Source organism: Eleutherodactylus coqui, unplaced genomic scaffold, assembly GCF_035609145.1.
Source record: "Eleutherodactylus coqui strain aEleCoq1 unplaced genomic scaffold, aEleCoq1.hap1 HAP1_SCAFFOLD_43, whole genome shotgun sequence".
Classification (NCBI taxonomy): Eukaryota; Metazoa; Chordata; class Amphibia; order Anura; family Eleutherodactylidae; genus Eleutherodactylus; species Eleutherodactylus coqui.
Window position 1 is genome coordinate 846,295 of NW_027102323.1, and position 72,089 is coordinate 918,383.

Here is a 72,089-nt window from a genome sequence, read left to right on the forward strand (position 1 = left end):
CGCTATACTGTAATCACAGAGGGGCGAATTTTTGTTAGGAAGAGGTTCCCTACCTAAAATACTCTGCGGGGGGCATTATACTTACAGGCGCCCTACAGCAGATAGAGCCTTCCTCTTACCTCCTATGTGATATAAATAAAAAATAGAGGACATAACATTAGTAGTCCTTTATCAATATTGATTTTTCTAGCCTCCATAAGTTTCCTGAGATAAGGAAGAGGCGACCTTTGTGTTTTTGTGTGGTTGTTTTGTTCGTCCATGCGATACGCATGTGTGTGAGCCCATTCATGTTTTTAAGTTAAATTTCCATTAAAGTATATACATTTTAGTCTATAACTGTGATAAGGGCCAAATAATTTAGTCTATAGACTTTTTCCGTCTCTGTGACAAGTATCTTATAACCCACACTTAATAAGGTAGACTACATATCATCAACACACAGAGGACAGTGATGGAGGGTTCTTACTATTCCTGCACAAGTCAAAGAAGGCACTAATCACTAGTGTTGTGTACTACAATCAGTGCAAGCATTGGGATGCTAGGTAAAAGGTACATCTATGGGAGGTGTGAAGCCAAGGTGGCGCCTGGGCGACAGCCGAGGGTATTGCAGCAGGTACTAAAATGGCCGCAGGCCATGACTAGCACTAAAATGGCCACCAGGGATGTGGCCTGACTAAGAGTACTATCAAGCCAGGCAAGCATCTAGCCACGCCTTATTCCTTTGTGTACAATGCCAACAAGTCCCTCATCTGACACATATCTATAATAATCTTTATGTGTATAGCGCCAACATTTCCACAGTGTTTACATAGACAGGGGGAATACAGAAAGACAAAAGTACAAAAAATACAGAACCACGGATACATAGTAATCAGCTGATGGAAACAATAGGGGTGAGGGTTCTGCTCCATCGAGCTTACACAAGTAATGGGGTGATACAGAAGGTAAAGGGGCTGGAGATGTGCACAGTATAGCGGGGTGGAGAGTGAGGGATGCTATATACAGACAATGGTCAGAGCTCTTCCACCATTCCCCCATCGTGTAGGATCAGGTAATATGATGATGACCTCTGACAATTTCAGGGCTGTCATCAATAGCGTTCCCCAGACTCACCAATACACCGAAAAGAAATGTTATTCCTGTTATTTTTGTCCTTACCGAGGAGGCCCATGGGGAAAGGGTGTGGATTTCTTCACCGAGTTGAGATGGAGACCACCTAATGTGCCCCCCCCACCCCCCTGTAATGGGCTAAACTAGACCCCCTCAGCACACTGTCCCTGCTCTGCCTGTGTTACCTTTTTACAGTGAGAATGGTGAATCCAGGTCTGCCATTCAGCAATCTTTATTGCAGCAGGAGTGGTCAGGAGTACCTGGTAAGGTCTTTCTCACTTTGGGGTCTTCCAGTTCTTTTTCTTTATCCCCTTGATGAGGACCCAATCACCTGGTATTATTTCCCTTAGTAATGCTTTAGCCACTGAGGCTTCATGCGACTGACCTGTGAGAAACACTTCTATCCACTTGGCTAAAGCATCTATAATAACTAGGCAGTATTTCTTACCTTCACATTTGTTTAATTCTATGTAGTCCATACAAATGTGTTGGAGGGGATACTGAGGTGTAGGACAGCATCCCCTCCATGGTCTTGTATTATTTGTGCTAAACACAAGGCACAAGGGAATATAAGATAAACAAAAATTTTTAGAGTAGTTTGTAAACGCATAGGCTGTGAATACTTTCGATATGAGTGCTACCATCCCCCCTGCTGAGAAATGACACAGGCCATGGCTCAAATTTGCTGCATATCTGAAGAACGATTTAGGTAAGATAGTTTTTTTTCCTTCTGCGGAGATGTCCAACCCATCTACAAAGAGTGTATTCAGCATCTACAAGAGATACATCCTGCAGATCTGGTCTGGGTAACACCTTATGTGCCATCTCTCCTAGACAGTTGTATGGAGGACCGTCTGAAGAAATAGGCAGTAAGGTAGATGGATGGAGCGTAGTACATCCCTCAGTTGTCAGGTGTGGCTGTGAGAGCAGTAGTGTCATGTAGGAGGGATGTCTGGAAGGACAAAGATATGAGTATAACCAACTGCGTGCGGTACACAGTGTGAGTGGCGGAACAGCACTATAGTGGCAGGTCTGACTGCTTCAGCTGCCGCTGCTACCGCTTGTACACAGGGTGGGAGCGCTCGGCCACTGGATCTAGTCTGCAGGAGTAGTATGCCAGCGATCTGTTTCCCACTGTGTGCCTGAGTTAACACAGAGGTCATATATCCTTCCCTTGAGTCAACAGCACAAAGAGCTTGCTGTAGTTCAGCAGCCCCCAAGACTGATGTGCCCACCAGAGTCTGTTTTAACCTGACAAAGGCTTCCTCAGAGGGTGCATCCCACTGGATCCTGTCAGCTGCAGAAAGAGGTTCATCATAGATGAGTCTGGTAAGAGGTGCTGTCAGGGATGCATAATTTAGGATCCAGGCTCTGCAGACGTTTGTCATTCCCAAAAAGGACAGAATTTGCTCGTGGTTTTGGGACTTCCAGAATTGCTTGCCTACCTTCATCTGACAGGTTATACCCCAGATATTTAACTGTTTGCTGACAGTATTGGAGTTTCTACCTGTTTACTTTATGGCCTTGCTTATAAAGAAACCTCAAGGGTTCGACTGTGTCCCCCCACAATTCGCTCCACTGTCTGCTGCTAGCTACCAACATACAGTAGTAGCCCAGTTCCAGCATCCTAGAGGTAGTCAGCTAAGTTTGCTGACATAGCCTGGGAGAAAATTGTTGGAGATTCACAGCAGCCCTGAGGTACTCTGGTGAAGGTGTACCTAATTTTATCATAATATCTTATCTCAACCATTTTACTGGACATATTTAAGACTATATAATCTGACATTTCACAGGCTTATTTGTCTCTAGATCTGTTATAACTGGTTCAGAGAGGGATTCCCTGTGGGTCCGTCCATTAACCCCTTTTACCATGATATGACTATTACTACATTTTACATTGGGTATATATTGGGATGTATTAATGCCCTGGTGGCTCCTGAGCCCACCACGAAAGTAATCATCAGCCCATTCACCTGGAGATCTATCTCAGGCAGTAGAAATTGCCAAGAGATCCTCCAAGTGTTGTACATCCATCCCTCTTAGTCATTTTTCCCCAAGGTGCCTGTGAGCATTGTTTCTCTGGGCATCCTCAGGCAAAATCACCAGATTTCCAATCATTCAAACACACATTTAAATCCCCGAGCTGTATCCCACCTCTGCTTCTTCCTTTGCCTCTACTTTCACATCCTCTCGCTGTCCAATGACCTCTCTGACTTTCTTGAACCGTCGTGTCACATTCTTCTCCCTGTATAAAAACTCTCACTTTCCCAACCTTTTCTTTGTAAAACTTTTCTGCATGTTTTGCATATTCCAAAACATCCTGCAATGATCCCATCCTAAGGGTAATCATGTATCTCATTGTGGTGGAAGCCCAGTATATATCTATATGGATCGGTGGGCCTTGGCAGTAGACAGTTGTCAATTTAACATTCTGTATACATATTTGCTTTCTGTCTTGCTACAAATATAATGTTCTTACAGTTATGTAATAGGTACTTCCGCTCATATGAAAATATCTGTTTTATAACTCTGCTGACATGGGGAAGCCAACATGAAACTTCTGTACTCAAAACGCTGACAAGATAATATATAGTATAAACACGTTACATTTTCCATCTGTTTTGCAATTTTGGAGGACAGTATAACTCAGACGGACAACCACAGTCTGAAACAGCCACCGCAGAAATTACCCAAGCAATTTTACTGGAAACGTATGCAAATAATATGGGAGGTTTGTGCAATTTATAGTTCATGATGTAACATCCAATCATATCGAAGGAACCACACGTGGCTCCAGGACAACCCACTCATTTCATCCACCACCTGATGGCCAATCACAGATGACCGGAGGATGGAAGAATTGCAAGATGCTTATCCAATAATTAAACAATACGTTGTATCTATGTAATCTTTGACCTGCCCAGATGGGCGGATATGTTAAACTCTTAAAATAGGCTACACGCCGATCATTAAAGTTAGAATTGAGGAAGCTATGCATGCTGAACCTCGTGTCAGTGTGAAAACTTCTTATGCGCATTATCAATTCAGAATTAATATGGAGGGGTGTAAACATTCCAACTTGAGTAAGCCGTGATTCCGCAAAGGAATTCTACGACAGTGGCACCCCAGATGGGACTGTGATCGATAGGCTCCGAAGAAATCGGACACAAGGCACGGACATAGACAACCTTGGACTTAGCGGGCCCACCAAATACACGGTAGGATAAATTAATTATCTATACCTGTGTGGCTAACTCCGGGCTTGCCTATGTGCCGTGCCAGGCCGATAGATTTGGAGACGCACGACGACAGGTACTTCTTTAAGTCTCGATCACATGATAAGAACCTGTCATAAGATATAAAGGAATGTTTACATGCCTGTTGTTTTGAGAGTACTGGTCGAGTGGCGAGGTCAGTAGCTGCCTTAAGGGGGGGGTTGACCCTGCGCAGGTGTCCCGATTACTCGGTCCAGGTTTGGTTACAAAACCTAAGAGTAAGGGACCTGTGAGGGTAGTTTGACGGGAAGGCTTTCCTGCTCTGGTCTGGTTTGGTTACAAAGCCTAAGGGTCAGAAAGCCGTCAAACGTCTGGGCAGGTATCGCTACTTCGGTAAAGTCTGGTAAAAGGCTTCCGAAGAAAGGGAACTGACAGACCGGATCCCGAGGGGCAGTAAGACTAAAACCAGCCGTACTGGTGCTCTGTCTATTTGTGTGTGTCCACAAATATTTGTTTATCGTTTGAATGTCCACGAGTAGATCCCTCCGTCTGAGGGTAGATTGATAAACTGTGTAGCGACAGAAATGCTAGAGACTCTAGGGCGGGGCATATTGTGTCTGGCGTCTGAGGAGACTTCTATAATCATAAATCTGGCAGCCATGATTGAAATTGAAAGGCAGCGAACATTGTACCGAGGTTAATTCTTACACCCTCCAGGAAAGTGTGGAAGGGGTGGAGAGTCAAGTTATCATTGATTAATCAAGCAATCTTTCTGTGTGTTTAAAACGTCCTGCCTGTCCTTTATATAAAGTTAGTGTGCTTGTCTGTTGTGTAGAGCTAATCCTGCTGAGTTATTATATAGAATTAGTATCAGTCCTGCTCAGCTGTAAGAAGGGATTGTTAGCAATGAGCATTGCATTGGCTGGGTTATAGCCAAGATAATGCACCGTACACAGTGGCGCGCTGTGGGTTTGGACTTTATAGGTTAGGTTGCATTATTGGATCCCTTCTAGTAAAAGACAGACTACTAAACTGTGTTGCCTTTGAATTGTTAAACGTTAACAATAGCATAGAAGTATAGGCTTGTGCCCGTAAGTGTGTTTGGAGGAAAAGAAGAAAAAAAAGGCTGCTAAGTTCATTTAAAAAGAAGAAGTGGAACTCCTAATAGAAGCAAAGCGATTCTTGTGCTCCAACATTTGTTAGTTATTTAACTAATGTTGGATGTTAAAACTACTCGTATGTTTTATTATGTAATCTCTAAACTTTGTTATACACCCGTCACATAAATGTAAAAAGTTATATGCCACTCACATCCTGAGGGGGCTCTTAAGAATACAGACTGCGTAGCCCACCATGCCCACAAGAAAATACGTCTATGTTTGCCAAGTCCCCAACAGCATACATGTTAGCAGTCCCCAATTCAATTGTAACCACATACAATGTTAGGTGGTCACCGCTGTGACCGTAAAGTTACAACATAATATATGTGATTTATGCATTAGACGTTAGAATTTCCCTAAGAGACCTGAAAAGGGGAAGAGAAGGTGGGTTGAAATGGCGTCTGTATTAATACACGCCAAAGGCACCAGCGTTCAATATAACAGTTTAGTGAATAGAGAGAATTGCAGTACATTACCAATCAGATGGAGATGCCCGGCATCTAAGACTGCATCTGCCCGGTCGCCGGAAGTCTGGGACAAAAACTGTTGTAAAAGTAAAAATTGTAATCCCTTGTAATCCTGTCGCTGGGCTGTCACGGGAGGGAGAGATTCTGAAAAGAGGAAGTTACTTGCCCTGTAGTCCCAGCACAAGTAACGTATATTCACAGACAATATAAAATAAATAAATAAACTACAGGGAGTAAGAGAAACTGTGGAGAAACTGCAGAGAAGCCAAGGAATAGGAAACAAGCAGGTAACGATAAGGCCAGGTATCCACAGGAGGAACGGGGCAGATTGACTCGTAATTTGTAAAATGTAAATTGTGTGATGCATAAGACTTTATCTTTATTGAGTTGCGATGTGTGCCCAAGGACTGCCAAACATTGAATGAGAGAATAAGGAAGTAAGTGATTAGCCACACTCAGAGGGGTGGAGCTAGATGATGCAAGAACACGTCTCTTATCCAAGGAGGGGGTAAGAATCATAGATAGCCAGAAGAAAAAGTTTTGTTTTTTCTCTTGTCCCAAACTCAGCTTTCCACGGTTCCTGACAAATTATGGGACAACTACAAGACAGACATAGGAAAATTGAATATACCCACCATGATAATATATACGAGACCCGGATACACACCCCTGGGTCAAACAGTATTCCCCTAGTTAAAAAAAAAAAAAAAAAGGGGGTGAAGGGTCAGCCACGCAGATCAGGTGCTGTGTGCTGATGCTTCGGAAAAACTGCCAACCGGCCACAATTTCACTGTTAATTTCTCTTGCAGAAGGCTGTAAGGCCTGGAGGCCTCCAAAGACTAACCAAGTTCTGCAGGCCATACCTGTACATACACTGTTGCCAAATTCCGCACCTTTCAGGGCCTTGCTTCATACTGCCACCCATACGACAGTATTGACGCAAAAGCACGGAGGACAACCACAGCCATGAGGTTAGATCCAGTGACTCGAGGAGCTCCCTCATCTGCTTGTGCGGTGGCAGCAGTACAGGCAATGGCTGACAAATCTTCTAAGTTGTTATTGGACTACCCCCTAGTGGTCCGCACCCCAAATGACACCCAGAACATACTCATGCAAGTGCAACCCAAGCACTTATCTCTGGCCTATTAGATCCGGCTACAATGTGCTCTTTCCATGCCTCCCCCAATATCTCTTCCCAATGTTGTAATACCTTGAACCCGGCTACTCTTCTTTTAATCAGGTATTCCTGGGGGGAGGGGAGGCATAGGTGATTTGAGTATGGCAGATCAACTATTTTTTAAAATTGGTTAAAATTCTGTGCAACAAGATTCTGACATTATTGTAGTGATGTACACACTGTTAATGATGCATATTTTGAGGTTTCTTTGTAGATGGTATCAGGGTGAGGATTGATGATTCCGAACCAGATATGCAGAGGTGACACAACAAGATGTCCTAAACGCAGAAGCTCTGCCTCCGCATGTCTCAGGGCAAGAAGCGGAACCGGAGGCCCTCACTGAGGCGTGTGGAGTGGTGGAAGGTAAGTCGGCAACTTTTTACACTGACTCCTGGAATGCATTTGGCATAGCTCATGATTATGGCCCAATATGGAAGGCCAGACAGCTTGTTATCTCAGTAGGACAGCCAATTAAGAATGGTGCAGCGGTGCAGAGTCTCATGGAAACCCTACTACTACTACCTGGCAATGGAGAATCCACACCGATTTCTACAACGGAGAAGCGAGAGATGACACCCTCGCCGACAACACAGCAAAGGCAGCGGCCCTCAAGCCGTGGAAGAAAGAAGAATAAATACTGACAGCATGAGTCAGTGATAAAAACTTTGGACTTTGATAAAAACTTTGGACTTTGATAAATACTTTGGACTCTGATAAATACTTTGGACTTTGATATGTCAAGGACTTTACAGTTACAAGTCAACGAGGAAAGAAAGCAGATGGGCTAAAAGACGGGAGCGACAGAACAGGACGGCGTATGGCGAACAATCAACAGAACTTGCCTACAGAGGTCCCTGTCCCCCATGATGGCCCAACTGGTACACAGAATCAAAAGCAGCGATGACGTCGACACTGAACAAGAATGGGTGACACCTAGGTTCTCTGTAGCTGCTGCATCATTTGTCCAGTTAGCATGATCTTTGCCATATGCAAGTCCGGACAGAAGTAAGGTGGCCATATAACACTTGCCTTGACCACTCTACCCATTTCAGGGATTGCCAATTTGACCACATTCAGCTCACACCTGTTGGGGAGTATGAACATGTGCTTGTTGTTGCTTGAGTCTTTTTCAGGTTGGAGGCCCACCCTGATACTAAGGTAAATGAGCAGATAACCACACAGAAGCTCATGAATGAGGTAATCTGCAGATACAGGGTACCGGAAGTGAATGAGGTAAACGAAGGTACACAGGTGTTCTCTTCCAGACTCAGAGGCAGACACTGGGACACATATCTTGCAGCCTGGGGATTGGGTGCGCATCAAGAAGTTCCCCAGGAAGCACCCTCCTGAGCCCCGATTTGATGGCCCCTACCAGGTGCTTCTGACTACTGCCACAGCTGTGAAACTAGCCGAAAGACTTACATGGATCCATCCATGCTTCATACTGTAAGAAAGCTTCAGATCCGGGAGACCAGTCTTAGTTGTGCCAAGGACATTACTCTGGTTAGGGCTAGTGAGAGAGGAGGGTGGCAACTGGAATCCTTAGTCGGAAGAATATGGGGGTATGGTTACCTTCCAGTATAACTCGTTCAATGTTGATGAGGTACAATGCTAACAGGAGCAACAAGTCTAACTGTTGCGTGTGCGGTAGTGCCCGACTACACTCGGGGATGGTCCCCCTAAATCTCCCTGTAGATGCTGAAGAGTGGTTTATTAGTCTCTTCACGAACATTTCCGCTAATTACACTGTCCGTGAGAAATGGAAGAAGGAATACTCTATAACTACTTAAGTGTCTTGCACCGGAGAGAGTATTACTGACTACCCTGGAAACTACACCTGCCAGGCAATTAGGCAGGGTAGAGGGAGATTTTTGGGGAACTCACCAATATTTCCCTTATTTAAAAAAGATGAAGAGCCAGTTCCGATAATGCCAACCACATACGCTACCAAAGAAAAGGAGAAATGTACTAGTACTGTGCCTGCCCCGATCTCCTAAGATGGATTGTCAGTGGAATTCCCATTTGCCAAGGGATAGTGCAGAAGACCTTAGGTTCCGGCGAGGGCACACCCTGTGGGGTGTTAACTTGTACAGATAGAGGGTATGGATGCCCGGAAATGAGCCCAGGGAATCCATGGCCTCCCTCTAAGGTGAGGTAGGGATCCCCCCCCCTCCTAGGAGTAGGGACTTACGGGCAGTGGGAAAACCCTGACGCAAGGGTGAGGCGACCTGGACGTGTTCACCATTAGGACTATCTCCAGGAGGGACATTGGTGTGGGTGAAGATTAGGTAGTCCCACGCCGTGCGTACCTGTGTACACTACTAGTATGTACTTCTAGTACAGCACATTAGAGTGAGAAGAGAGGCTCCTGGTGATAGTTTTGACCCACACATGTACGTTGACGTCATAAGACAGCCAAGGGGGGTACCTGACGAGTTTTTAAAGAATTTTCCTGATTTATTAGGGTAAATAAATGTTGACTGGATTAATTATGTTTATTATAATTAACAGCGGTTTATAAATTATACTAGAGACGCCTTATAGGGACTAGTCTACCAATAGGACCTACCTCGACTATGACTTTCCAAAATAGAATGGCACTAGGTACGATTTAGCCAAAAAAGGGAGTGTCTGTAAGATGATAAGGGAGACTTGTACCTACATTCCAGACAAAACGTGACCCGCAGGTAAAGACGCAGTTGCCATTAAGAAGCACTAACTAAAAAGAGCTAACCTTAGTCTGTTTTCCTCAGTTAGGTACCTGACAGGAGAAGGGAAAAATATAGAAAAATAAGTTTTAAGACATTGTGTATTTAGAACACTGTGATAGGTTTTCGCTAAGATTTTGCTTTATTTTATCTGCAGTGCACTCTGCTTATGTCCACGCAACATACCGGTGCTACAACGCCCCTGGTCCTGTTACCTTGCCGCCTCTGGAAAAGGGAAGTGGGAATAATCACCTTGTAGCTCTTTCCTTCCAGACTAATATATATGATAATGCACGTACTAATAAGACAGGGGTTCAGTCATGTTGATCAGTTATTAGATAGTCCTGATTTTGCACTCTTGTCGATGAATCGAGGTAACGTCAAGAAGGCGGGTTCTATACCAGTTATGCAGTGTTTACCTGAAATAGTAAAGGTCGCACCTAATGCCTAATGCCTCGAGATCCCAGGTGGTAGCCTAGACCTCCACATGTACCAAAAGACCCGATTGCCATGAACCCACACCTAGGTATCAGAGGGGCATTTACAGCCTAAGCGACAGTTGTGAAAGACCGCCACTCTACTGAGTTTTCAGAACATTCTGCACAAGAGGTTATTCTGATAAGGAAGTTATTAATTATATTTGTCACCTTTATAGTCATCCTAATTTCTGTTTGTCGTTGCATACAGTGTATTCCGACCCTGATGACTGCCTGGTCCACCTGTCCCACTACGACGTCCAACAAAAAGCCCACTGTCAGCGCAACCGTCGTCATCATGGATCCAGAATGTGATGATGTCGAACCATCCTATACCCCCATGGCAGTAATAGGCCCAGTCGTCTACAACACAATGCGAGTCTAGGGTCAGCGGTGGGGGATTGGGGTGGGACGGAGCAGGGCGAGTTTAGTGAAACAGATAGTTTCAAGGGGGGTCTGTGGTGGAAGCCCAGTATATATCTATATGGATCGGTGGGCCTTGGCAGTAGACAGTTGTCAATTTAACATTCTGTATACATATTTGCTTTCTGTCTTGCTACAAATATAATGTTCTTACAGTTATGCAATAGGTACTTCCGCTCATATGAAAATATCTGTTTTATAACTCTGCTGACATGGGGAAGCCAACATGAAACTTCTGTACTCAAAACGCTGACAAGATAATATATAGTATAAACACGTTACATTTTCCATCTGTTTTGCAATTTTGGAGGACAGTATAACTCAGACGGACAACCACAGTCTGAAACAGCCACCGCAGAAATTACCCAAGCAATTTTACTGGAAACGTATGCAAATAATATGGGAGGTTTGTGCAATTTATAGTTCATGATGTAACATCCAATCATATCGAAGGAACCACACGTGGCTCCAGGACAACCCACTCATTTCATCCACCACCTGATGGCCAATCACAGATGACCGGAGGATGGAAGAATTGCAAGATGCTTATCCAATAATTAAACAATACGTTGTATCTATGTAATCTTTGACCTGCCCAGATGGGCGGATATGTTAAACTCTTAAAATAGGCTACACGCCGATCATTAAAGTTAGAATTGAGGAAGCTGAACCTCGTGTCAGTGTGAAAACTTCTTATGCGCATTATCAATTCAGAATTAATATGGAGGGGTGTAAACATTCCAACTTGAGTAAGCCGTGATTCCGCAAAGGAATTCTACGACATCATTATATAACCTCCTATTTCCTTCTTTACTGCACTTACAAACGCATTCTTTATAATGGCTGATTATATGCAGTGTTAGTATCATCTCTCTCCCCCTAGTTATCCTATGGAAGAGTTCTACCATCTCCGCCCTTCCCATTCTAATTTCCTTCTACAGAACTCCAATCTGGCCCTAGAATTTTTCTATCTGCTCTTTCCATTTAATTGTAACTCCTCATTAACCCTTTGAATTGTTTATCAAAACTGTCGGGGCTCTATTTATATGGGCGTGACAGTTTGGGGCTTCTTTTAACCAGGCTTCAGCAGCGGATAATTCGTATTTCTGCTGATCTTTAGCTGATTTTGTCCGTATTTTATCACATAATTCTTTACAACTTGGAACTTTTAATTTATTTTTTAAATCCATATTTCTATCCCCCCTTATGTCACAATATTTGACAGTCAGGATCTAACTTGTCCATGTACTTCTTATCCCCTTCAAGGACTTCCTGTCATTGGCAACAACAGAGACATGCACAGGAGAATGCCTTACAATTTGTATTTCCCATTGTTAGTAATTATGTTCTTGACATCGATTTACAAGACAAACAACATAAAACAAGCCTCTGGCCACTAAAATGTATAGTGAAAACGCAGGGGTTCCTGACCAGAATCAGTGCTTCGCTATATACACGAAGACTCCTTCTTGCCTTTCCGAGTAGGGCCTGTGAACATAAAACACAATATGGGGCTTGTCCGAAAACAACCTGCACAGCAAGGCTGGTCCTTAATGTGTCCTAGAGGTCAGTGCCCACGTATCAGATCCGCTTATCTCAAATCACTCACACATTCGCTTCATGCAGTATAAGTCAACAATACAAATATTACAATATGTTAGTAGGCGGCCGCCCTCTTTATATTCTTAGTTACTCTATAACACAATATCAAAGAAAAAGTAGTAGTAGTAAGATAAGAAGTAAAGTTCCTGGACACCCCTGTGCCCCATGACGTCATCTAACCGATTCTTTTACGTGCTGCGTGGAGTAATTCTTTCCTGTAGCCTTCTCACAATGCCTATGGTCTCACATAGACTACTGCTATTGTCCCTTGACAACAAATTTGTCTATACTTGCTTCTAATTTACAATACACATCGCACATAGACTACTGCTATTGTCCCTTGACAACCCATTCCTCTATACTTGCTTCTCTTTTACAATACCCATTGTAAATTTTACTAACACCAAAGCATACAGAAGAAGAGAGAAGAAAAGTTTAACCATTGTTATACTTACTACACGTTATCTGGGAGGCTTCTAAATTCTTAGGCTAGTTCGGAAAAACATCACTGTTTCAGACAGGATGCCCGACTGGCCTCTAATGACGTCTAAGCAAGACGGAGGTCTTTTAATGATTGGAGAGTACTTCAGACCCACCTTTTCACAGCCAGGCTGTCCCTTCCCTCTGCAGTGAGTCTTTCCGTCACGAAGGACCAAAAATGTAAGGAGAATTTATGTGTTTATCAAAGAGAAGATGATCCCAGATCTCGTGCAGAAGTCTGGACCCAGGAGAAATACATATCACACCAGCCTGTGCGGTATCAGATGATTTCTAATTTATTCAAAGGTGTATTTGGTTTATATACCATAAATGACATCACAGGAAAAGTATATACCTCCAAGGTTAATAATAATACATGATAGGCTGAAACTAAAATGTTTAACATAAGTTACACCTTTTAAGGTGTTACTATAACATACAATGAGACCGTTATGAGTTCACTGAAAAGGAATGAAGGTGGGGTGGGGGGGGGGGGGGGTTCTGGGAGACTGTCTTATCTGCTGTCTGTCCCACCAGTACCATGCACGAATATAGAAAGGTTTCGTTTATCCCCTTCACCATTTCTGGACCCAGGTATATGTTAAGGAAATTGTAGATCAATGTATCAATTAATAGCTCTTTTATTGGATTATAGACTAGAAAGATTTAGCATGCTAGTATAAGTAGTGAAGTCTGGGGCAATTCCACCATATATGTAAGAAGGTACCCTCACCCTCATAGGCCTGAAACCGGAGACCTGATACCCTAGGAAACATACAGGACAGTCTTTGAGGCTTCAGATACCATCACATTAAGAGTTTGCAGCCTGCTTTAATAATTGATACATTGACAGACAGCTTGGCAGTTGAATCAGCAATTTTATTCCGTTCCAAGACCAGAAGTTCCTCATCTGGTCCAACTCCTTGCTCAATGCAGGATCACTAAATCATACCAGACAGATGTCTGTCCAGCCTCTGTTTGAAGACTTCCATTGAAGTAGAACTCACCACCTCCCGTGGTAACCTGTTCCACTCATTGATCACCCTGACTGTCGAATATCTAATTTGTGTCTCCTCCCTTTCACTTTCATCCCATTGCTTCTAGTCTTTCCTTGTGCAGATGAGAATATGGCTGATCCCTCTGCACTGTGACAGCACTTCAGATATTTGTAGACAGCTATTAAGTCTCCTCTCAGCCCTCTTTTTTGCAAGCTAAACATTCCCATATCTCCTAACTGCTCCTCATAGGACATGATTTGCAGACGGCTCACAATCTTGGTAACTCTTCTCTGAACTTGCTTCAGTTTGCCTATGTCTTTTTTTTAGAGTGGGGTGCTCAAAACTGGACAAAGTATTTCAGAACCAACGCAGGGTTCTTCTTCAGGCTTAAATCCTTGCCTTTAGTAACAACTGTTTTCCATCACTGAGCCCAAAGACACATTTTCCACCAGACCAAGCATTCTCATGTTATGTCCCAACCATTTATGTGTCACAATATCAAATGGTTTGGAAAAATCAGGACATACAGTACAATATCTAGTGTCTTACCATGATCCAGCTTAGAACTTACCTCCTCATAGAAGCTGATCAGATTGGTTTGACAGCAGCTTGTCGCTCTCACCTATTGAATGATATTGAACAACGCATCTCTACAGGGAGGTGTATGGCCATCTTCAAGCTTAAAGAGGTAAATTATTGATGGCGTTTTCTCGGGATGGGTTTAGTGCCAGGGACCCCCACCGGTCGATTGTTTTGTGGGTCAGTGAGCTCAAGTACCAAGCTGATTTCTGTTCCAACTGCACTGGCCTGGCTTGGTATTGCTAGCTAAGTTCTCAATTAAATGAATGGGCACTTGGCATGCAATACCAAGATGCGTTACTGCAGTGGGAACAGAGCTGTACACTTCTGCGGAAATCAGCTGAGTGCACCAGCCCAGAGAACAGCTGATCGGTGGGTCTGCCTCCTGCCTCTCTACTATTGATCACTCATCTTAAGAATAGGCCATCAACAATTGACAACTGAACAACCCCTTTAAGGGCAGTCCTCTTGAGACATTAATAGTATTTTTTAAAAGTAACTCCAACACAATATGCTTGATTCCATCATCGGAATCACTAACCAGGCAAAGAACAAGATTTTATTTCTCAACCATAGGAATACACAAATGGGTGTACATAGAGCAAAAGACAAAGGAGCTCCTCACCAGGTGCCACTACTCCCCCCTTCCCATTCGTGCAAGTGCATAAAAATACTGAATATATTTGTGCCTGCTCTGGCTATTCTGCTTCCCTTTTGCAAATGTTATATGCACTAGAGCTTTGAACACCTTCATAGCATCAATAGGAAAGAGTTTAACCAACCAATCACCTCCTTTTTTTCCTTCATGAGCCTCAATGCTGCAGCAGAAGTTCCTTATATATTATGTCCCCCCCCCCCCCCCCCCCGACAAACACACCCACATACAAAATATTCATGGAAAGGAAAATAAATTAGGCTTTGAATATACGTTAACCTAGAATAATTCTATTGACTCTTACTGTGATCCCAAATATTGTATTTCCTGCCTTGGGTTCTATTCATACCATGTTTGATCATATACAGTTGCAATCAAAATTATTCACCCCCAAATTACATTTCATTGCTAAATTTACGAACTCCCGGCTCTTTGCAAAAAAAAAACTAAAACTAACAAAAACTATTTAAGTATCTCAATGCAACTAATATAACAGGGGGCTTCTCCAAATTCAACACAAAATGACACTTTTAAAGAATCCTGCAGTCTCAGAATTGTTCAACCCCCTCATGAGAATTGTCTTTAGTACTAATTAGAGCTCTTTGCTGTTATGACCTGCTGTAACCGTGATGCATAGCCCGACAGCAGCTTCTGACAGCGTTCCTGAGGACTCTTACCCAATTTCTCATGGATAATGGCCTCCAGCTCACCAATATTCTTGGGTTTGAATGCTGCAATTGCCTTCTTCACATCCCGCAAAAGATTTTTTTCTACGGGGTTCAAGTCAGGCAACTGTGAAGACCCCTCCAGAAGCTTCCAGGACTTCTTCTGAAACCACGGCTTGGTGGAGTTTGAGGTATGTTTGGGATCATTGTCCTATTATAAAGGTCCAATGACATCCAAGCTTCAGCTTCCTCACAGAGGCATGATTTCTTCTAAGATGCCCTGGATACTTGATTGAATCCATCTTGCCCTCTACATACTGGAGGTTTCCAGAGCCAGAACAACACAAAGCAGCCCCAGAGTATCACCCAGCCACGGCCATACTTCACTGTAGCAGGGGGTTCTTTTTAGCATATGCTTTATTCTTCCCAACATACCGCTGATCCACAGGCCTGAAAAGTTTCACTTTTGTTTCATGTTCCACAGAACAGAATCCCAAAACTTCTGTTGCTTATTTATATGGCTTTAGGCATGAGCTGACTTTTCTTGTGCTTTGGGTCAGTAGAGCTGTACTCCTGTGCAAATTGAAACCGCAGTATCTGCTGCCACCAAATCTTGCTGCAGGTGTTTTGCAGTTATACAAGGGTATTTGCCCACCTACCTGTTTAGGAATCTGGTGTCAGCCGGTGATAGCGTCCTCTTTCTGTCACATTTAGGTAGTGTAGCCAGTGTGTCTTTAACTTTAAACTTGCAAACTATGCTTCCAACTGTATCTATAGGAACAGTCAGTGCCTTTGCTAACTTTTTATATAATTTTCCTTGTTTATGCAATGATGTCTTCACTTTCCGGGGAGAGGGGGTTGGAAACAGGTTGTACTAGATGGACATTGTTAAGGCCCATTTAGACACAACAATAATCGCTCGAAAGATGTCTTTTGAGCGACTTTTCAGCAATAATCGTTGTCATTTAAGCACAAGGTGATTGCTCAAACGTTGAGCGATCACCTTGCGATCCCAGCAGAGGATGCAGATGACAAGCGGGGAGCCACTTGTTCTCTGCATCCAGCTGTTCCCCGCTGGGAGCCCCCGTCTGTCATACAGCCGAGCGCTCGGAGCGGAGGATGCAGAAGACAAGCGGGGTGGCCCTGCTTGTCTTCTGCATCCAGCTGTTTTCTGCATGTAGCGCCCGGCTGTTATCCAGCCGAACGCCCCGAGAAGGGTATGGAGAACGCAGCTAGACAGCTGTGTTCTTCATACCCAGCCTGTCAGCAGGGAGCGGGATACAGCTGAAACAATAGTATCAGCTGTATCCCGCTGTGAATCCCCGATAAGGCTCATTGTTGTCTTTCAGCATGGTGAAAGACAACGTTGAGCGACAGCTTAACGAAAACTGCATGAAGTCAGTGCAGTTAAACATAACGATTATCGCTCAAAAGGCGAATTTTGAGCGATAATTGTTGTGTCTAAATGGGCCTTTAACCATATTTCTAACATGCAGTCAAATGTCGTCCACAAACCTCTATCTAGTCCAGATAGATAATAAAGCCCTTGATTAGTTGCATCAGGTGTGCTTAAGACAACACCTAATTTGCAAATGTGTGCTCCCATGAGGGATTTTATTGAGGGAGGAAGGTGAATAATTCTAAAAGTGCAGTAGTCATGAAAAATTATATTTTGTGTTGTATTTGGAGAAACCACTTATGTTAGTTGTGTTGAGCTATTTAAATTGTTCATCCCCTGCTTTTTTGCAAACAGCTGAAAGTTTGTAAATTTGGCAAATAAACTTGCAATGGGATTGAACAATTTTCATTGCAATTATAGATGGCAAAATATGTTTAAAAATATCTAATCATACAGCATATAATACAGCATTTCTAAAGTAAAGGTGGCCATTCACATTAGTTGAAGGGCTTCTGTCATCACTAACTGTAAACTAAGTTATGGGGCTCAAAGGTGAGAGCCGGTGGTCTGCTTATTATACTCAGTGTCCCCTGTTTCAGTGCTGGGCCCCTGAGAAATCAGCACACACACACACAGTGACCATATCAGAAGGCTGTGCGCATACGCTCTCCCATCTATCTCTTTAGGAGAGTGGGCGCACACAGCCTTGGGAAGAGTGTCACCATATATATGCGAACACTAATTTCTCAGAAACACAGTCCTGGAACAGGGACCCTGTGGCTATAAAAAGCATCTTACCTGATCCCCCGTCCCTTTATCTTTGAGGCCCATTATACAGTTCATGGGGCCAACAGTTGAAGACAGAGGCTCTTTAAGTGCATTTTGCATGGAGCAATTTGCTCCGGTAGCCAAGCGCCAAATCATTGGCACTTGTATACCAAGCCTTTACATAAGCTGATTCAAACCTTCTGCAGGACTAATCGTTTGTCCCACATAGAGAATCATTGCTGTCGGCACCACATCCCTTGTTGACATCATGAGGTTTGCAGCTGGCGATGATTTTGTTCAGCTGCATGAAAGTTGCGACCAGCTGCTGAACAAATGTTTGCTTATTAAATGGTGGATCAGGTACAGCTTTACATAGGTCAAAAGTCAGGCAAAAGGGTGTTCATGTGATCGTTCATGCCAGATTGTCAGCTCATGTACAAAGACGTATAGAAGGTGGTTGATCAGTCGTTAAATTTTCATCTAGTGAATGATTGTTTCACAGATGTAGCCATACGTTTGTAAGTCCGTGTTGGCTGCCACAGTTGTTCAAACTGGCCATACTAGTTCAATGACACTTGGCGACAGACTAATGAGCTTTTGTGCATGATTCTTCGAATCTTTTGCCTCACCCTTGGACAAAGATTTCCAGACAAGGTCTGTATGTCTAAGAAAGAGCTCTGTACTCCAACATACAATTGTAGATGTGAGGGTTTCATTAGACAGGCAATCCTAAGTCAGTAACATTTCATTCCACTCACATATTTGGACCCTTTTCAAACAATTGTTACTGGTAATCAAATATCATCACAAAGGATTAGCTGAATTGCACGAAGGAGAAGACATCGGTCACGTGTATGGCACCATATAATGCAGAGTTCTTACTTACATATATCAGATGGAACTCCTATTCTAGCACCCAGCTTACACCACAGTGCAGTCAACTATCTGACTAGATGAGTGTATGCGATTGGTCAGATGAAACAATTGTTGATTGTTAAATTTAACCTTATGAATGAGGATTTTGCTTGATATTGTCCATTTTCATCAACTTAAGTTTAATGTGTATGGGTACGAACATTGGGGAAGGCAATGGCAAACCACACGGCAAAAACGGTCTGCCAAGAAAATGTCATGACGTGACGTGGCCCTAGGAGTCAGTCATGACTCTGTGCTTGCACCAGGGGACTTTACTTTTACCTACCAACATACACCAAAAGTATATATGTCTTTATGGGATACATCTGGATACATTTTTTTTGGTACAGTACTAAAAACAATAAAATTATAAGTCAAGAGCAGAATCCAAGAATTATGCATATACACTACCACAGAATATGATTGGACCAACCCACATCCTCCTAATAATAAAAGGCGCATCCTCCATAGAAAACAAAACAATGTATCATCTAGATCCTGACTGTATTTTTGTATCTTCAAAACCAGCATACAATGGCATCCATGTGTTTTTTCTAACTATATCGTTGGTCATAGGATTTGGCAACAACAAACTGAATAACTTTACTTCCATCGTTACGAGGAAACTTTATAAAAGTTCGACAAAAAGTACTCGGCGAAAACAACAGAAAAAGTAAAGCAATAAAAGTAAAAAGAAACTCATCACTGCGGAGATGGAGCAGCGCTGTACATTCTCTACTACACTTTTTTGAAGTCAGGAAACATAGGACAAAAGAAGAACAGATTTTATTTATTTATTTTTTAAATAATGGTCAAGGATTTAATTCATCTTGTTTCAATATCATTACAGAAAATGTTATGGTACAGAGTTCTTCAGTATTTTCTTTGCTTTTTCTCCACATGAATGCTGGTACACTGTAATCTGTACAAGATCAGTTTTTGATTTTTTTTTCTGTACATTTCTTAAATGTATTGGTTAAAAAGGCTGTCAGCACTTAAGGAAGCAATTTTTTTTTCAAAGAAAAGGTATTCAGTTACTGCCCAATAGTACTGAGCGGAGTGATTGCCAGGACGTCTCTCCTCCTTGTTAAGAAGATGGGAGTCTGGATCCAGATGCAACCACTTGGCACATCAACACGTTATACAAGATAAAGAACAAGCAGAGCTCTCTTGTGAAGCGGTTATGAAGCATACTGATAAGGGAAACAGCAGTGTCATCTAAGCTAGTATAAAGTAAGCAGACAGCCTTGGTTAAGAGCTTAAGTATTTGTACTTTAAGGATGAGAGAAACACAACTTTTGCAGGCATCTACTGCTGTCTACTAAAAGCTACTGCTATTAGACCTAGCATTTTAACACACAAAGCAATTGCAATGAAGGAAAAGTTGCCTTGATATAATCAGAATAAGGTTTTAGAAGAGTTTTTTTTTTATAAGGTTTTTTTTGGGGGGGGGGGGGGGATTTTTTTTTCAGTTTTTCTCCTCAAAGTCGGTTTTTGAAATTTAGTTCAAGATGTTGACTACACTGATCAACTTTATCCAAATCATAAAAACTAGCTGTGCCGTTGCATATTACAGGATACAGTCAATGATATGTGGACATGCATCAATGCTTCTCTCTTGCTTTTGTCATCATAGCCTTCCGATGACCATGACATCCACCACCTCTCCCTTGTGAAGTTCCACATACTGCTCTGTCTTTGGAGGTAGCATCAACAGTCCATTGGCACTGCGCATACTCATCAGGCGACTGCTCATCTGATTACCTGCGTGGAGAAGACATAGACGTTAGCACACTCCTCGTAAGACAAGATGACAATGGACATTTCCTATATGGGAGTTCTTGGTGTCTGGATCAGTCGACGTAATGTAAAGACTGGTTCATTGATCAGCTTACTCTACCTAGTGGCTAATGATTAACCTTCTAGTGTGATGGGTTATTCGTCTTTAGGGTCTGGAGGAAGTAGTTGACTATACTAATAGATCACAGACTGAACATGAGTCAACACTGTGACGTAGCAGCAAAAATGAAAAACACAATTCTGTGATGTATTAAGAGAAGCATAGAGTCTAGATCATATGAGGTAATTATCTCCCTCTACTCTTCCTTAGTCAGACCTCAGCTGGAATACTGTGTCCAGTTCTGGGCACCCCAATTTTTAAAAAAATAGACAAACTGGATTAAGTTCAGAGAAGAGCTACCAGGATAGTGAGCGGTCTGCAAACCATGTCCTGTTAGGTACGGTTAAAGCATCTGGGAATGTTTAGCTTGCAAAAGTGAAGGCTGAGAGGAGACTTAATAGCAGTCTACAAATATCTGATGGGTTGTCACAGTGCAGAGAGATCAGCCCTATTCTCATCTGCACAAGGAAAGACTAGAAGCAATGGGATGAAAGTGAAAGGGAGGAGACACAAATTAGATATTCGACAGTCAGGGTGATCAATGGGTGGAACAGGTTACCACGGGAGGTGGCGAGTTCTACTTCAATGGAAGTCTTCAAACAGAGGCTGGACGGACATCTGTCTGGTATGATTTAGTGATCCTGCATTGAGCAAGGAGTTGGACCGGATGACCATGGAGGTCCCTTCCAAATCCACGATTCTATGATATTTATGGGAACTATAAAAAGATTTTCCAAACCTGGCATCCATTTTTTTGGTCCTTAGGAACATAAAGTAAAAACTAAAACAATGTAAGGTACAATATACTGTGTATAATTCAAGTTGACTCCTCTGACTTTCTTGATGTAGGTAGTGGGACCCTTAGTGGTCATCTATTGTGGTGACGGGTTGAGTAATGTCTGTTTGGCAATCAAGGTCAGGTTTCCAGCTAAAGGATTTTCAGATCTCCTGATGATACAATATAGAATAGAGCCAGCGGATTTCCATTTCATCCCAATGTATTTTTACACCATATTATGCACCACGCCTGTTCTTTTTGCAATGTTTTGCCACATCGACTGTTAACGCTTTACCATACAAGCAAGCTATAGGAACCTTTCCTAAAAATGGTTCTTGCCACCATTTGGTCAGTTTTTTTTTTTACTTCTTCCATGACTGATATGATAAATTCTTTTTGCTTTATAGCGAGTCATCCACCAGCATATTTCCATTCAAATCCCTCTTCTTCCTTGCAGGGCTAATAGAAATCAACCTTTACAAGTCTAAAAGGAGCCTAAGGGTGGCTTCACCTGTGCCAACTATTGGCTGAAAAATCGTTCGAACTAGCAATTTTGACTGATAGTTTTTCTGTGCAATAACGCAGGATTCGATTGAGCGAGAAATTGCTCATTGATCATTTTGTTTTGGCTAAGTGTAACAAAGCAACTAGTGAGTTCTCATTGAACAACTGTTTGTTCACAGTAAACGGAGGTTGACAGCCGGAAGAGATCTCCAGCGCGCTTCGCCTCCATTAACTGAACGACTATCGCTCCTGTGTGAAAGTACAGAAGTCTTAGTTGTTGGAATGGCTTTCGAACGCTTACATACCCGAAAGTCATCCTGTGAAAAGCTACCCTAAGAAAAGAAAATGGTGGCTTCCATTACCGGTTATGCAGTTATTTTTTGTTAGAAGCTGTAGGGGTGGGCACCCCGCCATGGCACTTTCTGACTGTGTGATATCTGCTAGTTATATTATCAAGTTGATGGCAATGTTATTAAAATATCCATTACAACCTAACTGATAGAAGTGTCCAGTTATATGTAGTCAATAGAGACCTGTACTTTGTGCCCAAGGCAGTGGCTCTTGGTGATGCCACGTAAGTATGCAGCGATGGTACTCTGGGCGAGGATCCAACTTTACATCACAAGATAACTGCAAGACAGAAAAGAAAATGTTCTCCTATATTCAGTCATATTCACCTATTTTTCTTGTTGTATTTCAATCATCTGTCCAACTTTAAATACCATCTACGAGAGTGAAGAGCATCTGAAAAAACAGACACATCTATGTATTACACAGACATGCCACTGATAGCAATGGACAAGTGTAGAAGTTCCCCTTGCTGTCTTTTCCCTCATAGATTCCAGTGGTTTGCTTGGGGTCCAGCAGTTGGACAAACTGGGATTAGCTTATTTTTAATGAGGGTCCCTTCTAACAAAAAGGAATGGTCTAAAGAGGACTTTGTAAATATATAGCATTACTTATCTTGTACTGATCATGACTTACAGTCTGCATTATAATCAAGAGCTGTGCCCATAATTCTGCTGGTCCCCATTGCACTCCTATGATGCAGTGAAACTATTCAGTGCCTGATGTGAAAATCACATTTCCCAAATATGCCAATATATATCCAGACATACATCCAGTAATAAATCATAGGGTATTTTGGCAATGAAACCTGAAGAATTGGGAATGCAGCTCTGGAGAATAATACAGGATGTAACTCCGTACAAGTGGAGCTGGTGTTCTGCTTGCATACCAATTAAATTACTAGTTTCTTCAAGCACAAAAATAAGCCATGGTGAAATTGAGCATTACACACAGCCCATTAAAATGAGTAAGAGGTCTGTGTAATGCAGGGCAGGTCAAGTCCTCCAGATCAGGAGACATTCTTTCTAACTGCTCTCCACTCCTCAGGAGACAGGGACCCTCAATGCCCTCTTCTAATCTAATTTTGGATTCCTATGAGGCTTTTTCTTTCTGTCATTATACAAGAGCGCCACCTGCTGGCTAAAACCAGCACTGCAGTATGTGGTGTACCTAAGAGGCTCTGATGACGGAGCAGCCGACAATATACAGTAAAAATACCCTGTCGGACGTCTTCAGGCTTTAATCAGAATGTCGGAAGCTGTCAGACAGTTGATTGGAAAGGGTTAACTCATAATTCCCTAATAGGGTACACGAAAATGTTTTTTTTTTTAAAACAGTACAACCCCTTTAACATAACATCCTCCAATTGTTAGCAACATATTGTAGTAGTGAAATTGGGGAACACAAAGACCGTATAGTGTAAAGTTAGGGTGGTTTTATATCTGCAGCCATGGTTCCACTTTTGTGCTCTGTTCGGGGAGCAGGAAAGGGGAATCTCTGCAACCAAATGGCTCATTCTCTGGACAGCACCACAAGCACCAGACAGACCCCATTGATTATAATGAGGTCCGTCTGTTTTCCACTCGGCTGCCTAACTTTAGATGAAAGAAAAAGCTCTGCATGCAGCACTTTTTCTTCCAGTACTTTGAGCCGAATCTGCGACTGAACCTCCGACTCCGATGTGAAATCGGCCTTAATCACATACACATTTACCTGGAGTTTTTCCTTAAAGCGGTATTCCGGGCGATGGGACATTTTTTCCAGTTTTCACCCATCCAGTGAAAACTGATAGATCAGTGGGATCGTCCGATTGCTGTGCTTGGCTGTTTGCCCCTTTGAAATGAATGAAGCAGACAATAATAGTCGAGCACAGCACTCGGCTATTTCTGTCTGCCCCGTTGAAATGAATGGAGTGGCACTACTCCATTCATTTCAATAGGTCAGACATATAGGCAAACACAGCACAGCACTCGGCTATCTGCCTGCACCGTTGAGAGGAATCAGCCTGTTCTGTGTGACCAGCAGCTCTATTCCCTGCTTCCCTGCAGAAGCGAGACGATGTATGCTGAACTGTGAAATAAGCGGGACGCAGGTCCCCCAGTCTCAGGAACACTGAACACTGGGGGTCCCAGCAGTCATACCCCCACCGTTGAAACATCCCATCGTTGAAAATCCCTCTTAAAGTAAACCTTCAAAATTCTGTCCTTGTACCTAACGAAGTGGAGGGTAAATTACCTGCACTTGTTCTTCTATGCCACGCCTCCCAATCTGCCAGTTTCAGGCCGTGGCTCCACCTGTCCAAGATGGCTACAGCTATTTTCTAACTACCTAATGCACTGCTCTCTGATTGTCCATTGGCAAGTCAGCGAACAGGTATAATGCATCGTTAGTCTAAGACTACCAATACACTGTAGAGATTAGCTAGATTGAAGACTGAATCGGCCATCTTGAATGCCCGAAAAGAGGACCTGGAACTGCAAATTGGAAAGACGGCAGAGAAGAACAACTGCAGATAATATACACACCCACGTTCCTCCTCCGGCTCCATTGCAGAATTTTGTCCAGAAAACTGGAGGGTCACTTTAACATTTACTTATAAAACAAAAACAATATAAGTTTTCAAACAGCGGCAAAGTAATGGAAATTGAGCAGCTATTTTGTGTCTTCATATACAGAGACATTCATGTTGATGTAAAGTCATATAACTGCTTTATATGGTAAATTCTCAAAATAAAGACCCTTTGTACGTGTATAGAGCCGCCTCACTAGACACTTGGACATGAAACACACACTGTTTTAGAGGTGTATAACATTTCCTAATAGGGGTGACTGCAATAAATAGCGATGGAACGGCAGATACGAATTCCGCTCTCCATATAACATGGGCGGTATAAATACCCTGGCTTTGATGATTGTAGGTCTTGGATCCAGGATTCCCTGCATCTTTCTTAGTGCTGGTACGACAAAAAGATTACAGGTAACTACTGCTGACACAGGGTTGCCTAGAGTGAATGGAAGACAAATACCATTAATCAGGAGAAGGCAGGTAGTAAACAACGTAAATTATGTGTAACACGTTCAGGCTTTTACTCCAGAATCCACATTTGATTTTGTAAGATGTAGAAATAGATTTTTCCCTTTAACCTTGTGAATGCACGGTAAGTTCTGATCAATAAGGCCTTTTTCGAGCTGGACCCCTTCAAGACCATAGCGCGACTAGTAAAACCAATGCTTTCCCTTGTATGGGTTAATTTATTAGGCATTACATATGTTGATTGAAAAAAACAATCAAAATACTAACGACCACCCGTCTGTCGGTGAGTTACATGCTCCGCCCCTGATCACATGACAGTGACCTCATCAACTAGTTATAGCGAGGTAATGAGGTGCCCCAAGGATGTCTAACCACCACCTAACTAGTTACACCGAGTTAGTGAGGTGCCCCAAGGATGTCTAACCACCACCTAACTAGTTACACCGAGGTAGTGAGGCGCCCCAAGGATGTCTAACAACCAGCTAACAAGTTAGAGCGAGGTAGTGAGGCGCCCTAAGGATGTCTAACAACCACCTATCTAGTTACACCGAGGTAATGAGGTGCCCCAAGGATGTCTAACAACCACCTAACTAGTTACACCGAGGTAGTGAGGCGCCCCAAGGATGTCTAACAACCACCTAACTAGTTACATCCAGGTGGTGAGGCACCCCAAGGATGTCTAACAACCACCTAACTAGTTACACCAAGGTAGTGAGGCACCCCAAGGATGTCTAACAACCACCTAACTAGTTACATCCAGGTGGTGAGGCACCCCAAGGATGTCTAACAACAGTGTAACTAGTTACACTGAGGAAACACCAACCTCCCAGTAACCATTATTAACCATCTCTGTTCCTCCGGTCATCACAGCCTCATCCTCCGGTTACCCCACAGCCGACAGTCTGCATACAGCGGTCAGTTATCTCGCAGCTGACAGATACCAAGCAGTAGTTACCTCAGAGCTGACAGTGGACAGTTACCTCAGAACAGTCTCCTGCAGCGCTCAGTTACCTCAGCGCAGCGCTCAGTCACCTCAGAGCTCAGTTACCTCAGCGCAGCGCTCAGTCACCTCAGAGCTCAGTCACCTCAGAGCTCAGTCACCTCAGAGCAGCGCCCAGTCACCTCAGAGCTCAGCTACCTCAGCTCAGACATGACACCATTAATAAAACACAATTGTTAAGCAGACATACATTCCCCATCATCACCCTGACTCACCCTTTCTTTACAGCCTAGTAAGGGTTACCACTAACACATTTAAAACTGACCAATCTACCTTAGGGGGCGCTCACCCCAATGTAATTGCATATGGGTATGTGTATATACAAGCCCATATATATATATATACACGTATTGGCTCTATCATGTGCATATATGTGGCAAAAATACAACATGCTGCGTTCTGTTTTGCGCTCATGTATTACACAATTCCGATACGCTAATTTGAGAGGAACTGCGTAAGGCAATGCGATTAATTGCCTGCGAGTTACCACCTTTCATACGGGCATACAGAACACACGTAATACATGGTAATCATATGGCGGCCTAATGGATGGACAATCTCAGACAACGGTCCCTCCTCTAAGTACCTCAGACCCACCAAGCCATAATACACAAAGGGGTGAAGCTGTGTCACTCACCTGTTTCAGCTTGAAGGTTTTTTTAAAATGATATCCTCCAGGTCCAACAAATCTGGTTCTCTTGGACAACGGCGCTTGGACAGTGTCTAGAAAACGAAGCAGAAATGGTAACAATTTCTACCATGATATTGCGGGAAAAGTACAGTTCATCCATCAAGTGTACCACTAGCTTCTTAAGAGCAACAGATCAAAGTATGAATAGCTTTTTTCCCCTAATTCAGCATAGAGCTGAAAAAAAATTCTAGAAAATTAAGCATTAGTTTATGATTCAGTTTAGTGATCGGGTTTACAAACTACTCAGCAATGTCTACTAAGTGGAAGGATAAAACCACTTCCACAGGCCGGTACTGGAATATAACATTGGCTAGGAGGACTTGTTTTTTTAGTTGTAAATGGGTATTTCCAGAACGGACCGACCACCTATCCACAGAACAGTTGATAAAGTCTGATCAGCAGCGCGAATCTCACCACTGGGACACCCACCGATCCCAAAAACGCCAATCCCGTGTCCCTCTCTGCTGCTCACTTCAAACCCCGCAGTGAGGAGCAGCTTGACTAGTGTGGCGGCTGAGCATGTACAATGCCAGTCCATTACATTCTGTGGTCCTGCTTAAGTGCTTGTCCTGAGCTTTCTCCGGCAGCCCGATTGAAAGGAATTGAGCAGAAGCAAACAGTCATCCGCACCTTCATTCATGCACCAGGAGAGGCGGATACGGCGACCCTGTTTTTGGCATCAGTGCTGGTTTCGGTGGCGAGACCCTCACCAATCAGACTTTCGGCACCTATTTTGTGGATAGGTGCCAAGACAATCCTGAGATTAGTGCTTTATAGCAACCCTCTGGTTTCAGGACCAAACTTCTACCCTGGACTGAAGGAGGGTATATTACTTGCAGTTGTTCTTCTCTGCCATCTATCCGATTCACGAATTCCAGGTCACATTTTTCAGGCGCCCAAGATGGCTGTTGCAGTTTTCTAACTATCTAATGTATACTGTGCACTGCTCTCTGATTGACCAGTGTTGCTCATGTGATCAGTGCTGGCCAATCAGAGAGCAGGTATAGCAGGTTATATCAGCCACCTTAGACAACCAAAAACAGTACCCAGAACCAATGGATCAGAGGGACGGCAGAGAACAACTGCAGGTTATATACCCCCTTCTCCCTCCGACCCGGTAACAGATCTTTGTGAAGTATTCTACTTCACTAGACTTTAATTGGCTTCCATTTAGCACTGCACTTTAATATTATACATGTATTACCGGTTACAGGACTGTTTTCTCTCTGGGTTTCTCTTGGCTTTGAGATGGTTCTATTCATGATCTGCAGGATTTCTTTTTATGCAACTAGAAATAAAACAAGAGCATTTGAGAGGGAAGATTAAATATGTAAGACGGGTCTGACAGATGCATAATTAGCCCAACAACATTTAGAGAATATACAATCTATACTCCTTTCCCTTACAGAATATATTAAATGAGTTTCCCCACCGATAACACACATGGTATACAAAAATAATACTCAATATACACAAGCAAGGAGAAGATCTGCCAAGGCTGGATACTACCGGCAAGGAGCGCCCGCTGCGGCTCGGCCCCCTCACTTGAGTGTTGCGTCAAACTTCTAAGTAGATTTCTTTCTGTAGCGCAGCAGCGGTTCAGAATAAAACAAGACACATGCCAAATGGGCATCTCTGTCCTGGGTTCATGCTGCCCGTGGGTTTGGGTGGCATGAACCTAGTGACAGCTTCCTTTTAAGGATTAAAGATTACATACCGTACTGATTTCTCATTTTTATACAGCTCTATGCACACACTTGCTTCGGAACGGAAGACATAAGCATCAATTACAGGAGATTGTAAAATTGTGTGTATATAATAGAATATGAGAAACATCTATTTACAGTGAGCCGCTGAACAGAAAGGTGACAACTGGCCTGAAAGCACATTTATAGTCATGTATCTACTAGTAAACCGTATCCTGTAGTGAAAATGTCAGCACTGACTCTGAGAAGAGACATTTACACAGAACTGAAGGGGTTAAATAAGCATAGACTATAGATGCGAGATGTGAGACAGGTAGGTGGGAGGCGGTAGGTGTGAGATGGGTAGACGAGAGACACCCATTAACAGACCCCAGCCGATCAACTATTGATATCCCGAGGAAAGATCTTCAATAGTATTTCCCTGGAAAACCCCTGTAAGTCCTCCTGCCCGCGGCCGGGTCGGAATCCGACTGCAAAATCTCACAGCGGAATCAGACCTGGTGACCCCCAGAGACTCTATACTCGCCTATCCGGATCCGCTACGAGTGTTTCGGCTGGGGCAGGGCGTAACGCGCCAGCGCTGGGCTCTAACACGGATTCCTGCGATACTACTGCGAAAGTGCTGACGGCCGGTCAGCTTCCATTGACTGCAATGGAAACTGTCTGTGCGTTTTTCTGCACTAAATAGAACCTGCTGCGACTCACCCCCGCAAACGGAAAATCACAGTTATTTTCCGCCAGTGGGCAGGGAAGAATCTTTTAACATTGCATGTCAATGGACGGACATTGCTGCGGATTTCGCGGCGGGCGTCTGACTGCGAATTCCGCAGCAAAAGTCCGTCCATGGGCATTGGGCCTAAGAGAAGAGATTATTACTTTTTATAGACAAGGAAAGGGATACAGAAAGATAACGAGGCGCTGAACGCCCCTAGAGACACAGCTGGAAGCCAGACGCTGCCCTACTAAGTACTAATGCTCCATTCTAAATTAGTTCAAACAAAAGAAATTGCGCCGTAATCCTTGCGTGTAAATGCGCAGCCATCGTGCGCTATTAGTTTACTTTTCGTTTCAACCAGCATAATAATCATTGCTGTTTGCTTACTTCTCGCTGCGACTAACCCCCCCGCTCCGTGCTTCTCACAGAATGTGATGATCTGCCTGTCTAAACGTTCTGCACGAGCGCGAACAACCAGCGGTGACGTCACATGTTCGCGCAGATCGTTTAGCCGACAGTTGTTTCATGTAAATGGGGCATGAGGTTATATGTACACAGGCAAGTGTGATAACTCAGACCTATATCGCACTCGTAAACCACAGATTTACAGGCTTCTGCAATGCGCTTCCCCTTTAAAAACGTGCGATTTGCATCGCTGAACGTGTTTGTCACTCATGAAAACAATTGCTCATGCCTTCAATAGTTAAAATGGAAAAACACATCAAACTCATGAGAACTGCATTTGCAGATGAGTGTAATGCAGTATTTTTGTCTCCTCTACAGAATACTGGGTGATCCTTGCAGACAAAATCACCCAAAAATAAGACAAACTGATTTTTCACTTTCACTGTATTGGTACGAGCGAAACATTGCTGGATGAGAGCGAATCCACTGAAAATAATTGGTTCTTTAAACACGCAGGTTCTGTGCGCGGCGCAACAACACAGAACCCCCGGATTATTACCGCTGGTGTAAATACAGCCTAAGGGCTTACTCAGACGACCGTATATTGGCCAGGTATTCACGCCCGGCCAATATACGGTGTCCCTCTCTGCAGGGGGAGGAGGCTGGAAGAGATGGGAGTAGTGCACTGAGCTCCCACGCCCTCTCCACCCCTCGGCACTATTTGCAAAGGGAGGGGCGAGGCAGGGCAGAGCTAGGTCTCGAAACTTAGCTCTGTCCCCGCCCTGCCCCCTCTCATGAATACCGATCCGATATACGGTCGTCTGAATAAGCCCTGAAGACGCTCGTCATGAAGGGGCTGAATACTTCTCAGACTGCAGGAGGTTTTAAAAGTGGCATTCTATCTTCAACTTGGAGAAACCACTTTTATATCAGTTGTGTAGATTTATTTAAATTGCTTTTATTTGATTGAGTTTTACAAACAGCCGTAAGTTCTTAAATCTGACAAGCCTAATTTGCAGGGGGGGGGGGATAATTTTGATTGTAACTTTAGTTATGCCCTATCCTATGAGTAACTTTATATTACTGGAATACCTCTTTAAGCACTTACAGAACTCCAGTGTTGTGACCTCATCGTAACCAAGACATCTGCCATAAGTGGTATGACATCACTCTCTCTGCCACCTGAACAACAGCACTGACTCTGAAGAGGTGGAGACACATCTGAGACCAGAGGAAATGATACATCGCTTCTTCATCCAACAATACAGTAAGTAGATGGGAACTGGGTTATAGAGTCCGCATGGAGGGGGAGGAGGTGCACTGTGCTGTAGCGTTACATGAAATGCAGTATCATATATAAAATATAGATTTATTAATATATTTTACTTGAACTCAAAACTACCAATTACCTGATAGTTTTATTCTTTATGGAAAATAGGCGTCATAATAGCAATCCTATATAGATAGTAAATGTACATGCTGTCTCATGACATAGAGGTATTTCCTTATAAATTGTTTATGTTGCCATAGTAACGTCAGGAGACGACCACCAATAGGATTGCTGGTCATCAAATTGAAAGTTGTCAGTTGTGTGCAGTCAGTTATTGGTGGGTGATGTTCTTCTCTCCATTCAGTACTAGTAGACATGTGATGGAGATCTATACTGGAAGCTCGAGTAGAAGATCTATAGTTGTCCTGTGTTTAGGGCTCATTCACACGGGCGTAAGGGCATTTCAGCCACAGAAATACGCAGCATTTTGTGTGACTGGAATGCACTGATGCCCGCTTATTTTGCCGGCTTTGGCATGTATTTGCCACATGTTTGCGCACACAAATGTTGAGTGGATTGATTTCAATAGGCTCTTGCGGTGCACAAATGACACCAGGAAAGGTCATGTTGCAGATTTTTCACGCGATCGCAGATTGCATGAAATTGAGATCAATGGGTTCTATTTACTGAGGATTATGCATGCAAAATTTGTGTGGGTTTTATGTTGTGCGAATACGCCCAGGTGAACGAGCACTTATTCCCTATGGAGGGCATTTGCTGCCCGCAGGCTCCTCACTTGTAAGTCCTATTTTGGGTCTTTATCTCTGAGGATATAGAGGTCTTCTCTTGCTTTCTATGGTTACGTGTCAATGTGGCCTCTCGTATAGATATATCACAGCAATCACAGCCTATCAGTCACAAATATCAAATTATTTTGTTGATATAGAGCTGAAAGCAAGTGATGCCAAGAGAACATGACCGAAGCCAAAGGACAAGATGAGTTCATAATAGGGATCAATGGGAAGCCAGGTAAGTATAATAATGTGAAAAACACAGAAATACACAAATCATAAAAACACATTACATTAAAAAGATCCCCACATAATATAAGTCCCTGAAAGCATAATACAAAGCATATATTTATTATATAGCAGCCTGCTAGTATAAGCAGCAGCTAAATAGTTAAAATGAATTAGGGGACATATGTATTAAGTCTCCTAGACTGGGCAAGATATAGCACCCTGCTAGTATAAGCAGCAGCTAAATACTTCATATGAATAAGGGGACACATGTATTAAGTATCCTAGCCTGGGCAAGATATAGCACCCTGCTAGTATAAGCAGCAGCTAAATACTTCATATGAATAAGGGGACACATGTATTAAGTATCCTAGCCTGGGCAAGATATACAACCCTGCTAGTATAAGCAGCAGCTAAATAGTTAAAATGAATAAGGGGACATATGTATTAAGTCTCCTAGACTGGGCAAGATATAGCACCCTGCTAGTATAAGCAGCAGCTAAATAGTTAAAATGAATAAGGGGACACATGTATTAAGTCTCCTAGCCTGGGCAAGATATAGCACCCTGCTAGCATAAGCAGCAGCTAAATAGTTAACGTGTTTAATATTATATGCTTGTATGTGCAATGTTTTTCTATGTACCCCCACACCTCGTTCTCATGAGGCACCCGCAAATCAAGCCACCCATAGGGATGCATTAGCACTACAAAATAACTAAAACCATGTGGATGTCAATTTTTCCTGGCATGCAAATCGTACATGCAGGAAAAAAAAAATCACAGCATGCTCCATTTTTCTGTGGATCCAGCACTGACGGCTTCTATTGAAGCTGACACTGTGGATGTGCAGCAGATCCGCGGGAAAACAGGAGATTTAAATGTTAAAAAAAAAGCACAGCGCACCCGCAGTGCAGAAGAAAGAAGATCTGGCCGTGGACAGAAAAGACCCACACTGGCTTCGGACAAGTAAGAAAATGTTTTTTAGGCCTCATGGCTTTGGGCACGGGTGGAAACCACTGCGGGATTCCACACTTTGAAACCGTGCGTGTCCGTGGACATGAGGCATTATCACATACATGTCTGCTAGTAGTTTCATTCTTTTTGTGTCTTTGAAATCACACGTCTGAATAGTAGCACGTCTGTAACCTACACCTTAAGGCGTAAACATATGTTAATCATTAGCATTACAACCTGTTTTGAATACTCATTTGTTCTGCTTGTATATACTGTCTGCATGTATATAATGGTGTATATATATTCTGCAATGTCCACATATGTAATTTATATTCATGTTGGTAATATCATATGCAATGTACATAACATATTCTTGTATATAGTGTTTGTGTATGTATTATTAATATTGCAATGTCTGTACATATTATAAATGTCCACATGTTTTAGATATATTTATACACAATCTACACATAATGTGCACACAGTGTTTATACGTATAATATTTGTACTTTACTTTTTGGTGTTATGCCTGTTTATTTTTATATAAAGTTTGGATATACTGATGTCCATGTATATAATATATAACAAAAGTATCTCTCCCATGGGTTAGGCTGCCTTCACATCTGAAGACTGTGAGTATATATAAGTGTAACTGTATCTATACATGCATATACATCCGTGTACTATTAATTCTGTAATATATATGTGATATGTTTCTATATCCTGGTAATGTTTCCGTGCATTAGCACATCAATATCTGTATATATGATTGATGCCCACGCATGTATTTATGTTATATCCTTAGGGAGCCAGAAGACTGTGAGTATATAAAAGTGTATATGTACCTATATATGCATATACATCTGTGTACTATTATTTCTGTCATATAATATATGTATAGAGTATAATGGTAACAAAAGCATCTCTCCCATGAGTTAGGCTGCCTTCACATCTGAAGACTGTGAGTATCTATATATGCATACACATCCATGTACTAATAATTCTGTAATACATATGTGATATGTTTCTATATCCTGTTAATGTTTCTGTGTATTGCATTAGCACATCAATATCTGTATATATGATTGGTGCCCACAAATGTATTCATGTTATATATTTAATGTATATATTGTTTGCATTGGTAATGTGTATATTTATGCCTGTATGGATATTATATGAATATGTGTATATGTGATGCTCTTCAATGTAATTAATGTTATGTTAATGTCATTGTATATATGTACACAGTATATATAATAAAGTATAATGTATTGTTAATTGCTTGAGATAATAGTAGTATCTTCAGTATAAGCTTCTTATTGTATCCTGTTAATGTTTATGTGACTGTATTATGTGATAAGTTCTGACCCTGATGTGACTGACCGTACAGAAGAAGCAGAATACAGGACAAGCTGCAATGGACAAAGCCTTCCAATTACACTCAGTATTGTCACTAAATAAGCAGAGCAGGATGTAAATGACATTTCTCTTCCCATCAGGCCCTCCAGGGCCCCTTATGGAGATGGGTCCCTATACTGACACTGTATATGTAGAACAGGAGATCTCCAGTGTAATTGGTCGGCTTTATAGGGATTCTCTGGTTATATGTAAGTAGCATTTATATAGCAGATACATAACTGATCACTACATGCGCTCTGACCTTCTTATATCATCACTGTGACCCTACAGAATCCTGAGCGCTGATCTCTGGTTCTGCCCTGCAGGGGGCGCACAGTGTAAAGATGCTCCTGATCATAGATGAGGATAACAGGTTAGAGCTCTAGTGACGGGTTATCTAGCAGCTAGTTATATATTCCCGGGGAATGCTTTACCATAGCAGTGTGATACTTTACCTGTATAGTCACTCACATCAGTATTATCTGTCCATGTGTTATTATATAAGGTAGCATACAGCAAGGCTCCTGCTGGAATGAAGCACATAATGTAGAATAAAAGCCACCTAGAAGTGTATAGATACAATGTGTGCAGTGTAACAACTGCAAACTAGATCAGTTATTAGAAGGTTCTGCATCATATTGATGCATATAGAGGACAATGTGATTCTGTGCTCTGACAGAGGATGACATGAGCCACATGGAGAAGTGACACATGCCACATCTGAGTATCTCCTCTTCTACAAATCTAGTCTTAGTGTAGGGACCCATCTGAATGAGGTCGCCGTGACGGGGCAGATGGGCTCGCACAATTGGAATAAAATGTGCGCCAAGAACCTCACATTTATACCTCTAGTTAGTAATATGTAAACTGTGTGGGAAAGAGTTTATCATTGGGATCTCTGCTCATATCAGTAGTATTAACTCAAATGGAAACTTTGCCAGGAAATCCCAGCAGCTCACGATAGGTAGACGAGAGCGCGAGATAGATAGATAGATAGATAGAGAGCGATAGATAGAATCATATATAGGCTATAGATTTAGTAATAAACATACAGCCAGTCTGCTCCTTGTAATATATGTAATGACGGTACACGTGATCCAAGATCATCCTACACAACCCAAGTGCAGACACGCTCCAATAATGCCAAGTGTTGGTTCACACTTCTGTTTACAATAGAAAACCGTGACACAAGAGCTCGACTATCTCTAGCCGTCCCATTGACGTGAATGCGACAATGCTGCAGTACTCAGTAGGGCTGCCAGGAATAGTACGATGCTCTGAGTAATGCTGCCTTATTACGATATCCATCAAAAAATGGTTCAAATGAGCGAAAGTGAAGATAATTGTTGGGTTTAAACAAAAGCCAATAACAGAATGAGATTCAGCAGGACTAACAGTCATTGTGAGCTCGTTCACTTATCATTGTGTTTAATCATCCCGCTCAGTTCCAGCGCAGATCCAACATGAAATGTCTGCAAGAGCCAAGCAGAACCCATATTATAGTCAATGGGGTTCATTCGGTCATTGAACCATTTGTCCAGAGGATTCCCTTTTTCAGCTTGCATAAACAGAGAAGGAAAATGGAATCCCCAATGCAAATGTGACTGTAGACTAAGAAGATGAATGCCGCCCTCAAATATGACCCCTGTTTATTAATCTGTCAGTGAGGAATCTCAGCCTCAGGTGAAGCTTCTGTCCAGCCTTGGACCATTCTCAAACTTCGAGAAGTAAATCTACATAAAGTGAATGTAGACCCCGCTGGGATCACACAAGTTTAGGCAAACATATACCTTCTCTTTTAGGGTTCTTCATGTGATTACATACAATAGTTTGACCATGGAGATTTACTATAAGTAGAGCGAATACAAATCATGTCCTGCCCGGTTTTTGTTTCCTTGCAGGTAACAGTGTGAAATGATAACGGTCTGTTCCTTATCTAACCAGTGAAATAATTTGGCCGTGATCCGACCGACGGTAGAATGAGGTTGTCCAGAAAAGTTCTGCATTCCCTTGCCAGCACCGTGACCAGAGCCCTCAGTGACAAGAACAGTATCGCAATGAGTGGAACTGACTCTTCAGCGCCCCCATACACACATCCTGAATAACTGTGCCCCCCCCCCCCCGTCTGTATATTCTGTACATAACATTCTAAAGACCTGAGACAATGTATTTGATATCTCATTACATGACTTGTCATTCATTTCTTCTATCAGTCCTGCTTTGTTGTTGGGTTCTTCTCTCTTGTGTGGAAGGATTCATATTTGTGTCCAGTATATAGGCCTTCATTGTAAATTCACAAATGAAGTACACTCTATACACAACCGCTCCTCTTTAGTATTGCAGGATGATGTAACTAATGCATTCCATGCATCAGAATGTGCGCTATAACCATTAACCCCATACCACTGCAGGGCATATAGTTACATCCTGGAGGTTCAAGGTGTGTAATGGAGGGTGATCACGGGTCGATCCCGCTCTATACCATGCAGGTGTCAGCTATTTTTTACAGCCGATACCCGCCCACAATAGCCTTGAGAAGCAGTGCTGCTCATCGGGGTTTGTTAACCCTTCAAACGCTGCCATCAATTCTGACGTCCAATGCTATTATACACAGGCTGGACCGCACTGTCTACTGCCACAGTGTGTAACAAACAATGACTATTTCCCCATGCGTACCTTTCCGGTGGTAGGTCCTGGAAGTAGGTTAGGCCTACTAGTTCAAAGCAATCTTCAAGCACCCCTACATCGCCATCGCGTTAAAGCCGAACTATCTGAGTCTCACTTGGATTTGGACTTGAATGAGGAACAGGTCTCTAAACTCTCCTCTCTGGTTGGTAGCCTAATACTTGCAGTGAAAGTGAACCTTCACCTGAAGGGTCTGACACCTACTTCATCTGAGAAAACCTTTACCTTCAGACGCCCAAAGGTCTTCCCTTCCCATACAGAATTTGAGGACCTTTTAGCTAGGGAATGAAACCTTCCCAGCAAACACTTCACCAAACAAAAGCATTTAGATATCTTGTATCATTTCGTCTTTACCAGTAGTGCCTATGGCTGATGCCTCGTTCTTTAGGGAGGCAGGAGCCAAAAATTTTGAATCCCTAGCCAAAGTTTCCTTTGGGGCAGAGGGTTCGGCACTACAACCTGTTTTTGTCTTTACCTGGTTCGATAGGGCCACCAGCGAATCTGCCAAGCAACTACATTGCAGCAGTCTTTTGTCTCTTCGCCAGAAGAATTAGACATTGTGCAGGAGATAGGCTAGGCAGGAAAATTTATCTGCGAAGCGGATACAGCAAGATTATTGGCCCGCACCGCAGCAGTGTCGGAAACCTCCCTCTGGACTTTATGGCTCAAGTTCTGGGCCGCAGATTGAATTGCTTAGGCTTGAATCTTTTAACTTTAAAGTTAGATTTAAACTAGGCCAAATAAATGATTTGCCTCAGAGGTTGAAAAAAATCCTCCTGTGGTGGAGTATGAGTCTCACAAATAATCGGGAGAGGTTGATAGCAGGAGATGCAGAGTCTATGCATAGATTTCCTTATCGTGTCGGGACCACTAGATGACAGACTGGACATCTACAACACAAAGGCTAAAATTGGTGCCATATATCCTCCTACCTGAAATCCAAGGTAGAGTAGAGAAACACCAGGGCTGCTTAGCACACTAACCCAAACAGTGAAAAAATATCAAGATCAAAATGTTCAATAAAAAATTAAATTTGAAAAAAAATCTGAAGCTGTAGAATTAAAGATGCTTAACGCTTTCCAACCCACTGTCTGACATCTGAAGACATTCTGATTGAAGCCTGTACAGCTTCGATGTCAGAAGATGTCCGGCAGGGTATTCTTACTGTATATTACTGGCTGCTCTGTTGTCGGGGGGCCTCTCCAGCATGTCACACATCGCAGTACTGGCTCTAGCCAGCAGATGGCGCCATTGTAAAATCTTAGACAAAAGTAATAATGTAAACTGTGTGGCGTGTCCGAAGACAAGGGTAATTACAGAGGCTGCTGGGGATGGGCACATGGGGCATTTAAACATGAGGTATCCCTCCTCCTCCCATGCTTTTTTGGGGGGTATTTCTTGACCTCAGCGGCAGGGATGGGGTGTAGAAAGTGGTGGTCTGTGAGGCTTTGTAATCTTGGTGAGGTGCGGCGGTCTCACACAGAAGGCGCTGAACAAGCTGCTCCTGGAACTGCAGGAAGGTGAGAGTTGCCAGGGCTTCTTGTAAATTACGTATTACTGGTAGCGGTCTGAATAACGCCAGGCTCACACGGCTGTATGTAGAATCCGCTTGTGAAGGCCCGCAGCGGATCCCAGCTGTGTGCCTGGCTGTGGCGCTACATATGGCCGTGTAATGTACTGCGCATAACTGCATACTTACACAGGCAGCCATGTGTAATACACCATTTTTTGTTTGTATTTCCTGCGCTGTCGCTTAGGAATGACACGGGTACCCGCAGCCCGTACATAATATAACTGCGTATGAGTTGTGGGTTTATACGTGACCATGGAGCACAATGGACTCTATGTCACGGATATCCGTGATAAAATAGAACATGCAGCGTTCTGTTTTCTGCGAGTGGATTACGTAATTCCGACCCTCTAGTCTGTGGAGAATTGCGTAATCCATTGATTTGATTCATCCGCGTATTACCGCAAATCAGACGCATGTGGAGTCGGAAATTTCTATCCAGTCGTATAAGACTGGCCTGAGGTAGATCGCTTCCTTTTTTATCAGGTGACCGGGGACCGCTCAACGAGGCCCCTGGTCACTGCTCCAGGCTCTCGATGACCTTTGATTGCCGGGAGCAAGGAGATTTTAAATTTCCCGGGCTCCCTGGCTCTAGCGAATGTGTCTGGCATTTTGCTGGCGGTCGCATGCGCAGAAGCCAGGAAGGTCCATGGAGAAGGATTACGTTGGGGTTCAAATATGCGGGCCTCCGGTAAAAAGTTTCATTTTCTCTCACCGATCGCATTGGTGAGGGAAGATGAAACTTCAACTTTTTAAAATATTTTTATGTGATCGCCATTATCCATTGACCAGGGACCATTTACTGCAGCCCCCCCCCACCCCCCCCCGTGACATCTCCAAGCTCTCAGCTACCTTCGGTAGCCAGGAACAGGAAGCTTTTTCATTTTCTGGGCAATCCTCGACTTTTGCACATGTGTCTGCTATTTTGCTGATGGGCGCATGTTCCGAAGCCGGGGTAAGGTCCGCAGATAAAGATCCTATTGTGGGACAAACCAGGGGACTTTAGTTATGCAATTTCATCTCCCCTCATGGATACGATTAGAGATGAGCGAGCACCAAAATGCTCGGGTGCTCGTTACTCAAACCGAGCTTTTTGTAACGCTCAAGAGCTCGTTTCGAGTAACGAACACCATTGAAGTCAATGAGAGACCCGAGCATTTTTCAGGGTGATCGATGCTCAGTAGCTGCCTGACTTGATTTCAATGGAGCCGCGGTTGCTGCCGGCGGCTCCATTGAAAACAATAGTCTACCGGCACCCCTGAAATGTTTTTCAGGGAAGGGCTTTACATATAAGCCCTTCCCTGAAAAACAAAAATATTAGTGTAAAAAAAAAAAAAAAAATTTACCTCTCTGCCGCTGCCTTGTCCCACGCAGATGCAGAACACATCTGCTGCTGTGACAGATGCAGCAGGGGAATTCTGAATCCCTGCGGAGAATAAAGGATTCCCTACCGCAGCTGTCACACATGACAGCTGTGGTGGAGGATCCTGCTGCCATCACCCCTGAAATGTTTTTCAGGGAAGGGCTTTAAATATTAGGGCAGAATAAGACAGAGGGGGAAAGGCTGAGCTTATAGAGATTTACAGTTTATGATCGGATTCAGTATTTTTATGTAAAACAATTTTGAGATACTGTCAAGACTCAATGAGAGGTTGAGAGTTCTACTTCAACTGCCCATGCAGGGTGACTGACAGAAATGGCTATATACAGACTTAAGACCCATTTACACGCAAATATGATCGCTCAAAATTCATTCAAAAGATAGGATGATTGACAGTTTTAAGCGATCATTTTACATAAGCTGCTAATGGGCACTTATTACCTTCGTTTGCAAGTAAATGAGCCTCCCTGAGCTGTATATAGAGAACAACAGGTGGTCTGTTCTCTGCATACAGCCCCTATGTTTTCCTGCAGCACTGCAGCTGAACACAATGTTAACAGTGGTCCCAGGGAGAATCACAGCGTGCAGTCCCTGCTATCAGCTATCCGGCGAACGATGGATTTTAAGCTCAACTAAAAATCATTGTTCGGCAGAAAAGCAAACAATGGTAGCATTTACACACAACAGTTATCCCTCAAAAGACATTGTTTGATCAAATATTTAGTGATAATCGTTGCCTGTAAATGGGGCCTTATACAAGAAGAGCAATCAATCACTGTGTGTGGGCAGGGAAAGCAGCACTCACAGGCTCTCTATACAAGTCCTGCCAGCATTTAAGCAATGGCTTAGAAAAAAAATTGAACAAAACCATAGAACTCTAGATTTCCCCGAGTTCAGGATCTCCCACTCTTTCCTATACTGACCTGAGATAGGGTAAGCATAGAAGTCATGAAAGATCCACTTTTAAGCTAGGAAGTCCAGCAGTAAGGGGATCCCCTTTAAGTATTAGGCTGGGTTCACATAGGGCAGATTTGCTGTGGTTTTACCGCGGATTGCCGTTGCATATCCACACTGCGGCAAAACCGCTGCGTTTGTAGTGCAATGCAGCACAAATGAGTTTTGGCAAAAAGCTGTTCTCACAGGATGGATTTTTTCCGCACAGCCGCAGTGCGGAAATGCAACTGCGGTGTGGTTTTCAAAGATGCAGCACGTCCATTCTTCTGTCTTTTCCGCAGCGCTTTTTTGTCCATTGACCTTTATGGACGCAGCAAAATCCGCGGCAAAAAGCAAAAACGCTGCAGAAAAAAACGCTTGCGGATTTTTCCGCGAGAAAATCCGTGAGCCAAAATTAACCTTTGAAGCGGTTTTGACGCAGAAGCAGTTCTTCTGCGGCAAAACTGCTACGGTAAAAAGCTCATCAAAACTGCAACAAATCCGCCCTGTGTGAACCCAGCCTTAACTTTCTTCATATTACTTCATATTTGTTTACTGGTTACTGTGATCTGGTTATTACCCCATACACACAGTCCTTGCACTTTCCCACTGTGGCATCTAATATTTTTGTGTGTGATGTATGCTAACTAGGGATGAGCGGAGTATACTCGCTAAAGCACTACTCGCTCGAGTAATGTGCTTTAGCCGAGTATCTCCCCTGCTCGTCCCTGAAGATTCGGGAGCCGCGCCGCAGCTGACAGGTGAGTCGTCAGCGGGGAGCAGGGGGGGGGAGGGGGGGGGGGAGGGGGGAGGGAGAGTTACTTGCTGTAAACTCTGTTTTACAGACCCAAGGTTTATTAAAGGGTGTCTGTCCCGCGCCGAAAACGGGTTTTTTTTTTTCTTTTCAACCCCCCCCCCCACCCCTCCCCATTCGGCGCGAGACAACCCCGATGCAGGGAAAGTAAAGAAAGTTTACCGGAGCGCTTACCTTAATCCCCGCGCTCTCCGGTGACTTCAATACTTACCGGCTGAAGATGGCCGCCGGGATCCTCTGTCTTCGTGGACCGCAGCTCTTCTGTGCGGTCCACTGCCGATTCCAGCCTCCTGATTGGGCTGGAATCGGCACGTGACGGGGGCGGAGCTACACGGAGCCACTCTCTGGCCACGAGCGGCTCCATAGAAGACTGCTGAAGACCCGGAACTGGCGCAAGCGCGGCTAATTTGGCCATCGGAGGCCAAAAATTAGTCGGCACCATGGAGACGAGGACGCCAGCAACGGAGCAGGGTAAGTAAAAAAACTTTTTATAACTTCTGTATGGCTCATAATTAATGCACAATGTACATTACAAAGTGCATTAATATGGCCATACAGAAGTGTATAGACCCACTTGCTGCCTCGGGACAACCCCCTTTAACGAATCAATAACCATAACAGTTCATGTAAACTCTGTCTTACAGACACGAGTTTACCACCACCAAACTCTCCCCAAGTTTACCTGCCCACCCGCCTAAATGCGGGGCGACAATCCCCCACCAGGCCATGGCATCCACTAATGACATGGCCCCCTCAACACCCGCAGCCCTCCTCAGTCATCTACACAAATCCATGTTAAAAATATCCAACTCAATCTCTGACAAGTATACTAGATCATTCCTATGGAAGGCCTAGACCAAAACCTTCCAAATCAGTATATATAAAAAGAAAAAAAATCCACTCCTGGCATGAGCTCTCTACCATCGGGTTACCCTTCTCCAAATTCTCTCGCTATAATCTGGAAAAAAAAAAACTATCACTGTATCCGGAACCTAGTTTCAATGCTCCACATCTCCCTTTCAATGTCCCACGCCACATCAATGTGTTCTCTTCTATGTCATTAACCCCCTAAGTGTAAAATTAAAACATCTGGACAGGGCCCACGTGACTTTCTAAGCCCATGTGACTCTTTATAGATCAGTTCAGCCATTAATCCACTCCACCTCATACATCTATTACCGCAAACTGTGATCTGTACAATCCCAAATTTTCGGAATAGCAGTGATCCGCCGCCCTTCTCCAAGCCCAGTACACAAAGGAGTGTCCAACAATCCACACAATACTTTTCTTAATTCCTAGAATGAAAGAAGAATTAGTACACCATATTATTCAGGCACATGTACAACTTACACCGAGATGAACCCCATCTGTCTACCTTTTTCTTCAATAAAACCGCACCTGTAAACAGTTTTTAAGCACCATTATACATTAAAAGCTAAAGATTAAAAGATAATGATTCTCCATCATCCCCGTCTTCCCGAAAACAATACAGGGTCTTCTACTAATTGCTCCATAAGATCTTACTTTTGCCATGTATAGCTGCGTGGACACTATTTACATTGAGTTTTTTTTTAATTTTTATTAACTGCAACTTTTACCAACTTCCCTAGTAAGCTAAATGTGATAGCAGAGCGTTGATCAGCGGCATACACTACTGCCTTACAGCCCCTGATCAGCGGCGTACACTACTGCCTTACAACCCCTGATCAGCGGCGTACACTACTGCCTTACAGCCCCTGATGAGCGGCGTACACTACTGCCTTACAGCCCCTGATCAGCGGCGTACACTACTGCCTTACAACCCCTGATCAGCGGCGTACACTACTGCCTTACAGCCCCTGATGAGCGGCATACACTACTGCCTTACAGCCCCTGATCAGCGGCGTACACTACTGCCCTGCCTTACAGCCCCTGATCAGCGGCGTACACTACTGCCTTACAGCCCCTGATCAGCGGCGTACACTACTGCCCTGCCTTACAGCCCCTGATCAGCGGCGTACACTACTGCCTTACAGCCCCTGATCAGCGGCGTACACTACTGCCTTACAACCCCTGATCAGCGGCGTACACTACTGCCTTACAGCCCCTGATCAGCGGCGTACACTACTGCCTTACAACCCCTGATCAGCGGCGTACACTACTGCCTTACAGCCCCTGATGAGCGGCGTACACTACTGCCTTACAGCCCCTGATCAGCGGCGTACACTACTGCCCTGCCTTACAGCCCCTGATCAGCGGCGTACACTACTGCCTTACAGCCGCTGATCAGGGGCGTACACTACTGCCCTGCCTTACAGCCCCTGATCAGCGCGTACACTACTGCCTTACAGCCCCTGATCAGCGGCGTACACTACTGCCTTACAGCCCCTGATCAGCGGCGTACACTACTGCCTTACAGCCCCTGATCAGTGGCGTACACTACTGCCTTGCAGCCCCTGATCAGCGGCATACGCTACTGCCCTACAGCCCCTGATCAATCGCTCTACCTGAAAAACAGAATTAATAGGTACCACATTATACCATCTTTGAAAGAAAGCCATACCCAACAATACCTTCCAAACTGAGCTATATGAGCTGCATCCTAAATGTTGGACTCTTCTTCCCTGAATTGCTGCATCAGCAAACAAGACTATGAAATAGCAGCCGCATTAATCTCACACTGACCATCTCTAACCCTCAATAAGAGGTTATATGTTAGACATAATCTGATTAGTATACGAACTAACTCCTGCCGACCGGCTCTTACCAACAATCACTCCATAACCATTATCCACTAATGATAACTCCTCCGCTTCCACAAACTCCCATCACCAAGCTGACTGACCATTAAAGTCACAGATACCAACCATACCACTAGATCCTGCTTTAGCTCCCTTGATATCTGCGCATGCGATGTATGGGCCTTCCAGTCGCACATCACCACACATAACTTGCAGGAATACCTGGACCAATAATAATCACCTGTGAAGCCAAACAGGACCGACCTGCTAATGGCTGCAACTCCCTCCATGTAATCGTCCTTCATACGTAATGTCTGACTAATTAAACCCATAAACTATACACCCCTGACATTGGCAATTAGAACAACCATCACAATGCTATCAATTGAATACCTAAAAATTCCAACCGAGTACATGGCCATGGGATTTTTTCCGTTCGCCAGCAGCACCCCCAAAATCCTCCATCCTGACCACATGCCCTCTAAAACTTGTGCACCCCTCATTACCCATAAACAACAATCATCTAAGTAGTGTATTACACCAACATCCGGAGATTCCTTCCTCCCACCTACTCTAAAAATAAGGATAGTCCTAAATAATAGTAGGATGCCTTAGATCCCATCGGTAACGCCAAACCGGAAACCAAAGGATTAAAACCCCAACCAATAAGAAGTTATCCGAATACTGCATCACATGACCGAAGTGCCATATCAAAGCCAATGTAGTCACATGATGCATATCTTAATGCCAGCAGCTCAGGAGCGCCTCAGCATTCAGAGAAGACTGCTTGGGGTAAGATAGATGATAAATCACTGAGAGGAGATAGACTCCTTCTGTGGTATCACCCTTAAAGGGGACAACCTCAAATTGAAAAAAGGGGGGTATCAAAATGACCGGCAACTCTGCCCTCATCTATGTGATTAGCAATTTAACTACCTCAGGATCATAAACAGCTGAAATTAACTTATTAACCCCTTCACAGCCGGGTCCCTTTAACTCATGCACATATAAGCCGTACCGGGATCCTTCTTTATTGAGCCGGGCCTACTTCCAATATGAGAGGCTCACTGGAGTCTTGCCCTATTGCAGGAAACTGTATTTCCTGGATGCAAGGAATTTGTACTGATTTCTGACTAAAACAACCATAAATGGATGAGAGCGGCACAATATGAGCCCTCATGGCAGTACCCACAGCTCTCCATTACCTCGATCCCATAAATGTAAACACACATCCAGGTAGTGAGGCGCCCCAAGGATGTCTAACAGCCACCTAACTAGTCACACCGAGGTAGTGAGGCGCCCCAAGGATGTCTAACAACCACCTAACTAGTTACACCGAGGTAGTGAGGCGCCCCAAGGATGTCTATAAACCACCTAACTAGTTACACCGAGGTAGTGAGGCGCCCCAAGGATGTCTAACAACCACCTCACTAGTTACACCGAGGTAGTGAGGGGCCCCAAGGATGTCTAACCACCACCTAACTAGTTACACCGAGGTAGTGAGGCGCCCCAAGGATGTCTAACAACCACCTCACTAGTTACACCGAGGTAGTGAGGTGCCCCAAGGATGTCTATAAACCACCTAACTAGTTACACCGAGGTAGTGAGGCGCCCCAAGGATGTCTAACAACCACCTCACTAGTTACACCGAGGTAGTGAGGGGCCCCAAGGATGTCTAACCACCACCTAACTAGTTACACCGAGGTACTGAGGCGCCCCAAGGATGTCTAACAACCACCTGACCAGTTACACCGAGGTAGTGAGGCGCCCCAAGGATGTCTAACAACCACCTCACTAGTTACACCGAGGTAGTGAGGGGCCCCAAGGATGTCTAACAACCACCTGACCAGTTACACCGAGGTAGTGAGGCGCCCCAAGGATGTCTAACAACCACCTAACTAGTTACACTGAGGAAACACCAGCGTCCCGGTAACCATTAATAACCATCTCTGTTCCTCCGGTCATCACAGCCTCATCCTCCAGTTACCCCACAGCCGACAGTCTGCATACAGTGGTTACCTCACAGCTGACTGCCTGCATACAGTGGCCAGTTATCTCACAGCTGACAGATACCAAGCAGTGGTTACCTCACAGCTGACTGCCTGCATACAGTGGTCAGTTATCTCGCACCCCCTTTATTTCAGGGGCATTGTGGAGTGCTGCTGTCAAATAAGGTATTTATTACGCCACTCCATACCCCTTCCCCTCTACGGTGCTGATGCTGCTCCCACTGAACACAGGCGAAGCCATCCCATGATGTCACAGCTGGGGGCATTGCAAGGAGCCCAGTGGTGAAGCCGCTTGAAGCTGAAAAGGAGGCATAGCACAGCAGAGACAGGAGCCAAGCCAATCAGCAGCTGTAGGTGTTCCCTATACCTTCCACAGCACAATCCCTGGTCTACACCCATTTTCGTGGTGGAGACAAGATACACCAGTACCCAAGAATCTAACTACTATAGTACTGCCCACTAAGTACAGGAATATAACTACTATAATACTGTCCCCTATGTACAAGAATATAACTGTTACAGTACTGCCCCGTATGTACAAGAATGCAACTACTATAATACTGTCTCATGTACAAGAATATAAGTACTAGAATACGGACTACTATGTACAAAGATTTTATTACTAGAATACTGCCCCCTATATAAAATAATATAACTACTAGAATACTGTCTGTTACATACAAGAATATAACTAATATAATACTGCCCCCTATGTACAAGAATATAACTACTAAAATATAACTACGTAGAAGAATATAACTACTATAGAACTGCCCCTTATGTACAAAAATATAACTACTTTACTAATGTCTCCTATGTACAAGAATATTACTACTAGAATACTGTTCCCCCCCTGTGTACAAGAATATAACTACTAGAATACTGTCCCCTATGTACAAGAATATAACTACTAGAATACTGTCTCCTAAGTACAAGAATATAACTACTAGAATACTGTCTGTTACATACAAGAATATAACTAATATAATACTGCCCGCTATGTACAAGAATATAACTACTACTATACTTTCACCTATTAGCAGGAATATATTTACTAGTATACTGTCTCTTATGCACAAGACTATAACTACTAGGATACTGTCTCCTATGTACAAGAATATAACTACTATAATACTGTCTCCTATGTACAAGTATATAACTACTAGGATACTGTTCTCTATGTACAAGAATATAACTACTAGAATATTGTCCCCTATGTAGAAGAATGCAGCTACTAGAATATGGTCTACTATGTACAAAGATATAATTACTAGAACACTGCCATCTATGTACAGGAATATAACTACTATAATGCTGTCTCCTATGTAAAAGAATATAACTACAAGAATATTGTCTCCTATATACAATAATATAACTACTAGAATACTGTCTCCTATATACAATAATATAACTACTAGAATACTGTCTCCTATATACAAGAGTATAATTGCTATAGTAACAGGAAAATAACTGCTTGGATGATAATAATCATCGACTTGGCCTAAGAAGTTAAACGTACGGTATGCATTTTTTTTTTTTGCCACAGATAACTAACTATATCGCTATATATGCATCTATATATAGATAGATAATATATATATGTATATACACATATACACAGTCATTTAGCTGACATGTGGCTAAGCCGTATTGGACCGCAGTGCGAGATATGGGCAGCTGGTCCTTGAAGCTCCACCACAGATCGAGGGCGAGGCTGATCCAGGGCAGCAACAGTAAGTACTGGATGATAAGAGGCAGCGGATGCCAACAGAAGGCCAGGATATTGAATTTGGGAACTCCTCTCAGAGATGTTTCTCCATGTCGGTGGTTAACGCCCCACCTCTTCCCGATATTACAGTAATTTATTTACTAAATCACACAGTCATTAACTATCAATTGAAAACCCCAAACAACTGCGCAGCGGTTACGTTTTTTTAACCAGAATGTGTAAACCCAGCTTGAAACCTCATATATTTAATGGACAGAATACGGACAACCTACAACACCATTGATTTGCATTGGTGTATTCATGTGTGCGGTGTTTTTCAGCATGTCTTATTTTATTCCATATTTACACACCAAAATTGCACATTCAAATCTATAGATGCATAAAAAAAACTATCCTACGGCTGTCAAATGCATATTCACTGCATTTATGCCAGAAGACCGTGTGAAGAAGAGCGGACATCAGTTGGGCCTTTTTTTTGCACAAGTGAAAAAAAGCACAAATTACACACAGACCAAAATAGCATGCGCCCGTATGAATGAGCCCTAAAGCTGAGATCTCACTGTGGGGAGTTTTTAACTTATGAGATGCAAGGAAAAAAACACTGAAAACCCAGAAATAAAACATACTGTTTTATAACATACATGCATTGTACAAGCTTAACCAGTGATAATCAGTCCTTGCACTATCATCATTTACATTCATATATATATATATATTGTAATGGAGCGACATGGGCCCTTTAATTTAGCTCTTGTGAGACAAGACATAACAGTTATCCTCTGTGTAGTGCAGTGAAGTGGGCGGAGCTTGAAGTGGGCGGAGCTTCCAGAAGAAAAAGTGGCAGTTGGTCAGTCAGACGCCATCTTGAAGCCAGATGAGAACTGTTGCTGCTGCTGACAAGAAGCTAACCCTACTGGATTGGATTTTGCCAGGAACAGCTGGAGAAGCCAGAAGAGGAGAAATGGTGACAGTGGCAGATGAAGAAGAAAGAAGAGGCAACAGAAAGTCATAGTCCAAGGAGATCTATCCTGTAGCAAAGACCAGGCAGACAAAGAGCGCAGCGGAGACCCAACTAGGGGCCCAATACGTTGGATTGGAGGACAGAAGGAACAGACATTAAGGACTGGATTATTACCTGATAGGACCAGTGATCTGCAGCTGTCCGCGGGGAAGCCAGTGCCGGCCGCAGCGTCAGCCTCAAGGAGCGCCAGCGAGGGGGTCACCTGGAGCCGTAAGCAACCAAGTCACACAAAGATTAGCAGTCATTTAATTCACAGTTTAATGTTATAGATTTTGTCTTGCATTTTGGGTGGACTTGCCGCAGATTTCACACTTTGGATTCAAAAAGGTGAAATCTGCAGCACATAGTTAACCTGCTGCGGATATAAAGTCCACAGCGTATCCCTCGGGGAGATCGTCTGCACTCTGCGGGGGAGATTTGCTAAACTCTCATCCCCATGGCTTATATTGTAAATGCTGCTGATTCACCTTGCGCAAAGTCCACACCGAAAATCATTCTTGTCCCATGTGATATACCCTAATGCTCCAGGAGGATTTGGACGATTAGGCCTCCTTCCCACGGACAGATTTCCGCCACATAATATGCGGCAAAAATCCACCGCGTTGCCCGCAGCTATTAGGTTCTATTGAACCTAATAGCTCAATGCTCATGGTGCGGAATTCCGCACCGTGAAATCTCCCGTCCTCACCCGCGGCATGCTCTATTTGCCGCAGGTGTACACGCGGCCGGCTTCCATTGCAGTCAATGGAAGCCTTCCGCTCACACTATCTTCCGCTGTAGCACAGCGGAAGATAGCGTGAAATCGCCTCTCCGCCCATCGCCGCCGCGCGTCATATGACATGGCCGGCGTGTCACATGACGATGCGTGCTCGTCACGCCGAAGCGTCATGCGGGACCCAGAACACCAGATTCGCTGATAAGTATGGGGTCTCTGGGGGGCGCCATGACGGGCTTCGCCGTGGAATATTCCGCGGCGAAGCCCTTCACGGCCGTGTGCAGGCGGCCTAATTCTACTTGTAGTATATTGGTGTGACTATTATATACAGAACAATAATATATGTATACACACACACTGAATAGCCATTGAGACTTGAAATAATAAAGTTAAAAGGGTTTTCCAATTCGGTGACATTTTTTGAAAATCGATCGATCAGTGGGGGTCCTACTGCTGGGAACCCCCTCCCATTGATCATCAGAATAATGGCTTTAAAGACGTTCAAATGGCCACCTTTAGCAGTCCTACTGCAATAAATGGAGCAGCAGTGTGTATGTACAGCCAACGCTCAATTAATTCTGCCAACTTCAGCACTACCATTGTGGTGATTGGTGGGGATGCCGGCAGTCGGACCCTCACCGATCTATCAGGTATCACCTATCCAGAGAACAGAAAGAGGAAACATGAAAACCGTCACCGAACCAGAAAACCCTTTAATATAGAAATATGACATTGCTGTATTTTCCTCAAATGGGCCGATACACAAGTAACGATTTCCTACTGAGTTATTTGGCCTATATGGTATTCATTGAGGACCCTTATCTATTTCATGTTTATCTAAGGAAACGGTTCTATAAGGAGCAGTCAGTCCACAATAGACTAATATGTAGGTGTAAGTAGTGATCGTTATTCCTCAATGACTGAAGCGCTTGTAGTGATGACATACGGGTCATTGGGGCTTTATTATAGATATTGGTAGAAATTACATCTCTGGAAATTACACAACTAAAATGCTGGTTATTTCATTAACCCCTTCATAATAAAGGTTGTACATGTTTGGGAGCCAAGCCCGCTCCAAGCACGGAGGGTGCCCAATGTGTTACATAGCAGACATCCACCTTCAGGGATCAGATGCCAGCTGCTTAACTTATTTCACACTCAATGATGAACGTGGCATCTAAGCCGTTAGAGGGAATCCCTCCATCCCTCCCCAGCAACACAACTGTAGGGTGGCTATGGGTTACTATGGTAAGGCCGCCTGCAGACGAGCGGAAATCCCGCCGCGGGATTTCCCGCGGGATTTCCGCCGCTGAAAGTCTGCATAGGAGTGCATTACAATACGCACTCCTATGCAGACGGCCGCGGTTTGGCCGCGCGAAATCTCGCGCGGCAAACAAACCGCGGCATGTTCTAATTTTCTGCGGGGCACGCACTCACCTGGCCGCCGGCTCCGGTCTGCGCATGCGCCGGCTGCGCGGCAGCCGGCACATCAAAGAGCCGGGGCCGCCAGGCGCGGGTGAGTACGCGCTCGTCCCTGCAGGCTCTGGGGTCGGATCGCGCGGCGAGATTTCTCGCTGCCGGATCCGACCCGCTCGTCTGCAGGCGGCCTAACCCAAGGCCTAGTTAATGCTACTGGGACTAGTGTATATTAAGGCCTTTTAAGTCTCAACAGTGAAAAGGTGTAATATATATAAGTATTGCAGTGTTTTCTGTCAGCAATCGCATGTTCCAGTCCCCTAATGGGACTAAAAAGTGTTTAATAACATTTTTAAAATAAAATATATTGAAAAGTTAAAAACCTCTCACATATATCTAGACAATAAATAAATATAATTGCTGTGACACAGTAGAAAGGATCACAGCACTACAGACATTACGTCATGTAAGTGTTGCAGGTTGTTCATATATTGTACATACCTACACAGTATTTGAATGGAAGAAGTCCGAAGTAGAAAACAGCCACAAATAAGGTAAGCTGCCAAAATGAACATTTCTTTCCTGTCTAAAGTTTATGGCGCTGTATGTATAAGAAGCGCTTTATGTACTTGTCCATTCCATATGGTATGCAGAATAATGTGCCCGGTTACAACAAACCTGTCAAGTCACCCAAATTCAGGGCTGCCAACCGTCCATAAATTCATGAACAGTTGACAAAAACTGGGTGCTATTTTTCTATCCCTCTGTGAGGGCTTGCTGTTAGCGTGACAAGATGTAGTTAATATTGGTTACCATTTTGGGGTACTGCTTTTTTAATCACTTCTATTGCGTTTTTGGGAGGCAAAAAGAAAATACCGTATATACCGGCGTATAAGACGACTTTTGAACCCCGAAAAATCTGCTCTGAAGTCGGGGGTCGTCTTATGCGCCGGTAATACAAAAAAAAAAGGGTAAAAAAAAAAATCATTACTCACCTCCCCCGGCGTTCTGTCGCGCTCCGGCAGGATGTCGCTCGCTCCTCGTCCCCGGCGCAGCATTGCTTTCTGAATGCGGGGCTTGAAATCCCCGCTTCCAGAAAGCTAATACACACGCCGTCAGCCAGTTACAGCCATTCAATGACAGCATTGAATGGCTGTGATTGGCTAAAACACACGTGGCTTGAGCCAATCACACTATTCAATGACATCATTGAATGGCTGTGATTGGCTGAAGGCGCACGTGTGTTAGCAATCACACCCATTCAATGATGTCATTGAATAATTTTTTAACTTTTTTTTTTTGTCCCTTTAGGGGACTTCCACAGGGACCCATCAGGACCCCCTGATCACATTCCGGGGGTCTGATGGTGACAGCCCTTTACATGCTGCAGTCACATAGACTGCAGCATGTAAAGGGTTAACACAGCAGAGATCGGAGGTTTTCTCTGATCTCTGCTTTAAGAGCTGGTACCTAGCTGTCCTCTGATAGCCAAGCACCAAGCTCTCCCTGTCACAGAGACCATCGGCTTGCTTCTGACAAGCCGATGGTCTCTATGGCAACCTGTAAACAAAGCAGGACATTGCCGATATGCCGGCAATATCTTCTGCTGGTTTTTCAAAGCCCTTGCTTTCTTCTTTGTGGGTCTGTGCAGGCAGAGCACAGTGTCACAGCTTGTGGCATTGTGCTCTGCAGCTTCCATAGTGATACATAGCCCGGAAGATTTCCGGGCTGTCACTATGAGCAGTGGAGCTCGTCCCGGAAAATTTCCGGGCGTGCCACTCAAGGGGTTAAACGTTTCATTTTTTTCCCCCTTCATTTTCCTGTAGGGGATTTGAATCATAATGCGAATAATCGCTATTAAAAGGCATTGTAGGACTTCCGTAACGCAATGCCTTATTGATTGTAATAGCGATCATAGGCAATGGCAAGACGGGACACCAGTATCTGGCATGCTGTTGCCATAGCAACTCATCACCCGGCTGCAATTACATTGCGGGGGGCCAATAATGTCACGAATAGAGCGCCCACCCTCTGTAAACCCTATTCATACCGTGATCTAAATAGATAGTGGCTTATAGGGGGTTAAAAGCAAAGATTAATGTTAATTGTTCTCAGGTGTTGCAACGCAAGATATAAGTTTATGTCCTGGTGCATTAAGTAGCATGCTGCCATGACGTAAACTTACTTCATACAATGTTGATGTTAACCAAGAGGAATCAGAGAAGCATGCCATTACCTCACTATCTGTAGAAAATGGTACACTCACCTGCTCTATACAGAACAAGCCGTTCATTTGTTTCAAAAAACAACTAAAATACCCACTTATCTTTCCATAAAGAGAGGCCCTACGTGGGACAGACCGGCCGAGAGGCCCTACGTGGGACAGACCGGCCGAGAGGCCCTACGTGGGACAGACCGGCCGAGAGGCCCTACGTGGGACAGACCGGCCGAGAGGCCCTACGTGGGACAGACCGGCCGAGAGGCCCTACGTGGGACAGACCGGCCGAGAGGCCCTACGTGGGACAGACCGGCCGAGAGGCCCTACGTGGGACAGACCGGCCGAGAGGCCCTACGTGGGACAGACCGGCCGAGAGGCCCTACGTGGGACAGACCGGCCGAGAGGCCCTACGTGGGACAGACCGGCCGAGAGGCCCTACGTGGGACAGACCGGCCGAGAGGCCCTACGTGGGACAGACCGGCCGAGAGGCCCTACGTGGGACAGACCGGCCGAGAGGCCCTACGTGGGACAGACCGGCCGAGAGGCCCTACGTGGGACAGACCGGCCGAGAGGCCCTACGTGGGACAGACCGGCCGAGAGGCCCTACGTGGGACAGACCGGCCGAGAGGCCCTACGTGGGACAGACCGGCCGAGAGGCCCTACGTGGGACAGACCGGCCGAGAGGCCCTACGTGGGACAGACCGGCCGAGAGGCCCTACGTGGGACAGACCGGCCGAGAGGCCCTACGTGGGACAGACCGGCCGAGAGGCCCTACGTGGGACAGACCGGCCGAGAGGCCCTACGTGGGACAGACCGGCCGAGAGGCCCTACGTGGGACAGACCGGCCGAGAGGCCCTACGTGGGACAGACCGGCCGAGAGGCCCTACGTGGGACAGACCGGCCGAGAGGCCCTACGTGGGACAGACCGGCCGAGAGGCCCTACGTGGGACAGACCGGCCGAGAGGCCCTACGTGGGACAGACCGGCCGAGAGGCCCTACGTGGGACAGACCGGCCGAGAGGCCCTACGTGGGACAGACCGGCCGAGAGGCCCTACGTGGGACAGACCGGCCGAGAGGCCCTACGTGGGACAGACCGGCCGAGAGGCCCTACGTGGGACAGACCGGCCGAGAGGCCCTACGTGGGACAGACCGGCCGAGAGGCCCTACGTGGGACAGACCGGCCGAGAGGCCCTACGTGGGACAGACCGGCCGAGAGGCCCTACGTGGGACAGACCGGCCGAGAGGCCCTACGTGGGACAGACCGGCCGAGAGGCCCTACGTGGGACAGACCGGCCGAGAGGCCCTACGTGGGACAGACCGGCCGAGAGGCCCTACGTGGGACAGACCGGCCGAGAGGCCCTACGTGGGACAGACCGGCCGAGAGGCCCTACGTGGGACAGACCGGCCGAGAGGCCCTACGTGGGACAGACCGGCCGAGAGGCCCTACGTGGGACAGACCGGCCGAGAGGCCCTACGTGGGACAGACCGGCCGAGAGGCCCTACGTGGGACAGACCGGCCGAGAGGCCCTACGTGGGACAGACCGGCCGAGAGGCCCTACGTGGGACAGACCGGCCGAGAGGCCCTACGTGGGACAGACCGGCCGAGAGGCCCTACGTGGGACAGACCGGCCGAGAGGCCCTACGTGGGACAGACCGGCCGAGAGGCCCTACGTGGGACAGACCGGCCGAGAGGCCCTACGTGGGACAGACCGGCCGAGAGGCCCTACGTGGGACAGACCGGCCGAGAGGCCCTACGTGGGACAGACCGGCCGAGAGGCCCTACGTGGGACAGACCGGCCGAGAGGCCCTACGTGGGACAGACCGGCCGAGAGGCCCTACGTGGGACAGACCGGCCGAGAGGCCCTACGTGGGACAGACCGGCCGAGAGGCCCTACGTGGGACAGACCGGCCGAGAGGCCCTACGTGGGACAGACCGGCCGAGAGGCCCTACGTGGGACAGACCGGCCGAGAGGCCCTACGTGGGACAGACCGGCCGAGAGGCCCTACGTGGGACAGACCGGCCGAGAGGCCCTACGTGGGACAGACCGGCCGAGAGGCCCTACGTGGGACAGACCGGCCGAGAGGCCCTACGTGGGACAGACCGGCCGAGAGGCCCTACGTGGGACAGACCGGCCGAGAGGCCCTACGTGGGACAGACCGGCCGAGAGGCCCTACGTGGGACAGACCGGCCGAGAGGCCCTACGTGGGACAGACCGGCCGAGAGGCCCTACGTGGGACAGACCGGCCGAGAGGCCCTACGTGGGACAGACCGGCCGAGAGGCCCTACGTGGGACAGACCGGCCGAGAGGCCCTACGTGGGACAGACCGGCCGAGAGGCCCTACGTGGGACAGACCGGCCGAGAGGCCCTACGTGGGACAGACCGGCCGAGAGGCCCTACGTGGGACAGACCGGCCGAGAGGCCCTACGTGGGACAGACCGGCCGAGAGGCCCTACGTGGGACAGACCGGCCGAGAGGCCCTACGTGGGACAGACCGGCCGAGAGGCCCTACGTGGGACAGACCGGCCGAGAGGCCCTACGTGGGACAGACCGGCCGAGAGGCCCTACGTGGGACAGACCGGCCGAGAGGCCCTACGTGGGACAGACCGGCCGAGAGGCCCTACGTGGGACAGACCGGCCGAGAGGCCCTACGTGGGACAGACCGGCCGAGAGGCCCTACGTGGGACAGACCGGCCGAGAGGCCCTACGTGGGACAGACCGGCCGAGAGGCCCTACGTGGGACAGACCGGCCGAGAGGCCCTACGTGGGACAGACCGGCCGAGAGGCCCTACGTGGGACAGACCGGCCGAGAGGCCCTACGTGGGACAGACCGGCCGAGAGGCCCTACGTGGGACAGACCGGCCGAGAGGCCCTACGTGGGACAGACCGGCCGAGAGGCCCTACGTGGGACAGACCGGCCGAGAGGCCCTACGTGGGACAGACCGGCCGAGAGGCCCTACGTGGGACAGACCGGCCGAGAGGCCCTACGTGGGACAGACCGGCCGAGAGGCCCTACGTGGGACAGACCGGCCGAGAGGCCCTACGTGGGACAGACCGGCCGAGAGGCCCTACGTGGGACAGACCGGCCGAGAGGCCCTACGTGGGACAGACCGGCCGAGAGGCCCTACGTGGGACAGACCGGCCGAGAGGCCCTACGTGGGACAGACCGGCCGAGAGGCCCTACGTGGGACAGACCGGCCGAGAGGCCCTACGTGGGACAGACCGGCCGAGAGGCCCTACGTGGGACAGACCGGCCGAGAGGCCCTACGTGGGACAGACCGGCCGAGAGGCCCTACGTGGGACAGACCGGCCGAGAGGCCCTACGTGGGACAGACCGGCCGAGAGGCCCTACGTGGGACAGACCGGCCGAGAGGCCCTACGTGGGACAGACCGGCCGAGAGGCCCTACGTGGGACAGACCGGCCGAGAGGCCCTACGTGGGACAGACCGGCCGAGAGGCCCTACGTGGGACAGACCGGCCGAGAGGCCCTACGTGGGACAGACCGGCCGAGAGGCCCTACGTGGGACAGACCGGCCGAGAGGCCCTACGTGGGACAGACCGGCCGAGAGGCCCTACGTGGGACAGACCGGCCGAGAGGCCCTACGTGGGACAGACCGGCCGAGAGGCCCTACGTGGGACAGACCGGCCGAGAGGCCCTACGTGGGACAGACCGGCCGAGAGGCCCTACGTGGGACAGACCGGCCGAGAGGCCCTACGTGGGACAGACCGGCCGAGAGGCCCTACGTGGGACAGACCGGCCGAGAGGCCCTACGTGGGACAGACCGGCCGAGAGGCCCTACGTGGGACAGACCGGCCGAGAGGCCCTACGTGGGACAGACCGGCCGAGAGGCCCTACGTGGGACAGACCGGCCGAGAGGCCCTACGTGGGACAGACCGGCCGAGAGGCCCTACGTGGGACAGACCGGCCGAGAGGCCCTACGTGGGACAGACCGGCCGAGAGGCCCTACGTGGGACAGACCGGCCGAGAGGCCCTACGTGGGACAGACCGGCCGAGAGGCCCTACGTGGGACAGACCGGCCGAGAGGCCCTACGTGGGACAGACCGGCCGAGAGGCCCTACGTGGGACAGACCGGCCGAGAGGCCCTACGTGGGACAGACCGGCCGAGAGGCCCTACGTGGGACCCCATATATTAAAAAAATTATGTACTATACTCACTTTTCTCTTTTTCTTTTTAGAGGCCGCCCCCAGCGCCATCCAACACAGAGGCCGCCCCCAGCGCCATCCAACACAGAGGCCGCCCCCAGCGCCATCCAACACAGAGGCCGCCCCCAGCTGCACCCAACACAGAGGCCGCCCCCAGCTGCACCCAACACAGAAGCCGCCACCAGCTGCACCCAAGACAGAAGCCGCCACCAGCTGCACCCAAGACAGAAGCCGCCACCAGCTGCACCCAAGACAGAAGCCGCCACCAGCTGCACCCAAGACAGAAGCCGCCACCAGCTGCACCCAAGACAGAAGCCGCCACCAGCTGCACCCAAGACAGAAGCCGCCACCAGCTGCACCCAAGACAGAAGCCGCCACCAGCTGCACCCAAGACAGAAGCCGCCACCAGCTGCACCCAAGACAGAAGCCGCCACCAGCTGCACCCAAGACAGAAGCCGCCACCAGCTGCACCCAAGACAGAAGCCGCCACCAGCTCCATAGTTTAAGACAGCGGTCCCCAACTCCAGTCCTCAGGGACCACCAACAGGTCATGTTTTCAGGATATCCTATGGCAAGAACAGCTGTGGCAATGTCTGAGGCTCCGGCAATAATTACATCACCTGTGCAACACTGAGGAAATCCTGAAAACATGACCTGTTGGCGGTCCCTGAGGACTGGAGTTGGGGAACACTGGTTTAAAAGACTCTTTGTTCCTGCAAAAGCTTGCATACAGAGACAGTGTTGTTTAATAGTAAAGCAAGCATAGTCAAAGTAGTTGAAACTGTTCCAAGTTTGTGACTGTACCACTAATTCAGCTGTCAAATAAAGACCTTTATTTTACTGCAATGTGTGTTGTTGTTAAATCTACCTACACACGCTTTCAGTAGTAGTCTGTGACCTGGTTCTTAATTTGAACTAGGGGCCCTCTAGACTCTGAATTGAGGACATATCCTCTGGCAGGCCTCAATGCAAGATTCTGCAAGGCTACCCATTGTATAGATTAGCACAGCACTCTTTCTGTAGCTCTTATTGAAGAAAAAAGAGGCTACTGATACAGCATAAGGGCTTATTCAGATGTGCGTAAATCAGCCAGGTTTTCATGCCCAGCAGTACACTGAGCTCCCGCTCCCTCGCCACTCTTTGCAATGGGAGGGATGGGGTGGAGCTAAATTCCACCCTGCCCCTTCTATTGCAAATAGTGGCGAGGGGCGTAGAGGGGGCAAGAGCTCAGTGCACTGCTTCTGGCCTGGCCCACTTCCTCCCCCTGCAGAGAGGAACAGCGTATATCAGCCGGGCGTGAAAACCCCACCGATATACGCACGTCTGAATAAGCCCTAACACCGTGCACTGTGCTGCTTCCTTAACTCCCAGACTTTTGATAACAGTGTAGTGTTGGTCTGTGCAGTTTCCTTAGCCGCCATTTACTTCAATGAGATTAACAAAAACAGCCCTGTATTAAGCACTCAGTTCTCCTCTTTGACTGGTAAAATGCCGATCCAATACTCCCCTCTGCATAGGGTTTGTGTTGACAGTCTGCATTCAACCCGTTTACAGAAAATCAGACTACGGCAGCCAATCAGAGACCTCAGTGCTCGAATGCTGAGATCTGATTGGCTCCATCTGCCTGTGACATTCCATACACAGGCCGACTGCAGCCTGTCCACACTGCATTAGAGAGAAGACTGACGGATGTGACACTGCAGCTGCACAAACCTGGGAGAAGGGGCTATACATTATTTCTATGTAATATATATTTTTTTGCATTGTGAGCAGGAATATAAATGGAACCTGTCACGTCCCCACCGCACCATAGACAAAGTTAGTGCACCATTAGGGGATGTGACCGAGTCAGACGATGTATTATATATACTCACCGATCCCCATGATCCAGTGAAGAGTCTCATACATGTGCTCTCCAACAGACGTGTATGGGAGTGTGCATGCACAGGACTCGGAAAAGAATCGGAATTTCGTGCCATGCATTGTCTTCAGAGGGGGCATCGTGAGAGTTTCTAAAAAATACTATATCTGGCTCCCTGTCACGTGTCTCAACAGCACCATAACTTTGTTTATGGCGCTGTGGGGACTAGACAGGTTTTCTGTAAAAAAAAAAACAAAAAAAACTAAGTGACAAGCTATGCTGTTATTGCGCAATAGAAGAATAAAGAAAAATCTTCTACATAGTTGGCATCACTGTAATTGTACTGAGAATAAAGGTAACACATTATTGCCACTCGTTACTGTAGAATTTAAAATGCAAAATAAAAAGCAACACTTCTGGTTGTCTGAAAAAAGTGACAAAGTTGGCCTGGTAAGTAGTAGGAGATAAGTGCTTTGGTAATTACCTCCGTTCAAACCGTCTATCCCATTTTTGGAGCAGAGCGACCAAAGTAAGGTCTCTTACACACTGGCGATAGGTTTTCTAGTGAGTGGAAATGCATGATTATGAAACCAATGTTTTTCAATGGTTTCTTTCTCATTTGCTGTATTTACTCAAGCCTCCGTGCGATACAAAAAAACTTGCAATATCACCCATTGTTTTTTATGGGGCCGGGGCCCCATTAAAATCAATAGGAGAAGATCGCACAACAGTCTTGGAATCCCCCATAGCGAGGGGAGAGAGCGGGCGGAGCTACACGGGATCTCTGACATATCTTGAAGAGATATGGGGCGCTGCTAAAGGGCTTTCTCAGGGTTTAGCTGAGAGAAGGGTGAGGCTAGAGGGATTCTCATAGTGATTCTTGTCTAGCAAAGAGAGAAGGCAGGGCTAGCGGGAGGATCCCGCTAACCCTACCCCCTCTCTTGGCCACAGATTGAATTACTATATCACTAGAAAAGTAAAGTTATGGGGGAAGAATTTACTAATACTGGAATTTGTTACAAACCTTGGCACAAAATGCCCCAAATTTATTAAGGGCTCAGGCCCATGGGCTATGTGTAAAACACGAGTTTAACTACAGAGGCCCCTCCCTCATATAAGTAGACCAAAGTATTATAAACACCGCATGTAAGTAGGGGGTCACTGTTATAGATTTTGCATCGGGGCCCAAGAGCTTCTAGTTACGCCTCTGCTTGTGACCAGAGAGCTGGCACAGACCGCGTATGGCACTGCACATGCCCGCGTATCATTTTTTATCTTGACTTTAGTAAAGCATTTGACAAAGTATCTCATACTATACTTATTGAAAAAAATGACCAAATATGGGATTAACAAGGCAACTGTTAGGTGGATTCACAACTGGCTGAGTGATTGTACTCAAAGAGTGGTCATAAATGGCTGCACATCCAAGTAGAAGAATGTATCAAGTGGGGTACCACAAGGCTCTGTCCTAGGCCCAGTGTTGTTCAACATTTTTATAAATGATCTGGAGGAGGGAATTGATGCGAAACTGATCAAATTTTCTGATGACACAAAGCTAGGAGGGATAGCTAACACTAGGGAAGAGAGGGAGTATTCAAAAAGATCTAGAAAAGCTTGAACAGTGGGTGGCGACTAACGGAATGGTATTTAACAAGGAGAAATGCAAAGTCCTACATCTAGGCAATAAAAATGAAAAAAAGCACATACAGAATGGGAGGAATTGGGCTAAGCAGCACATGTGAAAGAGACTTGTGTATACGAATAGATCATAGACTGAACATGAGTCAACAATATGATGCAGCAGTCAAAAAGGCAAACACAATTCTGGGATGTATTAAGAGAAGCATAGAATCTAGATCATGTGAGGTAATTATCCCCCTCTACTCTTCCTTGGTCAGACCTCATCTGGAATACTGTGTCCAGTTCTGGGCACCCCACTTTAAAAAAGACATAGACAAACTGGAGCAAGTCCAAAGAAGAGTTACCAGGATGGTGAGCGGTCTGCAAATCATGTCCTATAAAGAACAGTTAAAGGATCTGGGAATGTTTAACTTGCAAAAAAGAAGGCTGAGAGGAGACCTAATAGCCTTCTACAACTATCTGAAGGGTTGCCACAGTGCAGAGGTATCAGCCCTATTCTCATTTGCACAAGGAAAGACCAGAAGCAATGGGATAAAACTGAAAGGGAGGACACACAAATTAGATATTAGAAAAAAACTTTCTGACAGTGAGGGGAATCAATGAGTGGAAGAGGTTACCACGGGAGGTGGCAAGTTTCCCTTCAATGGAAGTGTTCAAACAAAGGCTGGACAAATATCTGTCTGGGATGATTTAGTGAATCCTGCACTGAGCAGGGAGTTGGACCCAATGACCTGGGAGGTCCCTTCCAACTCTATGAGTCTATGAGTATCACACAGACATGCAGGGATGCATATGAAAATGCTACACATACACAATGTATTGCATAGCAGGGTCATACAAGCAGGACAGACCCATCAGCAGTCTATGCACTGGTCTTACCACTCTTGTCTGCTCCAGTCTTAAAGCCATCACTCACTAGTACTCCTCTGTGCTAGCAGGGCCATACTAGCAGCACAACCCCATCAGACATCTCTGCAGTGGTCTTACCCCTCTTGTCTGCTCCAGTCTTACAGCCATAACTCAGTAGTACTCCTCCATGCTAGCAGGGTCATACTAGCAGCACAGCCCCATCAGCAGTCTATGCCCCGTTCTTACCCCTCTTGTCTGCTTCAGTCTTACAGGCATCACTCAGTAGTACTCCTCCGTGCTAGCAGGGCCATACTAGCAGCACAGCCACATCAGCAGTCTATGCCCTGGTCTTACCCCTTTTGTCTGCTCCAGTCTTACAGCAATCACTCACTAGTACTCCTATAGAAAGAGCCAGCTCTTCTCACCTGGTCAGTCAGAGCAGCAGGTGTAATTCTTGGGATGGAATGAGGGTGGGGGATCCTCCCAACTCTTCCCCAAGCGGCTTCAGGACCCTCTCCATGCTGGACTGGGACAGAACACCGTTTTCTTCTATGTTTAAACACTATGGGGCTGATTTATTAAGACCAGTAACAGTAACCATGAATGTAACTTTGTGTCCTGTGGCATTAAGGGGTTAAGAGGTTTATGCCACTTAATAGATGTGTCTTGGATGGCTCATGTGCCAGAAGAAGAAATCTTTACCAGCTATGAGGAAGTTCCCTGGTGTAAATTCTACTAAATATAGTAGGTGCCCCCACCTACCTCTCTCAAAGTGTGGAGTGTGGTTCAAAAATCCCAAAAGTTACAAGTCTTAGTGCTGGCTATATTTGTGCACAAAATTAGCTACTTATTTTTTCCCAACATTTGTCCAAGTTGCCACCCCGCCATAACATCATTTTTTCTCATAATTAAAATTGCCAGTAAAAAATTATTCCCCACACCGGCCTCTAGATGTAATTACTGTCCAGGCCGGTCATTTACCAGCAGGGTGGCAACCCTAGTAATGAATGGGGCATACTGGGAGATGAGGGGACAGTAATGAATGTGACACATGGGGAGATGAGGGGACAGTAATGAATGTGACACATGGGGAGATGAGGGGACAGTAATGAATGTGACACATGGGGAGATGAGGGGACAGTAATGAATGTGACTCATGGGGAGATGGGGGGACAACAAGGATATGTTCACAAGGTGGATTCCACCTGGAATTCCATTCTGCTGCAGTTTTTGCCGTGAATCCACACGTGGATGTAGCCATCAGTGGGCTAAATTTGCGAGCAAATTTTTGTGACGTGCATTCAAGAATAGAAGTCGTATGTTACTTCTTCATGCGGACCCATGCAAAAACGTGTCAGACATTCAGTACGCGGATTTTACCCATTGACAGAGCTAAATCCGCATATTGATCAAGAGCAAAAGCCTAATAAATGTGTCACACATGGAGATGAGAGGGCAGTAATGAATGTGACATAAATAGTATAAGATAGAGAGTGCCCCCATTGTGCCAGACAGACTACCATCATAAATAGTGCCAGACAGAGAATGCCTCCATATATAGTATCAGATGGAATGCCTTATAGTGACCCATAGAGAGCGACCCAATAAATAGTGCGAGATAGCGAATGTCACCCTAGTGCTACACAGAGTGCCCTCATAAATAGTATCAGATGGAGAGTGTCCCCACAAATAGTGCTAGACAGAGCGCCCCCATAAGCAGTGTCAGAATTCCTCTATAATGTAGGCAGTCAGCATTCCCCATGAACAGTGTCCGCCAAATAACGTCCCCGCAAAGAGCAGCCCCATAACCAGTGCCTGACAGTGACCCTGCAAAAACTATTAGCCAGTAAACAGTTCTAGCCCAACAACAGGCCCGTTCACAATATCAGGGCACTGCACAGTGCCAGCCACAGAGTGCCCACATTAACAGTGCCATGTAAGAGAACTGGAGGCAGGTTCACACGGATGGATATCTCATCATTGTCTGATTAGTGAGGGGTCCGCTGTTGGGACCCCTACCATTCCCACACCTTGCTGTAAAGGAAGTGCAGCTGTATTCACCAGCATTATGGCAAGGAAAAAGCTAAAGAGGCAGTTGGGCCGTTACCCGGGGGGTGCAGACATCCATGGATATCACATAGCATCAGATATCACATAATATGCCATCAATGACATTATGTGTTGGGTAGGATTATCCCTTCAAATGCAGTTTAATAAGCAGACACTAGAGGGAGGCAATGAGCCAACATAGTTAATACACTACATAGCTGTGCCATCTATAGACATCAATATCCTCCTCATCTAGGTTCTTACGTTTTGGCACATGTGGACGATAGTGATTATCATCCATATGTAAAGAGACCTTCCTCAAAGGGTTTTCTTAATGGCCAATTTTTGGTTTTACACTTTTGTGTTTTTCTCCCCATTAAAAAAAAACCATAACTTATTTATTTGTCCGGCAACATAACCATCTGAGGGCTTGTTTTTTGCGGACAAGTTGTAGGTTTCAATGGCATCATTTAATGTACCCCATAAAGTACTGAAAAGCTTTTAAAAATTTCTAAGTGGGCTGAAATGCAAAAAAAACCCCGCCATTTTTTGGAAGGGAAGGGGTTACAGTAAACAACCTGCAGCTAAAATGGAATGTTGGCTTTATTTTGTTAGAATGATTACAACAATATCACATGTATCTAGTTTATTTTTAAAATGAATATATAAAATATATTTTTTCTGTCACCATCTTCTGACACCATCCCTTTTTCATTTTTCTATCAAGTTGGTTGTTTAAAGGCTTTCTTTTTTGGGGGGGTGAAGGGGGACTCTAGTTTCTATTGACACCATTTTGGGGTATGTACGGATTTTTAATCGCTTTCTATAACATTTTTTTCTTGGAAATAAAAGTGCACTTTTTGTACGATGTATCCTTTTTCTAATGGTGTTAGCCGTGCGGCAAAAATAATACACTCTTTGTCAAAAAAAAATCAAGCAGCTAGAATTAGTTGTCGTTTTACTACAAAACCCGCCATGCAGTTATATCTCCGGCAGATATGCAAATAATTATAGTGGTGGCATGATTAGATGAACAGTCCTGCCAGCTGTGGCCTCTTTCACACGGGCTACAAAATTGCCACTACAAAACGCATGTATGTGAAGTCCATGGTTTCCAATGGGTTCTTTCAGGCTACAAAGCATCTCATGTGAAAGAACCCAATGGACACCATGGGCTTCACATACATGCATTTTGTAGCCCATGTGAAGGAGGCCTTAAAGGGGTGGTCTCGCGAAACCAAGTGGGGTTATACACTTCCGTATGGCCATATTAATGCACTTTGTAATGTACATTGTGCATTAAATATGAGCCATACAGAAGTTATTCCACTTACCTGCTCCGTTGCTAGCGTCCTCGTCTCCATGGTTCCGTCTAAATTCGCTGGCAGCTTGCTTTTTTAGACGCGCTTGCGCAGTCCGGTCTTCTCCATTCAGCACGAGCCGCTTCAGTGTGCTCCCCGCTACAGCTCTTCTGCGCATGCGCAGACGAGCTGTCACTGCTCGGGAGCGCGCTGCAGCGGCCATTCTGTACCTTCCTCTGTTAGAGGAAGGTGCAGAAAGTGAAGCTGCCCAGCGGAGAAGCCCAGCCCAGCAGCCCCGAGAAGCCTCCCAGGTAAGTGATTTGTCGGGGGGGTGGGGGGCTGCCGCTGCGCCGGGCTCCGCCGGGGGGGGCTGCCGCTGCGCCGGGCTGCGCCGGGGGGGCTGCCGCTGTGATGGGGGAACTAGCGCTAGGCCGGGGGGGGGGGGGGGGGGGGGGGCGCGGTAGGCCGGGGGGGGGGGCTGCCGCTAGGCCGGGGTGGGGCTGCCGCTGCGATGGGGGGGCTGTCGCTAGGCCGGGGGGGGCTGCCGCTAGGCCGGGGGGGGCTGCCGCTAGGCCGGGGGAACTAGCGCTGGGCTCCGGGGCCTTCACCTGGGCTGAGGGTCTAGCGCTGGGGAGCCGGGGGCTAGCGCCGGTTACCTGCTGCCTGGCGGTGGGCGTCTGGTCGCCGGCTGCGGGGCGTCTGGTCGGCGGCTGCGATGCGTCCGGTTGCCATGGAGACACAGCTGGCGGCGTCTCGGGAGCGCGCACGTCGGGCTGCAGCGAGCGACGGGGAAAGAGCCGGCGGCCATCTTGAGGAAACTTTTATAAGTTGCTGAAACGCTGGAACGGTAAGTACGAACCAGCTAGAAATGTCATTTACAGGGGGGCTTAGTAATGTGTACTTAATGGGGGGGACTGGGCAAAAAAAAAATTTAACTGCTTCCTCGAGACATCTCCTTTAAATTAGTTCCACCCTTGGCCTATAGAAAGGCTCTCAGAGACTACTTGTGTGTATTGGACCTCTTTTTCCGCTTGTGTAGAGCTTGTTGACCACTAGACGCCTCTACGTTATAATCAAAGAGATTTTGCCCAGTTAACGGAGTTTCAATGGGAAGGTATTATTGGAATGCGAGAACCTGGATGGTTCTATGTATAAATCGCCCATTACCTGGGCTGACCAGACTGTTAGGAGACATTGGGACCAGAGCATGTATGAGGGCACTTAATAGACCACCAGTATGGAGGATCATTTGATTGCCCGACAAGCATGAGCAGCTCCAACCGTATTATTGTCTGCCATCCACAGACAGGTGGCACCATTGTTACAGGCCACTGTGTCTTCTGTCGAAACATTTGCCGGCCACTTGGCTGAAAGAGATTTGGTGTCACGGCACCCATTATGCCTTTGACACTCACCCACCGTTTGCAGTGGCGTCGTGCACAGCTAAACTGGACTGCTACGGAGTGGAACTGGGCTGTCTTCAGCGAAAAATCCAAGTTTAGTTTGGGCACCGACGCCGCCGTGTTCCTGTCTGTAGACCTAGGGGTGAGCGCCTCAATTCTACCTTTGCTGTAGAGCTGCACACTGTCGCCAATGGTGTGATGGTCTGGGGGCCATCGAATATGATATACAGTCATCTCTAGTAATGACACGAGGGACAATGAGAGCTCAGCAATATGTTCAGGACATCCTGCAGCCACGTGTGTTCTTCTCATGGCGGCTTCCAAGAGGCATTTTCCAACAGGATAATACTCGATCGCACACAAGTGTCACAGGAACGCCTCCACAATATTGCCACAATTCCGTGGCCCGCCGGGCACAAAATTTATCACCAATAGAACATGTATGGGACCATCTGGGACGCCAACTTCGACAGCCTACGAGTTTGTATGATCTAGAGGCTCAGTTACAGCAAATCTGGACCGATATGCTGCCATACAGAACCCGTATGCTTCCATGCCCGTCCGTATTCTTGTATCCAAGCTAGAGACGGTACCTCGGGGTACTAGAGCCTCCATGCCCGCCTATATCACATCTTACATCCAAACTAGAGGTGACCCACCAGGGTACTAGAGCCTCCATGCCTGCCCGTATCACATCTTACATCCAAGCTAGAGGTGGTAGAATAGGGTACTAGAGCCTCCATGCCCGCCTATATTACATCTTACATCCACGCTAGAGGCGGTACAGCAGGGTACTAGAGCTTCCATGCCCGCCCGTATCACATCTTACATCCAAGCTAGAAGCGGTACAGCAGGGTACTAGAGCCTCCCTTCAAGTGTTCGGTTTTCTGCAGTAAATTCTCCTTTTGGTCTGATATCGTAATCACTTCTTGATATCATCGTTGCAATCACACAGAGAAAGGTTCATTTGATTCCAAGAACATCTTCTAGGGGAGGAATTTCTTTTGATAATGAGTATATGTTTTATTTCAAATCAAAATTCGCACCAATGTTGCGGATTTTGACTCTGTTTTGGATTTGGAAATACTGCAGACATTCTGGATTCATGATAGGGCTACGTATTGCTGGTTGATCTTTGTGTAATAATGTGTCAGAAGCTCACCGGATGCCACAATCGTGGGTCAAATTTGAAGACGGTGGTCAGCAGAAGGAAATGTGCATCATCATAGTGAGACTGGAGCACTGAGACGAACAATTCACATATCCGGTGTTAGAAGTAGCTGCTCCACAATCCGCTGCTGGTGACATTATGCAGAGTATATGGACAGATTACTGCAGCATTTATCAGCATTGCCCCAACACTTCACACTGCACCCCAACATTCAGCACCCTCCTATTTATTGGACTTTTTCATCCACTTCACCGCCATCTAACATCCCACTCCAGGGATTACTGTGCATTCCTCTCAAAACCTCAATATTTATTTACTTCCAAGCCTGTATCCCAATATCAAACTATATCATCAATGGTTATTAAAGCACCATCCCACAGCGGAGATGTACCCCAATATTCAACACCCTATGGCCTTAGTCAGACGGGCGTTTTTAGCCGCGATTAGCGCATGCGCCCGGCGATTTTTTAAAACCATTGCTTTACAATGGTATCGGACACATGAGCGCTTTTTATGCGCTCGTCCGATAAATTATAGAACAAAAAAAAATAAAAAAAATCGCAGATCGCACCTATCTGCGATTCCTGTTCTCTTCTGTATATGCGCTCAATGGGGCCGGCGGCAGCAGCGCCGACCCCATTGAGAACATATAGAAGACAAATCATTCTTCTCTGCTACAGCTGTAACAGCTGTGGCAGAGAAGAACGATGTTTGCCCATTGAATTCAATGGAGCGGCAATACAGCCGCTCCATTGAAAGCAATGGGCTGCCGGCGTGCGCGGGGTGAATTGTCGGGAAGGGGTTAAATATATAAGCCCTTCCCTGCAATTCATCCTAAAATGTGTTAAAATAAAAAAAAAATTGTATACTCACCTTTCCGCTGCAGCCGGAGTCCAGCCGCGGCCGCTGTCAGTTCTCCTGAACTGCTTCTCGGCACTATTCAGCCGGCGGGGCTTTAAAATCCCCGCCTGCTGAATGATCTGCCTCTGATTGGTCACAGCCCTGACCAATCAGAGGCCGGTTTCACTCACACACCCATTCATGAATGGGTGAGTGACTGCTGCCTCTCAGCGCTGAGCCAATCAGGGGCAGGTCTGACTCACATCCATTCATGAATTCATGAATGGGTGTGAGTGAGGCATGCCTCTGATTGGCTCAGCGCTGAGCCAATCAGGGGGCAGGTCTGACTCACACCCCCTTCACACCCACTGCAGGACGGCCGCACGGAGCTCCGGCTGCCGGGAGAAGGTGAGTATACAATTTTTTTTTTATTTTAACACATTTTAGGATGAATTGCAGGGAAGGGCTTATATATTTAAGCCCTTACCGACAATTCATCCCGGGCTCGCCCGCAGCGCATTGCTTTAAATGGAGGCGGCTCTATTGCCGTCTCCATTGAATGCAATGCGCTGGACAGCTCCGGCCTGTTTCTAATGAAACGCGGCTAGGAGCAGATTTTCGGGCGATTTTCGGGCGACTTGCGCGCACCGGTCACGCGATTTGCGGATGCGCATCCGTCATGCGATCCGCAAATCGCGCGAAAAACCGCCCGTCTGACTAAGGCCTATAGGTGCATCTTACACTTAGGGCAGTCATCTGGTATTGCTTTATCCTCATCATCCAGCACCTGCACCCCAATATCCATGTACGATTGTGGTCTTGGTTTTGTGATCTTGATAACGGACGTTATTTTTCCCCCACATGCCCGTATTGTCATTGGCTTATCTAATGTCCATCACATCAAACGTCAAAGTGTCTCCAGCGTTCGCAGTAGCCCGATAATTGTCGCCAAGTTCCATGTGATGAAAGAGGAGGGGTTCAGCTCATCATATGACACTCCCACATACAGACCTCACCTGCTCCATATATTACATGTTATTTTTATATTACTAAAATGTATTTTATCCCAGCGACTCTTAGGTTAGGACCAGTGGAGACCACAAAACTTGCTGCAGTCCTTTTGACCAGTCCCCCAATGCCCTAAGATGAAAGGCACCGGACCCAAAGATCTAGAGCTTGTGTCAAACAAAAGGCCCGCTGTCTCATTTTATGTGGCCCGCAGTTTGCCGACGGCTGCTCGCCACTGTACTGATTACCAGCTGGGGTGCCGCAGCTCCTCGCTGGTAATCACGCTGGCAGTGTTGATCCCGGCGCACACACTGACGTCAGTGTGCAGCCGGAATACTCCTCCCCTGAGTCCCCTGCTCTTCAGTTCCACAGGAGAGGACTCAGGGAGGAAGGGTTCTGGGTGCACACACTGATGTCAGTGTGCGCCCGGGCTCAGGGCGAGCAGAAAGGAAGCAGCGCTGACAGCAAGGAGGAGGCGAGTATATGGGTTAGGGGGGGAACTATTACTACTATAGGGGGGGGTTATATTACTGAGGGGGGGTTATTAATGCTGAGGGGGGTTATATTTCTGACTGGGGTTAATATTACTGAGGGGGATAATATTATTACTGAGGGGGTTTATTGTTACTGAGGGGGGTTAATAGTGCTATGGGGGTTAATATTACTGTGGAGGTTAATATTACTGACTGTGATAATATTATTACTAAGGGGGGTTAATATTACTATGGGGGGTTAAAATTATTACTTTGGGGGTTGCTATAACTAATGGGGCCACTGTGGGAGTCCCTTTTACTACTGGGGCAACTGTGGGGGGCGCTATTACTACTGAGGCCACTGTGGGGGGTGCTATTACTACTGAGGCCACTGTGGGGGGCGCCATTACTACTGGGGCCACTGTGGGGGTCACTATTTTTACTGGAGCCACTATGAGAGTCACTATTACTACTGCGACCACTATTAAGGCCCGTTCACATGGGCGTAATCATATTTCTGTCGCACAAATACGCTGTGTATTTGCGCAATCAAAAATCGCTTATGTCTGAATATTTGGTTACACAAAAAATAACGCAGATGGGCTCACTGAAAGGGTCAGCAAATATGCAGTGAATACATAGGTTTCCTGCGCATTCACCACGTATTTGCGCGGCCCATTCACTCCAATGGCCTATTGGGGTGCGTAGTACGCAACAAAATATGTCATACTGTGTGAAAATATACATCATGTGAATGAACTCATTGAAATCAATGGCTTCTATTCACTGCATATTATGTATGCAAATACACTTGTGTGAACAGGCCCTTACTATACTGTCTTCCATTCAGCCCTTTGAAGGTCACCATATGCCTGATGTGGCCCTTGGTGAAAAGGAATTTGACACCCTTGATCTAGAGAAAGGCAATCCCTTCCAATATAATTCCTGCCAACACCAGATGTGGCAATCGGCTATCACCCTGGATCTAATCTGTCCTGCTGCATATATACATTAATTATAGATTTAGAAGAGCTAACGCTGTACAGAAATAGACATATACAACCTGTTCCTAAGAGCTTACAATCTAATGTACAATAGAAACTCTGCTGCTATGAGCTTCCAATCTAATAGAATATTAGATATACCTTAGTAGCAGCATATGCGTACCCTAAGGTAGCTGCAGGGCCGAGCACTCATTCAGCTGACAGTGATTCCTCCCAACTGCCCAAGGCCCGGGTCCTGTGAAAACAGCCTCGCATCACTTCAGGAATCCTCCGGTCTGGTTGTCACAGCCATGGCAGAGGACCGTGGAGTTCTCCTATTGCTTTTAATGAGGTGGGCATCTGCAAGTAATTAAATACCTACGGATGTCATTTTATCCTAGTGTGCGGATCGCACGAGCGGGATAAAAATCGCTGCAGACTTTATTTTCTGCAGCTTCCTGTAGGACAGCAGGAGATTTAAAGACTCTTGGACAGATCCGCCGGGCAGAAGAAAGAAGAACCGGCCATGATGAAAGAGTTGTGCCGCGTCCGGATAGGTGAGAAAATGTCATTTTTAGCCTTATGGCTGTGGGATTCTGCACTCGGATTCTATGCG

General features: G+C 46.0%; 1 protein-coding gene across 2 annotated transcripts; it reads right to left on the reverse strand.

Annotated features, from left to right (window-relative positions):
• Window positions 1-20,341: 20,341 nt before the first annotated feature.
• Window positions 20,342-28,281, reverse strand: LOC136601750 (gephyrin-like). Of its 2 annotated transcripts, XR_010789480.1 has the most exons (4): window positions 28,257-28,281; window positions 26,999-27,084; window positions 25,226-25,329; window positions 22,658-22,723 (listed from the first exon to the last, which is right to left on the reverse strand). XR_010789480.1 is itself a non-coding variant. In XM_066588849.1 (3 exons), the coding sequence occupies exons 1-3, from the start codon at window positions 25,268-25,270 to the stop codon at window positions 20,428-20,430; spliced, it is 276 nt and encodes a 91-aa protein (XP_066444946.1). In that variant the 5' UTR covers window positions 25,271-25,273; the 3' UTR covers window positions 20,342-20,427. The 2 variants fall into 2 exon arrangements, 1 of the variants encoding a protein (XP_066444946.1); XM_066588849.1 differs by lacking the exons at window positions 22,658-22,723; window positions 26,999-27,084; window positions 28,257-28,281 and adding exons at window positions 20,342-20,561; window positions 22,513-22,609 and having other exon boundaries at window positions 25,226-25,273.
• Window positions 28,282-72,089: the final 43,808 nt, after the last annotated feature.

Coding starts and splice junctions, on each gene's coding strand:
- LOC136601750 (XM_066588849.1), bottom strand. CDS start 25,270: ATGCAGGGAATCCTGGATCCAAGACCTACAATCATCAAAGCCAGG. Junction 22,610..25,225: donor CTACAATCATCAAAGCCAGG/GTATTTATACCG, acceptor TCTGTCTTGCAG/TTATCTTGTGATGTAAAGTT. Junction 20,562..22,512: donor GCCTTGGGCACAAAGTACAG/GTCTCTATTGAC, acceptor TTCTCCACGCAG/GTAATCAGATGAGCAGTCGC.